At 36.9% G+C, this 61,580-nt stretch overlaps 1 protein-coding gene across 2 annotated transcripts; it reads left to right on the forward strand.

The window, feature by feature from the left end:
• Positions 1–12,183: 12,183 nt before the first annotated feature.
• On the forward strand, positions 12,184–60,656 carry LOC120320204 (serine/threonine-protein kinase DCLK2-like). Of its 2 annotated transcripts, XM_039369733.1 has the most exons (8): positions 12,185–17,097; positions 36,942–37,276; positions 48,294–48,396; positions 49,664–49,768; positions 53,695–53,745; positions 57,400–57,494; positions 58,275–58,347; positions 60,333–60,652. In XM_039369733.1, exons 1-8 carry the CDS (start codon positions 16,674–16,676, stop codon positions 60,443–60,445), a joined length of 1,299 nt encoding a protein of 432 aa, XP_039225667.1. In that variant the 5' UTR covers positions 12,185–16,673; the 3' UTR covers positions 60,446–60,652. The 2 variants fall into 2 exon arrangements, with proteins under 2 accessions (XP_039225668.1, XP_039225667.1); XM_039369734.1 differs by lacking the exon at positions 53,695–53,745 and having other exon boundaries at positions 12,184–17,097; positions 60,333–60,656.
• Positions 60,657–61,580: the final 924 nt, after the last annotated feature.

Below are 61,580 nucleotides of genomic sequence, written 5' to 3' on the forward strand. Positions count from 1 at the left end.
TTTTTTCGTTAATAATTGTCTGAGCTTTTATTGTTGTATTTGCTTGCATTGGATTTCACATTCCAGTTTGAGTTTTCGGCTTCGTTTTCGAATGTTTGTTGTGCTCTGTAAAACATTTTGTATGTCTCTTTGTATTGTACTTTTTTAGCGTGTACTCCAATTCGATATTATATTTTCTTTGTGTCTTTTTAATCCTTTTTACAATGTGCGTGACTAGATATACTTTCCTTGAATCTTAATTTAGTTTCAGAGTTTTCGTCTTGAAATTCTTAGTTCCTGCATTGAGGTTTGTTCTTATGCCCTTTTTATATTTCTTTTTGGTCTTAAATTTCACTTGTAATTCAATAATTAAATGTTACTGTTTCTCTTTTCGGGCATTTCACTTTCTTGCAATTGAATTTTGTTTTCAGTGGTCATTATATTTAAGTGTCTTGAATAAATAAGATAATAATGAAATACATGTATCACGAAGTTTGGGAATAAAGTAACGAGTGGCACCAAAATTTTTCACGAAGTTGAGATATGGGAAAAAGACTGCAAATAAATTATTTGCATCAATATGTCCAGATGACAATTTTAAAGAAAACAAAAAAGTGTTTGCATAAATTGAAGAATTATTTCCTATGTTGTGATTGAGAGGTTATGTTGGGGAGGGGGCGATGACAACTTCCTCATTGATTCAAGGGGGCGATTCGTTCAAAAAGGTTAAGAACCACTGCTATAGAAGACAATATATGAAATATATATTATATTCTCTTCTATGGGAGAATACATATTTTTCAATTAAAACCAAGTGCAAACATTGTGTGTGTGTGTATGTATGTATGAGTGTAAGCAAAGAAGTATGTGTAAGAGAGAAATATTTTAATGATGTGCTGTTTTTCATTGATAGTTGAAATTCTCCTAATATCCTTGGAAATCTATTTTAATACATTAACTATGGTATAAACTGACATTTCTTTGTTGCATTATTTTTCATGTGTAAAAATACAAAATCCCATATCATTGTAATCTACAGAGGTAATAGACAAAGTGACTTAATGCTACTGATCCTTAGAAAGAAATATATGAAGGGCAAAAACTGTCCCATAAACAAAAATCTAGTGAATCAGAGCATATAGAACAACATATAGATAGAGGATTTCAGCCCAGAAGCTGAATGAAAGAAATGAATGAAAGAAAATGGGATAAAAGCTTTCATAAGCACCCTGTAAGTGTAGTAATCACCAGCATTATAGGCAATTATTGCCTCCCTGAGATGGCCAGAAACCTGGATCTGTCATTTAGGGCATTTTAAACCAGTCATGCAATTAACTACTGCTAGGAAGCACCTGTTCCCATGCTGTTAATTTTTTACCAATAAATCTCTCAAGCTTTCAGAAAGAAGAAGATAGATAGATAGATAGATAGATAGATAGATAGATAGATAGATAGATAGGTAGGTAGGTAGGTAGGTAGGTAGGTAGGTAGGTAGGTAGGTAGGTATGTATGTAGGTCTTTGGTTATTCGGGTTTTCTCCCACGTAAAATTCGAAGTGTCTTGGCAATGTTTCGATGAAGTCCCATTCGTCATCTTCAGGCTAGTGTTTTCAGCTTCGTGCTTCGAGGAGCAATGTGTGGTCTTAGCTGTTTCTTCCTTTTAACTGCCAGTGGGGTATGAACTGATTGGGTGGGAGCTTGGCTGTGTTCTGATTGGGTGGAGGTGTGTTCTGATTGGTTAGGGGCTTGGCTGTGCTCTGACTGGCTGGGGGGTTGGCTGTGCTCTGATTGGCTGGGGGAGTGTTCTGTTTGGGTGGGGGCTTTGTTGTGCTCAGGTTAGTTTGAGTTGCAGGGGGATTTAAGATGGTGGGCTGCCTTGCTATTTTTTGGCTTTGCGTTTGTGGTCGTGCCTCATCTTCATGGTGGGTGTCAGTTTGCTTCATGTATGGATTGGAGGGGTTTAAAGTGGCTAATGATGCAGCTGTAGTCTGGCTTCTGGTTTGTGGTCGTGCCTCATCATCGGTGTGGCTTTGGGTTTCTTTTTGCATGGATGTGTGGTGGTGACATCCTGTGTGGTTTTTGTGAGTGTGGGTCTGGTGTCGTTCTTTGTGTTAGGGCAGTGGTTCTCAACCTGTGAGTCGGGACCCCATTTGGGGTCGAACGACCATTTCACGGGGGTCGCCAAACAATGCAGTCCGCCATTTTCCCCCCTTTTCCTTAGCTGTGCTATTCCCTTTTATTCTATTGGCTTTTGAAAGCTAATAGAATAGACTCTCTTGAATAGAGTCTAATTCTATTGGCTTTCAAAAGCCAATAGGAATTGTCCAGGCTGTCTCTGCCCTGCTGAGCCCACCAAAAGTCCCATTCTGCAAACGGTGCTGCACCAGTTGAGTAGTCCTCGACTTACGACTGGTTGAGTAGTCCTCGACTTACGACCGGTTGGGGGTCACGGCATTAAAAAGGTTGAGAACCACTGTGTTAGGGAGTTGTTTGTCAATAAGGGCAGGTTTCCAAATGGCTGGTAGGTGGGAGGTATCATCTCGTTTGTTCATGCTGTATGGGCATTTTTCTATCTGATGGCTTCTCTGATTATTCTGTTATTAAAATGTTCAGTTTTGGCGATAGTTCTGGTATTTTTAAAGTCAGTTTCATGTCCTGTGGCTTTAAGGTGTTGGACCAGGGAAGATGTTGGTTCCTCTTTTTTGACTTAGTTCTTATGTTCTTCAATGCGTGCATAATTCATCCATACATGAAGCAAACTAACACCCACCAGGAAGATGACACAGCAAAATGACACAGCAACAGGCAGTGTCTAGATATCATGAGGGTTCATTACTTTTGATTGAAATTTAGGTTCTGAAGCTGAGCAGAATGATTCGACTGATTTTTTTTCTCCTGAGGCAAAATAAACTTGCTTAAATCTGCTCTGTTCTGATTCTTGGTTGCCTATTCAGTTTTTCAGTTGTGACTGGTTTCTCTGGAGCAGCTTTTCTTAACCTTGGCAAATTTAAAATGTATGGACTCCAGTTTCCATAATTCCATAATTCCCCAGCCAGCAATTCTGAGAGATTGAGATTTGGAACAAAATATTGCTAGCAATTATGCTATTATGTCACAAAAATAAAATTGTTAATTAGTACAAATGGTTGGTTAAAAATAATCCTAAATTGCAGAAATATTGGACACTAATAGAGCTAACCTAAAATTAGAGTCAGCCTATGATCAGACCACTATTGACCCAAGCACAGCTTCAGTAGTGGGGAGTGGAGGAAAATTCCTAAAGCTCCGTGGAACAAGGGAAAACTATCTTCTTTTCTCTCATCCTCAATAGGTGTGTAAAATTTTCTGAGTTGCATAGACTAGTTGTCTTTGCACTAATTTATCTTTCAGAAAAGACCAATAAGAAAAGTATTTCTATCCAAATTCCAACGTTCACTTCATAATATTCAAGAAGTAGAATTCCTTACACTGATTTTATCAGCACAAACCAAACCCTCTCCCAGCCCTGTATTAATCATTAAGCAAAATAATGGCATGTTTTGGGCACAAAAGAAAGGGGAGAACCACTGAGTTTTCCCCCTTAGGTATCACGTCCTACATTACCACACTTAACTTTAGTCATTTGTTTGTAATTCTCCCTACTTACTGTGTTCAACATTAATCTTCATTATTAAAAAAATACTTTTCTTTGGCATGACAATTGACTAAAATTTAAAAGTTTGATTCAAAGGTGTTTTCACATATCACCTTTATTTTAGCCTCTGTTTTAATTTATTTTAATTAAGAATTTTTATTACAATACTAAACACTAACATAGACTAAATTTAGAGAAAGAATAGAAAAAGAGAACAAAAATACTAGAAAAAAGAAAGGAATAATAGCAAGAATATAATAAAGAAAAAGAAAAACAATATATAAGGAAATAATTTTCATCCCAACAAATAAAAGCAAATTTAGTAACTCTTCACATCCTATAAGGTTACCAACAAATATCTGTTCGTCTATAAGATACCAACTTTTCAATCCTGATGTCAGCAAAAAATCCAGAAATTTACAAAAAAAGAGAGCTGTTTTTGGACCTTAATCAAATGAATCTATCAAGTGCCAGGGAAAACAGAAGATTCAAGCAGATCAAATGAGTATAAAGATTCATTGCAAGCTTACGCTCTCTACAAAAATCTGAGCTACTAATGGTCAGAGGAAATGAGCAGGAATTAAGAGGCATTCAAGATGGGTTAGACTTAGCTCTCTTGCACACAGGGACTCGTGACTTATAATGTGTTTGACCCCTCTTTCAGGCTCAGCCAGGTCATCCCTTACAAAATCAACCTTATATTCCTTTCTTTTACTTCTAATGGTCTTAATCTTTAAATTAGTTAAATATTGTCACAGGATTTGATTTCTCTTCAATTCTTCTTTATCTCATCACACAGATTTTTCCAAGGCTTTCATAAGTCTCTTTTGTAAATCCAATTTTTTAAAAAAACCCAGGTCATTGATTTCCCTTTTCACTCTCTTATTTTTTTTTTATGAGAAGAACTTCTGTTCTTTTTTTTTCTGCAGTTGCAGAAGAGTGGTGAAAGTATGGTTGTTACAGAGCCTGTGGGAGGGGCAAGACCAAAAAGATCTTCGACAGCAGATCTGCAGGCCATGCTCCAGAGGCTCCAGGCTGGTGGAGATGGTCAGGTTCCTGACCTGGAATTTAATGGCTTAAATGTGCCACAGAAACGAAGAAAGATTTTCAATTATTTGAAACAACATAATAATGATTTGATATGTTTGCAGGAGACTCATATAACTTTAAAGGATTCTAAATTCTTGATGAGTTCCCGTCTGGGCTCATATTTTACTGCTCCAGCTCCAGGGAAAAAAGGGGGAGTGGTAATTTATGTGAAGAAAACTTTTTCAGCTAAACTAATTGAGGCTGATTCTGAAGGAAGATATCTTTTTGTGGAACTATTATTACAAGGCCGAAAAGTTCTTATTGTTGGATTATATGCTCCCAATCAACAACAGAAACAATTTTATAAGTTGCTGCATGGCAAGATATCTCAGTTGGATTATAAATCGGTAATTTTGATGGGTGATTGGAATGGGGTTTTAGACCCAACTATAGACAAAAGAAGTTCCTCTAAAACTTTTATTCAAACTAAACTACCTATGACTTTCTTTGATTTGAAGGAAGAACTGGAGCTTATTGATATTTGGCAAGAAAGGAACATAAGTGACAGAGACTTTACTTTTTATTCTGATAGACACCAGTCATTTTCAAGGATTGATTTTTTTCTGATTACTAGTGACTTCCTCCCAAGAGTGAGGAAGGTGAAAATTTTTCCCAGAACATTGTCAGACCATAGTCCTGTGTGGATGGAGTTATATTTGGAAGATGGGAATAGAAGATCTTGGAGATTGAATGAGAAGTTGTTTAATCGGGAGGAGTTTGTACAAAAGTGTAAAGAACATTTAAAGGATTTTTTTGCTATAAATATGAATAAGGGGACATCGATGTCTATGGTGTGGGATGCTAGTAAAGCATATATGAGGGGAATTCTGATTCAATTGAATAAAGTTTTTAGGGAAAAAGGGTTACAAAGACGTAGAGAAATAGAAGAAGAGATCAAATCAAAAGAACAAGAGTTGGTTCTTAACCCTACTGATAATAATGTAAAGGTATCCATAAAGATGCTTAAGGAACAATTTAACATGTTGATGGCAGATCAGGTGGCTACCAATCTGTTGTATATGAGACATAATACTTTTTGCAGTGCGAATAAGCCTGGGAGGTGGTTGGCCTATCAGTTATGAAAGAAACAGAAAGCTAGAATCATAGAGAAAGTAAAGTATAAAGGTACTGAGGTTTTTCAGCAAGACCTGATTAGAAAAAGCTTTTTGGATTTTTACACAAAATTATATTCAAGTGATAATATAAGGGGTTTGGATATAGATAAATATTTACAATTAGTACATTTTCCTAAACTTTCAGAGGAACAACAAAATGGGATGAATAGTTTAATTACTGTGGAGGAAATTGGTTTAGCTATTAAGCAGTTAAAGGCTGGAAAGTCTCCTGGAACAGATGGACTGACTTCGAGGTATTATAAGATCTTATCTGAAGAAATGATAGAGCCATTAAAGGAACTCTTTAATAGTATTTTGTTGGGTATGCAAGTTCCTCCTTCTTGGAAAAGAGCTTTTATATCACTGATTCCGAAGGAAGATCAGGATCTTACAGAGCATAAGAATTATAGGCCAATTTCATTATTAAATGTTGATTATAAGATCTTTACAAAAATTCTTGCAAATAGACTAATGCAGGTTATGAAAGATTTGATTCATAGTGATCAAGCAGGATTTATAACAGGGAGATATATGAAACATAATGTTAGACAAATTATTAATTTAATTGAGTACTTGGATAAGAATAATCAGATTCCTGTGGCTTTTATCTTTTTGGATGCTGAAAAAGCTTTTGATCAATCGGACTGGCAATTTTTATTCTCTTTGGTAGAGAAAATGAATTTTGGGGATAATTTTTTACATGCACTTAAAGCTATATATCAGCAGCAATCTGCACAAATTGTTGTAAACGGGGGATTGACTGAGAATTTTAATATTCAAAAAGGGACAAGACAAGGATGTCCATTATCCCCATTGTTATTTGTTTTAACATTGGAAATTTTATTGATTCAGATTCGGGAATCAAAGTTAATCAAAGGTGTAAAGATAAGGAAGAACGAGTATAAATTGCCGGCATTTGCGGATGATTTGGTTTTAATTTTGGAACAACCGAATCAGGCGATTGACAGTTTATTAGAACTTATAACACAGTATGGAATGTTTCTGGTTTTAAAGTTAATAATTATAAGACTAAGATATTATCTAAGAATATGTCAGTTAAAGACAGGGAAAGTTTGATTAAAGCCACAGGTTTTCAGATGGTAAAAAAGGTTAAATATTTGGGAGTATATCTAACTGCTTCAAATGGAAAATTGTATAAGAACAATTATGAACCACTATGGGTAAAAGTTCAAAAGGACTTAAGAGATTGGAAAAAATTGCAATTGTCATTGTTGGGGAGAATTTCAGCCGTAAAAATGAATGTTCTACCAAAGTTTCTTTTTTTGTTTCAGATGATACCTATTCTTAAAAAAGAGGCAAATTTGGAGGAATGGCAAAAGGGTATCAATAATTTTATATGGGCCGGGAAGAAACCAAGGGTTAAATTTAAGATATTACAGGATGTTCGAGAAAGAGGGGGACTTAAGGCACCTAATTTGAAATTATATTATGATGCAGCCGCCCTAACTTGGTTAAGTGATTGGCTTAACTTAACAAATATGGATATTCTTTTTTTGGAAGGTTGGGATTTAATATATGGTTGGCATGCATATTTAATTTTTAATAAGAAAGTTGATCGGACTTTTAAATCACATATTTTGAGGAATGCCTTACTTCGTGTTTGGAAGAAGTATTATTATAGATTAAATTATAAAATACCTATCTGGGGGATTCCCAGACATGCAATTGAGGGAACCTATAAGGGACAAATTTTGATAAAATCTCGTATAAAGAATTGTTAATTTGCTCTGGTTCGAATTGGCATTTGAAATCCCTAGATGTATTAAGGCAGCAAAATATTCTACAGTCATGGTTTCAATATTTACAAATAGTGGACAGATGGACTGTAGATAAGAAAGAGGGAATAACATTAGAAGATAGACAATTGGTTATTCAGATTAAAAATCAAAGTCCGGCTCATATAAAAAGAATATATAATGTTTTATTAGAGTTAGATTCGGAAACAGAATTGGTTAAAGACTGTATGATTAAATGGGCTCAGAATATACAGGAGCCGATCTCATTGGATTTATGGGAGACAATTTGGATAAGAAATGTTAAATTTACACAAGCTCAAAATTTGAGAGAAAATTTTTATAAAATGTTTTATAGATGGCATTTAGATCCTAAAAAATTATCTTGTATGTATTCCAATATACAGCCCAAATGTTGGAGATGTGGCAATAATGATGCGACATACTTTCATATTTGGTGGAATTGTAAAAAAGTAAAGGCTTTTTGGATTATGATTTGGTGGAACATTCAAAAGATTTTTAGAAAAAAGATAAAGTTTACTCCTCAACTATTTTTACTTGGTATTTTTGTTGACTTAAATGAAAAAGAAACTACTTTGATGTTGAATTTATTAACTGCAGCAAGGTTATTAGTAGGTTTATATTGGAAGAAAGATTCCTTGCCTACTTTAGAAGAATGGATATTTAAAGTATCTAGTTTTGCAGAAATGGCAAAAATTTCTGCTTATTTAAAGGATCATACACAAGAAAGATATATTATTGTATGGGGAAGGTGGATAGATTATATTCAGAAAAAGTATGGAATTAAAAAGTTTCACTTATTTTATGAATGAATATTAAATATTAATAATAATAATAATAATAATAGTAAAGTTGGAAGGGACCTTGGAGGTCATCTAGTCCAACCCCCTGCTCGGGCAGGAAACCCTACACCATTTCGGACAAATGGCTGTCCAGTCTCTTCTTAAAAACTTCCAGTGTTGGAGCATTTACTGCTTCTGGAGGCAAGCTGTTCCACTGATTAATTGTTCTCACTGTCAGGAAGTTTCTCCTTAGTTCTAGGTTGCTTCTCTCCTTGATGAGTTTCCACCCGTTGCTTCTTGTCCTGCCTTCAGGTGCTTTGGAAAATAGCTTAATTCCCTCTTCTTTATGGCAGCCCCTGAGATATTGGAATACTGCTATCATGTCCCCCCTTGTCCTTCTCTTCGTTAAACTAGACATACCCAATTCTCGCAACCGTTCCTTATATGTTTTAGCCTCCAGTCCCCTAATCATCTTTGTTGCTCTTTCATAGGCTATGGAGTTAAAGGTTAATTACGATAATTTTTTTTCTTTTTTCTTTTCTTTTTTTTCTTTTTTCTTAATTATTATAAATTTTGTTATTATTAACCCTGTATTCTGCTCTGGGAAGTGAAGGGAGGGGGGTTGGGGGTGGGAGGGAGGGTAAGGTTGTTTTTTTTTTCTACTTTAAAATTTTATTGTATTTTTATAAATGCTTGTATGTTAAAAAATAAAAAATTTTCAACTCTCTTATGAATAATAAGATTTTTATGAAGATTTTAATAACTACAGAAAGAGAAAAGAAGAAACAAAAGATTATAAAAAGGGTACAAAAAATGGAGAATAATAAAAAATGAAAAAGAATATCTAAACAAGTGACTTCCTATTTCTTTGCAGCAGTTACAAACATAGCAATTACCATCTCTCCCTGCTCATATTGTATATCATAATTTCCTTACCCCATAAACAAATTTTAAATTATTAAATCTCAAACAGGTCATGTTTATCCATTTTTAGCAAAAAGTCTATAAAGGGTTTATAGTCTTTTATAAAAGTAGGTGTAGTTCCCTCCTTAATCAACTAGGTCAGTTTAACCATTTCTGAAAACTCAGCCATCTTCACAATCCATTCCTCCATTATTGATGTTTCTGTAGTCTTCCATCTTTGTGTATTTAATAGCCTCACTGCATTTTTTATATGAAACCAATAATCCATGAGACTTTTCCAGTTAACTACCCATAAGGCCTAGGAAGAAAGGTTCTGGTTTTATCTCAATGTTAATTTTTAAAACTTTTACATCACCAAATGTATTTGCATCCAGTACATTTTTGCTTTTTCAGAAGTCCACAATGCATTATAAAATCCCCATTTCCAATAGTGATTAGAAGTACTGTTTTACATCTTAGACTTTTTCTGATGTCATATGCAAATGGTACATCATTTTTAAAACGTTTTCTTTTAAATTGTAGTGAATTTCAGATCTTTTAACCACTATCTTTCCTATTGATCAATTTGAATATTATAACCAAAGTATGTAACCCGTTTATCACATATTCTTTAACCTACTCTTTCTCCATTTCAAATCTCAATGTTTATACATTTTAGCAATCATACGTTCATCAGTTATATTTCATTCATATTCAGGTTCAGTTTTATCACAGTCTACTTCTGCTACTTTTTAAATCTATATTAAATATTTCTCTTAATTGTACACATGAGAACTATTGAAAACTAAATCCCAGTGCAGTCACTTGTTCTCTTAATTTCTTCTTAATCTCCCCATTTTTCTGGGCTAGAAAATGTTATAAGTGGTTAATAAATAAATTTATAAATGTTGTAAATGCTTAATCAATTATCTTTGCCCCTCTTTTTTTCTAATAATGCACTTCTTGAGCTGAGGACAACAAAGGTATTTTCCAGATCATTTTCTTGGTTTATCATTATATTTTTCTTTACATTTTTAATGCTTTAGCCACTTTCTTTTGTATATCAAGTAAACAACCTTCTCCAGGCCTATCATTATTTCCACTTTGAGTACTTTGTCTTGTCAGGTAAAATTTCTTCCATATCTGCCATTCCTTCATTAACTTCTTTTTGACATAGTCTAATCATGGAAACTGACATCATTACTGATAATGTTGATATTATAATTACTGATTTCTGGCTCCATTCTTCAAATATCTCTTTTGATACCTTCAGTGTTATGTTTTATGCTGTTTTTAATTCATAGTATTAACTGACATCAAGGCCTGTATTTTTCCCCCTTCTGTTTAGAATCTTTAGTCTTCTCTAAAATCAGTTTCTAAAATCCTAAAGTAACTTTTAAAAAAAAATTATTGATTTTCCAGTTTTACATTTACATATTTGAAAAGCAGCATGGCGGCTGGGTTGGTTCATAATTCAATAACATACAAATTTCCTTAGTACAAATCACAAACTATTACATTAAATATTTCCTCTCTTTTTCCCTTGGTATTTACTGTCTCACATTTGAATTAATACAATTCTTATTATATCAATTTAATACAAATAGCTTTCTTACATTTATCAATAATTTTTAGTTTATACATATCTTAGTCATTTTAACATTCAATCTTTTTAGACAAACAATGTCCTGGTAAGTTTTTCCCAATTTTTAGTTTCCCATGAATATTTAAATTTAACGTTTAATAAGTTTCCAAATTTTAAATAACCGCTATTCCCTTTATCACGATTCATCCCTGGATCTTACATCAGCTGGTTAATAATACAATATAATATTCTTATTTTCTGATAATTTCCAAATATCTTAAATTTAATAACCAAAATTTCTCTTATTTCAACATTTAATATTTCCTCTTTTTTCTCTTAATATCTACTATGTTATATTTAAACTAATAATTTTTATTATTACCACTAAATAAAAACATATTTGTTACATTCATCAATACATTTCTAGTTTATATATATTTTAATTGCCTTTATATTCAATATTCAATATTCAAATTTAACTATTGTTTATATTTCCAAGTCCTAAATAACCAAAGTATCCTTTAACTCAACTCATAACAATTTCTAATATTCAAGGTACACATCTTATCTATTTTGAGAATATTCTGTTTTAATTCTCACTAGTAAGTCAAAATCCTAATTTTCTTCAATCTTATTCTACCTTTCTTTCTTTGCCAAATTGTCTTCCATGTCCATGCTTTTGAGTCATCAAATAAATCTCCCTGTGTTATTATATATGTTGTTTGACGTAAAAAAAATACCTTATATTCAGTAGCATGGCTCAGGAATTCTGGGAGTTGAAGTCCATGAGTCATAAAAGAGCCAAGGTTGCCAGTGCAAAATGCTTTTCTTACTATTGTTAGCCTATCCACATCCTGAAGGTCAGAGGGCTGTCATTAAAAGTATTATGCAATTCCTATTTATTTATCCTGATTAGGAATCTTAGCATTCCATTTTGTCATGCGAGCAAATATCTCCATCAAGGGAAGAGACAATTAATCTATAAACAACCAATATTATGTACTTTCCCCAGGAATTAGTCATTTGGGCTCAATATGGAAAAAATGTCTGATTGTGGATATTTCCCTGTGACATACAATTATATGTAAGTAATTTTTAATGCCCAGACTACTATCTATCAGCCTGTTTCCAACTTTGTGAACTTCAATTATTACAATTCTATAATCTGTAACAAATACGATATTTGCTAACTGGAAGTGATGGGAATAACAGTGCAACACAACTGCAACCTACCAAGACAAAGTTAATATAGAATGTATAAATTCTAATTTCTAACTTCTATATTGATGTTAGAGTGCACTGAATGGTGCTGGTAGAAATGAATTTTGCAGCCAAAGTCCACTTAATATTGTCTCATTCACTGGATGAGCATAAATTTTAGGTAGAATCATAGGAACAAAGGGGATAATAAATATTGCAAGTACATGATTTTGCTATGGTTAGTCGAAAAAAATCTTATGAAGAAAGCCAGACCAAAACATTTTATTACCTGATGTAAAAAAGCAAAGTTATATTATTATTATGGTTGGTTGCACAAACAGATGTTTAGACTAGATTTGGCATTTTTGTCCACCTATTGAGACCTTCCCAAAGATCTAGGCTAGGCAGATGCTGTTGCTTAATAATATTAAAGGTATAATCACATCATGAAAGCTGTTTCAAGTGAAGCTGGCTTGTGCAACTGACTGATGATGATATTGTCCTGTTATTATTGATACTACCTTTGCTTTCTTTTCCCACAGTCATTGTGCTTCTATTTGCAGATCTTTAATTTTTTTAATTTTCACCAGTCCTTTGTCTTCTATTCTGCTCTTTCCAATTAGTGCAATGTCCACTATACAGATATTTTTGTCTTATCAACAGTTGTTAAGTCTGGACTGTTGTGTAGCAGATGCTTATATGTTTGAATTCTAAAGTCCCGGAATATTTTAGCTTCTTTATTTTTTATTACTTTGTCTATTTTGGGGTCCCCCAGTTCTTGCTGGCAGGCAAATGGAATTTCTTGCAGATATTTCGGTGTACATTAAATTGCTACTTTGTCATCCGTTATCTGTACAATCTTCTTGCTAACTAGATGGTCCACCATTTTTCCAGCTTCTTTGCAGAGGCGGCATTTGCTGTCTCTTGCTTTCTTCTCAATTCTGGTTTTATATGCATTTGTTTTTAAGGTCTTGTCTTATGCAGCCAGATTTAGCCCCTCTGTCTCTTTCTTCAACTTTCCTGCTCTTAGCCATTCCTAGGTCTTGTTGTTATCTGTTAGTTTTTTATGTACTAGCCAGGTAATACTTTTCCTTGCCACATCTCATTTTTGTTCTTCATTTTGATCTTATAGACCACATTGGTCTCTTTGGTATTCAGTAAGTCTTCATGGTGAACTAGCTTTCAATGCATCTTTTTCACTGTCCTTCGGATATTCTTCTAATATTTTTTTTCATTTTTTTCTTCTTCAACTGTCTGATGTACTTGCAACATCTCACAACCTTGATGCTCCTTGATAAGTAGAGTCTATCAACACTGAAGGATGCCGAGTGCTCTCTGACCTTGGTTGTTTTCAATAGCAATAGCAATAGCAGTTACACTTAAATACTGCTTCATAGTGCTTTACAGCCCTCTCTCGGGAATTTACAGAGTCAGCATATTGCCCCCAACAATCTGGGTCATCATTTAACTGACTTTGGAAAGATGGGAGGCTGAGCCAACCTTGAGCCAGTCAGGATCAAACTCCTGGCAGTGGGCAGAGTCAGCCTGCAACACTGCATTCTAACCACTGCGCTACCACAGTTCTTTTCATTACCCAAACTAGATAATACCATCAGTGCTAGTAAGGAGTGGGGTTTGCTCTCAATTTATATTCTAGGGACTTGGTAGGGGTAGTCTTTGAGGCTCTTTGGTTGGGCTAATGTTTTTTTGGCAGTTCCTTGATTGGGTATTGTTTCCTTCTTGATTGTTGGTCTGATGTTAATCTTGGTGTTAATCTATGCTTATCTGTGTGTTAATTGCTAATGTGGTGTTTGGATCTTTTTGTTCCCTTTTTGGCTTGTTGATTGTCTCTTTCGCACAGTATGTAGATACTGTTTATGTCTACATGTCTATTGATGGGCAATATGTAAGAGTGCCAGCCTTCCAGGAATATCTTTTTCATAGCCTTCCTGGCACTGTACCAAGCGCTGGTCTGTGGCTTATTTCTAGACCATTCCTTTACTGTTGATGATTGATTCTAAAAGAAAGAAGCTACCCACCACTTTGATATATTCATGGGTAATTCTAAGGCTGATTGTTCTATTGTTCTTCATTTTTCACTGTGATTATTCATTTTTATTTTGTATTTCTGAACCACCTGCCTCACTCCAAGAGTGATTAGTTTGGTTTTAAATGTAACACCCCCCCTTTTTTTTTACTGTGCTCCTTGACTTTTATTACTAGAGCTTGCAGGACATTTCCATTTTTGGCTATCAAAGTAATGTCACCAGCGCTGCTTAGGTTTCTTCTTCCAATTTTAAAGCCATGCTCTCTTCTTCCCATCTACCTTCTCTTATTCAGCATATAGTATAAGTAAATGAGGGGAGAATATGCAGCCTTGACACACTCCTTTGCCAACTGGAGGCAGTCTGTTTCACCAGGTTCTGTCCTGACCTGTATGAAATGGTGCATAATATTAAAGGCAAACAAAAGAATTTTGACATTTAAAACAGAAAATCCCTTAGGCCAAGGGTCCCCAACCCCTGGGCCATGGACCACTACCGGGCCACAGCCCATTGGGAACTGGGCTGCTGAAGCAATGGACGAGCCTGCAAAGCTTCATTTGCACATTACGGGATTTAGGTTGCATGTGCAAAACCGTTTCCCCCCCCGCTACCCAAACCACCAAAGCCGTTCGTGGTGCTGATGGTCTGTGGAATCAAAAGGTTGGGGACCCATGTCATAAGCATTTCCCCGTCAGTAGAAACAGAATAATATACTAAGGAATAACATAATTATCTTTTTTATACCTTTGGAGCTAAATGTTGCTCAGTAGCAATTTCTGCTAGAAGTACTTGACTCTAATGCTTAGATTATCATCTTGAATTGCTGTCCATGGACATTCTCATATACAACATTAACCAGATTTTTTTTAAAATACTATACAAGTTTTACTCTTTAAGTGTAAATTAATAAAAACAATAAATAAAATGTTACATGTAAATAAACAAAATGTTACAGCAGTAACAATAATTTTTAGATCAAGGTTATTAAATATGTGAAGTTTGAAATGTTCAAATACCTTTTGCCAAATAACGGTAAACAAAACAAAGATGGGCAGAGAAATTAAAAAGGGGATTTTAAAAAACATGTGGCAGGAGTCTGCAGATATACAAAAGAAATGAAATGATATACAAATGAAATGAAATGACAGAATATCTCCTGACATATAGCATATAACAGGAATGAAATTGATTAAGGGAAAGTACATCTAGTGAAACTCTTGTTACGTTCATGAGTTAAGTTCATACTAGGATTTTTTTAAAATTGTTTTTGTTGATATTGTTGAATCTATCATGATTTGATGAACATCCTGGATGAATTTGTGCATTGGGCAAATGTTCATATAGTAAGTTCAGACAAGAGGGTTTTTTTTAAATTATTTTTGTTGTTATTGTTGAATCTATCATCACGATCTGGTGAACATCCTGGGTGAATTTGCGCATTAGGCAAGCCAGTCCAATGGATTAAAGTGACAAGGGAAACAATCGGCCTGATTATAGAGCTCTTAGTAGAAAGCAAGTTATTTTAGGACCCAGCAGCAATCTTTGCTGCTGTCCGTTACACACTGCATAGCTATTAGTGCTCCGGGTCGTCCCTGTCGCTTGCTCCTTCGATTCGATCCTCTGCGCCTGGCATCCGAAGCGGTTGCAGGCACAGGAAAGGAGCGAGAGGAAGCCTGTTTCCTCCCCATCCCAGCAGCTTTCCTTGCAGAGGGGCGCTCGCGGCGGTACATTGCTGGCAAGGAAACCTGCCTGGCCCGGCTAGGGCCGCCGGCTGGGTCGTGCATGCGCCTGCGCGGGCGCGCCACTGCTTCGTCAAAAGCGGGACTTGGATAGCTCCGGCTGGGGTCTTTCCTCTACTTGACGCACCAAAGCACAAAACGCCTCACTGGGCTCGCCTTCTCCCGCCGTTATCTTAGCGCGGTGCAGCAGCCGGGCGAGATTCTGGCTAGAATTTGGGCCCTCCCTCGGGGGCGGGGCCACGGAAAGACCGCGGCGTCCCCACCTCCTTTCTCGGTAGCTCCAAGGAGAGGACGGAATTACTGCACGGGGACGCCGCCAGCTGCATCTTCTCCGCTTCGTGTTTTAAAACTGGATGGAAGCCGCCCGGGGCTTGTCGGAGCCTCAGCGGCTGATAACGGGAATCCCTCAGCTGCTGCTGCTGCTCGTGTTCAGTTTTTGCGGCTGTCCGCGGGCTGCGAGATGCTGAGCTGCGGCTCCACGAAAGCGTTCGGGGGCCCCGCTTCGGTGCTCGCGCGCGCGTGATTCCAGAGAGCGACCTGCCGCCCTCCTGATGGACACGGAGTCCCGAGTACAGCTCAGGGCTGTTGCTGCTGCTGCTGCTGAATCTCGGGGGAAGGGTCGTGTGAACGCCGAGTCGCAGAAGAACCCAACGCTGTTGCTGCCGTTGTATGGGTGGAATGCTGAGCGGGCTACCCACTCCGGGTCGTCTCGGTGGGCAGGGGGCTTAAGAGGTGGCTTTTAGGGTGTTCTTTAAAAATTATTATCCCGAGTTTCATTTGGAAAGCCGAACGGGTGGGGGGGGGGTTGCAGGAGACCAAAGCCCGTCCATGGCCAACCCGCGGCGGAGCATTGAGCTGGAGCATTTCGAGGAGCGAGACAAAAGGCAGCAGCGCTCGAGCTCCCGCCGGGGAGGGGGCAGCTCCACTTGTAGCAGCAGCTCGGGGCCCAAAGGCAACGGGCTCATCCCCAGCCCCGCGCACAGCGCCCACTGCAGCTTCTACCGCACGCGCACCCTCCAGGCCCTCAGCTCGGAGAAGAAAGCCAAAAAGGCGCGCTTCTACCGCAACGGGGACAAATACTTTAAGGGCTTGGTCTATCCCATTTCCAGTGACCGCTTCCGCTCCTTCGACGCCCTGCTGATCGAGCTCACCAGGTCTCTGTCCGACAACGTCAACCTGCCCCAGGGCGTCCGGGCCATCTATAGCATCGATGGCAGTCGAAAGCTCTCCAGCCTCGACGAACTGGTGGATGGTAAGGAAAGCCTACGCCTTAGTTGGCTGTATTTCGGTCTTCGGGCATAAGCGCTGAGCTCGGGGGGAGCCGCTGTGTGGTGGGCGTGTTTAGTGGTGTAGCCGAAGCGGCTATCAAGGGCGTTTTCACAAGTGGGATTCGCACAGATCTGTTCATATTACCCACAATTCTTAGATGATGTCACCCTGTTTCAGCTGATTCGCATCGCTTAGTAAATCAGGCTGTTCTAACTGGGAACATCCATGCATATCTGTAGATACTGCCTTGATTTCCAGTGAAGGAAATGCGCTATTTTATTGGGCAGGGGAATCTTTGAAGATCGAAATGTGGGTATTGGCAGGCTGCTGTGGCACTGGGCTGTTCCAAAATGTGGATTGTTTTTTGTTTAAAACATGATTTAGCATTGCCAGCTGCCTGTGAATAGTTTGAGACAGGATTAAAAAAATACCCTGAGTGATGTTGTGATAAAAATTCATTGTCTGAGATTGGTTATTGTACAGAGAAATGATAATAGACTATATAACAGCTAATGCATAAAACTGATAGTTTCTGGGTTTATTTTCATATCCCTGTTTTGTGGTTGAAAAAAATGACTGTTATCAGATGCTATTTTAAAGATTGAAATGATTAAACTTTCCAGGTATTTTCCATGAACAAGTATAATCAAAATAAATATATTTTAAAAATCTATTGGCTCAATGAAATACTGCTACTATATGAGGCCTCCAGCATTATTTTGAAACATATAATTTGATTTTTGAATGAAACATGTAACTTAGTTTTCTAGAACTTTCTGCTTACTTGCTACTTCACATCACTCAGTGTCCATAATAATTCACAGAGATATTGTAACAATTAGGTTTTTGAAATATCAATATGACATCCATATATCCCTGTTATAATAAGCATACATTAGATCAGAAGTGTCAAACTCAACATCACGTGACATGTTACGACATACCATGACTTTTTTTCGGTATGATGCATGTGGCCTGTGGGCCAGCAGTTTGACACCCCTGCATTAGATGAATTTTTAGATTTTTCTCTTTTTTATGAGTATATATGCTTTTGTTGATTTCATGAGATGAAACTATTCTAAACTGTTGAATGATTTGCACATTTATCTTAATGTACAACAGCGGTTCACAACCTTTTCTTCACCACAGGCCCCCTTTAAATACCTTTTGTGGCCACAGACCATGGTCACGGACACCCAAGATTTAAATCATAACATTTCTTCAAGCCTTCACGGACCCCCTGTGACAACATTGTCATGGACCCACAGATTGAGAACCACTGGTGTACAGGATTGCTTGGCTGATAACTGATAATTTCATCTACACAATACCTCAGTACAAAGTGTTAAGTGCTATCACATTCAGAATCACATGGACAAACTCCAGTTAGAATTGTTTATTCAAATAAGCAGTTTCTTGTCTAATTCCTGTTCCCAAAGATATTATGTAGGGCCACCTGTCAGTGTGACCTAGTTTTAGTGATTCAAATGAATGGAGAACATTATCCCTGTAATTCTATTACCTCCTGGGGGAAGTGATAAACTTTAGAATTGAAGATAACTAAGCAACTAGTCTGAGTAAATTGATAAGAATAACACAATCTGATTTTTTTTCTTAATAAAAAATGATGTGTATTCAATTCCTGCATTCCAGTTTCAATCGCAAAACATTTCATCTAAGACATCATTTTATAAACATTTAATACCAATTTAAATATTGTAGAACTCTGAGAAAACAAATTTAAAAAATCAATCAATTAAAACTAAATGAATATGAATTAAGGTATGTTTAGGTAGAGAATCCAGAACTGATCTGCAAGAATTGAGTAGATTTTTTTTTTGTATTTACATATTTTTTTTTTTTTTTAAAAAAAAGAAGCTGTATGAAAATGTATAATCCTCAGTACAGATACTTGATGTTTATTTAGGTATGTTTAAATAATCTGGAGCCTTAATCCAACTTCTTCGGGCTGTAAAGTTGTACATTTCCTGCCAGGGGTCTGGAAGAAAGAAACTTCTGTCTACTGATATTGTTTTCCCACTTCTACTTTATAAATACTGTACTGTACAGTTGCAGTGTATTATCTAGATATCGCATATTAAGTGGTGTCTTAACAACTAATACCTTTATGTAGCCAAAGCTTGTGGTTTCACATGACACCTGCAAGATAAAGTAAAATAGCAATGATGGCAGCTTTACCATATCTGCTGGTATAATAATCTTAAACAGGTTCATAATTATATTATGTTCACCAATTTTGGAGGGCAAGGAGTGCAGTTGATGGGTTGATTACATAATTGCATAATCAAGCTGAAATTGACTGCTCTGTTTTACACTTGATCTCAGCCAAAATATTAAGAAGGGGTACTCTCTTTTAAAACTTGCATGATTGTTTCCAAATGCTTCCTTCTTCAAATAGAAGGAAATGATTTAATCAACCTTTGGTCATTATACCACTTAGACTGAAAACTGCAGGTAGTCTTCAATTTGATTGCAAGCCATTGTGATTGTAAGTTGAGTTATCATGTGATCAGACTCAATTTTACCACTGTTTTTATGATGGATGTTAAGTTAATCACTGCAACTGTTAATGAATCACATGATTGTAAGTCTAAAATTACCCTTTCAATGGATGTTTTGGTTGGAAAAATGTCGCAAAATGGGATAACTTGACTGCAAGATGCTGCAATCACTCGTATATGTGAGCCAGTCACCAAGTGCCCAAAATTCAATCACCTGACTACAGGGGTGATATGGAAGATAAGTCATAAGTTGTAAGTAACCTTTTTCAAGTCCATCATAACTTCAAACATTTATTAAGTGAAGTGTTGTAAGTCAAGGACTACTTGTATGGTCAAAAAGATTGCTGTCAAAGAGACTCCTGAAGAGTACAAAAAGTTTTTGGTCATCACAGATTGTCAGTTCTGTATACAAAGGTGTTTATGATAGTGGTAGAGTTCAATTGTTGAACACTACTTCCAACTGATATTTGAAAATGATCAGATAACTTTGATAACAGAAAAAACTTGAATTTGAATGTTTCACCAGACATGATCTATTAGTGCTTTCATGCACCAATAGAAACAACGTTAGCAGCAGTGGTGGGATTCAGCCAGTTTGCACCGGTTCAGTAGAACCAGTAGCTAATTTCTTTTGAGTTTGAAGAATTGGTTGATGCGTGCCCCCTTCCTGCCCCCAATTGGACCCATGCAACACCTTCTTTCCAGCTCTGATACGGTCTTCCATCACTTCCTCCGCCGCTATGGGCAGTCCCACAAACAAAAAAAGTTCAATCAATTCCAACTTTGCGAGATCTTTCTTTTTTTGTGAGAAGTTGGAATTGATTGAACTTTTTTTTAGTACCACAAACTTCTTTTGTTTATGGAATTGGAAAAGGCAGTGGAGGAAGTGATAGAGGAGCTGGAAAGAAGGTTAGAAAAGAAATGGTTTGGGAATTGAGGGTATCTGGGTGATGGTGGGTGGGGCAAGCTCTTAAGCTCCACAGTGGCAGAGAAATGCTTTCTAGATCCAGCGCTCTACCTGCTGCTTTGGTGGCTGTGTGGGCAGAGCTGCGAAGAGGGCTCTGAAGGGGAGTAAAAGGGAAGAGGGTGGGTGGGCAGGTGAGGGGGGATCTTCTGAAGCCATCCAGAGGAGAAGACAAAAAGCAGTCCCCACCTCGCCCAACACCAGCAATTCAGAGAAACTGCCTCTGAGCTGGACGGCTGAGGAGGTGCTGCAGTAGGTCGTGCCCAGGAAAAAGAGAGCATGCAAGGCTGGGAGAGCCGGGACTGGGGAGAAAGGAAACCAGCTGTTCTGGAACCTTAGTGAGTTAGCGGGCGACTGATTGAAGAGAGGGATGGTTGCAGTTGGAGATGTAGGAATCGCTGTTGCCACCTCCTGCCCAGCCCCGTGCGTTGCCCAGGCGCCACTGCCCCACGAGGCTAGGCAGCCATTGCGCGAGATCCACTGCCTCTTTGGGCTGCTGAGGCAGTGCTAGCTGCAGCCAGTGGGCAGATGAGGCAGCTCCAGACCCCCGGCCACCCTGCCCCCTACTCCTGCTTCTCTGTGTGGCTGGCCGATTGAGGGGTTCAGAGCAGCAGGAGCAGCAGGAGCTTGCTGCCCCCGTCAGAGCCCCCTTCCAGCTATCCTGGCACCGTCTCTGCCAGTGCCAATGGGGCAGCACTGTGGAAGGGAGACAGTGGTGGCTATGATTTCCCCCGCCAGCCAACCCCCTCCAGCCCCCTGCTTGGCACTCTTTGTACATAATCCTACGTGATCGCGGTATGAATAAGAGGCTCGGCCAGCAGGGGAGCAGCTTTCTTCTGTGGAGGCATCCCGGCCCTCCCGCCTCCCTAGCCAGACCCCCTTGCCTTCCCCCAGATGGGACCTTCTGACCCCCCCCATCCTCCTGCATCACCCCAGTTCGAGATTCCTGCAGCCCCCCAACTGTACTCTCCTGCCCCCATCCCCCAGCTGGTACCTCCAGTAATTCCGCAACTGGGAGCTCCTGCCCCAACCCACCCCCGCTGGGACCTCCTGCCCCCCCAGCCGACCCCCCCAAGCAGTTCACCCCAACCAAGGCGGAGGGAAGGTGAGGCAGAGAACCAGTTGTTAAATTATTTAAACCCAGCACTAGTTAGCAGTAACATCAACTTAAGATATATATTGTTTAAGCAAGCCCAATACATTATATAGAAAATTAAATATGTCCCTCTTTAAGGAGTGGTGTTATGGCTCAGCAGTTAGGCCCTGAGCTTGTCACTTGTTCAGCTGCGTGATGGGGTGAGCTTTTATTACTTGTACCAGCCCCTTCCCACCTTGCTGTTCTAAAGCATGCAAATGTGACTAGATAAATAAGTACCATTTCAGTGGGAAGGTAACAGCATTCCATGACCCTCAGCATATACAGTAGTTATGCTGGCCACATGACCACAGAAATGTCTTTGGACAATGCTGGCTTCCTCAGCTAACAAACAAAGATGAGCATCCCTCAGAGTCGGATTCAACTGGACAGGGGAAACCTTTATCTTTATAAATATGAAGAGCGGTTTATCTATTTAAAAAAAACTTGTAGAGTTCAGTAGTGGAATGGGTTCAACCCTGTCATGTCTGGCTAAGGCCAGAGAACTGCTTCTGAAAATCTCTGAAAATTATTATACCTGTTTTTACTGGACTAAATGGATTAATGGACCAATTTTAGGAAATATATTTCTAAGTTTTAGAATTCTATAATTGGCTTTTTATAAAAACTGTTTTCTTAGAATTATTGCTTAGCAGTTGTAAGGGCACACTATAAAATTAATTAATTTTAGTCCATATTGTTGTAGTCTTGGAAATCAGTCAAAAAAGATAGGTTGGAAACAATAGTTGTTTTAAAAAGTTACTGCTAAATAAAAAGAAATTCAGTTGCTGCATTAATTGATCACAAACTCTTAAAGATTGTAGCAACTTAAAGATTAACAGCCTTATTCTGATGTAAAGTGTCTGTTATATCAGAAGCCTGAAACAAAATTATGAGTTACAAATGTATCTATGATTTGAGAGAGAGAAATGCCAGACAGAGGGGCAGCTATCTTATTATATGACCATTTAGGAAACTGATAATAATATAGATATGTACTGGTGAACTGAGATTGTGTGTGTGTGTGTGTGTGTGTGTGTGTGTGTGTGTGTGTGTGTGTATTCATGTTTATAAAAATAAGTCCTTTGTCATCAGTCATTTCTATAGTAAATTTTTTTGTTTCATTGTTACTTATTTCTTTCATAATGAAATCTTGTCCTTGCTGTGCCTTTGTTAAAAAAAATGGGTAACGACAGACCCTCTAGCTTTTTGAATGTAGCCATATTTTTGTTTGGATTTAGTTTCTTTTTTACAAAAAGAATAATAAACTATTACCAGCAAAGGATGGCATTAATACCAATGGGACAAGAAAAATCTCACAGAGCTGCTAGTATATATATTTATTATTGTTGAGTAATTTGAGTCATAGTCTAAGAATGGTGAAAATTTAGTAATTCAAAAATTATTAAGGTAGCTCCTAAGAATAGCAATAGCACTCAGACTTATATACCGCTTCATAGTGTTTTACAGCTCTCTCTAAATACTTCACAGAATCGGCATCATTTTGGGCCATCATTTTGTAAAGTAGGATGTAGATAGTTCCAAGAATGTAGGAAGTTCCAAGCAAGGTGGGTTTTTTTAAAAAATAAATAAATTAGGGTGTTCAGGTAGAATAAAGTTAATATTCTCAAATACAGAGTCCTTTAGGTATTGCTCTGAAGGCTCCAATTATGATTGATAATAACAATGGATTCCTTTTTCCATAAATGCTCAATTTTGATCTGCATGTCCCAGGATATGGTATTATTACAAACAGAAATATGAATTAATAATTCTATAAATTGTATGTTTAGGCCCTGTAATAAATTGTCATAGATGACATTAAGGCGGAGCTGGCACCTTCAGTAAGATTTAATTTCTTCCGGCCCGCAATGAGTTCTCTTGGATCAGAATGTGGGCTCTACCAAGTTGTAGATATCTGTGCTGTAGACCAGCAGCCCCCAGGGACCGGTTCCGTGGAGAAAGATTTTTCCACAGACTGGAGGGGGTGTGGTTTCGTGTGCTGCTTGCATCCCGCAGATGGGACTTCGCTTGTTTGCATGGCCTAGTTTCTGGCATGCTGTGGACCAGTGGTGGTCCACAGGTGGGGGGTTGGAGAATCTCTGCTGTAGACTGCAGACTTCGTGGTGTCTCAGTGGCAGCTGGACGCACACACTTTTTTTTGGTAATAGATAATAAATGTTTTTGTATCCAATATTAGTTCTAAAGAAAGATTCAATAAAGAGAGTGTAGATTCTACTTTCAGATTAATAGTGAAATAAAAATGAAATTTTACAACAGCCTTTGTCCATGAATCTAGATAAGATGTAATTATAATAATGATTAAATTGCCTCATGTAGGTAACACATTATGCAATTCATGCTGAAATCTCTGATCTATAAATATTTTTGTGTTAAGGTACCATATGTTTCCTGGTTCTTAAGGAAGATTTAACCTAATTATGCTATATTTTTAGCAAGTATTTTTTCCATTTTAGAAATAATACATGTTATAAATGTATCATTTTTATTTTTATAGATTAAATTTTAAAGCTTGCTAATTCTGCTTCAAGGTTATGACACAGAAGAAACTAAACTGAGGGACTGAACTTAAATTTATTCCAGGGAGTAACTGTTTCAGCTGCATAATTTATTTTAAAGAATTAATATCCATTATTTTAAAATCATAATCCACCTTCTTAGGAGTGTAAGACAATGCAAATTATTTCTATCTCCACCTAATCCTTATAATAGAACATTAAGATTTATGGATGAGTCAAAATTTGATTTGCCAGCACAAACCTTGTACCACATTTCTCTGTAGTTGACATATTTACCTGCTTTGAAAGAAAACTGACAATACAGTTTAGATGGACTTGAGTAACTAAAATAAATGGGGTTTAGTCTGTGTGCAGGAGTGTTAGTCTGTGTGTAGGAGTGTGAGTTAATAAACATGCAAATTATTTCAGATTGACTCACATTTATTTGCAAAAGTCTGTGTGAAACTTGCTTCTCCAAGGGATAAAAGGAGGGAAGAGGGAAAAAAAAATCTTGATTTAGAATTGATCAACATACTTAACATTAACTACCAGAAAAGTTTTATTTATATATACTTTGTAACTTTAGGATTAATTTTAATAACTTATCTTTGTGACTCACATTCTCCCAAACCTTATTTCCTTCTTTGGCTGTTTCTGAACTTCTTTTAGTGAGAAATCTTTTTGTTGCTCCTGTCCTCTATTTAAATGCCAAGGCAGAATTAAATTGTCTATTCGATGTCTTCTACTTTATCAGCCTTATGCAATCATTTGTCTATCTTTGAATGCCCATTATCCCCATAATGCTGAATGTGTTGGAAGCATATGCCCTGGTTTACACAGGTATAGCATAATGCTGAATGTGTTGGAAGCATATGCCCTGGTTTACACAGGTATAGTAGGTATCTCATTGCCTCCTGATCAGGAAGATTTCCTATGCAATCTTTTTTATATATATCTGCCTTTCCTTTCAGTGTTACTTTGCCAATCAACACTTGACAACTTCTTGGTCCTTTTCCAATTTATAATCCTTTTCTGATCTTTTTAGATTTCAATGATGCTAAGTAATCTTTTGCAAGGAATGCAGCTTTCAGAAATAGAAGATGGCAAAATTCGATAAAATATTGTAACACAATTTCATCCAAGCTTCTTATCATGTATTTCTGGTGTTAACCACTTCCGTCCTAAATCCTCTAATCTTATTCATAATTCTCTCCTTAATGTGAATTGGGAATATTGCCCAAACATTTGTCAGTAGGGGTCGGTCTCTCTCTCTCTCTCTCTCTCTCTCTCTCTCTCTTTCTCTCTCTCTCCCTCCCTCCCTCCCTCCCCCCTCTCTCTTTCTCCTCTCTCTCTCTCTCTCTCCCCCTCTCTCTCTGTGTATCTACTTCATATCTATACAATATAGCCTTCTTTACTCAATTATAGTCAAAGACTTCTGAAGGGAGCCATGTTTGTGCTACTAAAGCTTTTCCTGTTAAACATAGAACTAGCCAAATTATCTACTCTTCCTTAGGCCTTTTCCAAGGAACTGCAATATATTCAAACATTACAAAGATTGATTCTATATTCATCCTATGAAAGTTTTAAGATCCTCAAATTTTTAAGTCCTTTATTTACACTAGGCAAAGTTGAATCTTTGTGTGTGGGGGACGACTGGAGGGTTTGAGTTTCCCTCAAACAAGCTCCTTCCATGTCCTGGAATTCCTTCCTTCTTTCATCTCCCTTTCCAGTCAGTCCCTGCATTCAGATTCTCTCCACAATCTAATCATCTTCCCTTCTGACTATTATTTTCTTTTCTCATCTTGCTGCCTAATCATGTGTCTCCTCATCTGTAGCCAGGCATCAGGTGAAATTGCTTTACTTTGCAGCGCTACTTAGATTTTAGAGTCTGCCTTAACCCCAACCAATTCTTCCTTTTCCTCCATTTTCAACCTCCTTGCACAACCTCTAATCTGTGAATATGTATCTAGAGGGTGGTACTGAAAAGAGTGACCCTCTTTTGTAGAGCTCCAAATCTTCTAGGACCAAACTCCATTTTCCTGGTTCTGTTTTTCTTTTCATTGAAGATTGGTATGTGATTTTCTTGGGTGCTGTACCATCTCAACACTGTCCCTAAATGCGAGGGAATATTTTTGGGAAACAGTACAGGCCAGCAACAAACAGACTGTTTTTATCTTCTGTGTTTCCAGGGAGACTTTTATTACAGAAAATTTAACAAACTTATTGACCTAACTTTTACCTTACCACTTGTTATTAAGCCTACGCTATATTATCCTATATTTATACCTGTGGGATTAATTGCACAAATATGCCCATAGACATCTCCCACAAGGTCCTTGAGATAACAAACGGACTGCTCCAGACACAGGATACATCCATCAGCCATTTGGACAGAGTCTGATAAGAACACCTGCGTAGCCTTGCATCTGGAGAGTGTCTGTTATGCGATACATTGTAACCACCCCTATATACGTCTTTTGATTATGCTGTGTGATGTAAAAACCTTAGTAACAATAAAAGAGGGTGTTGGAGTCAGCTCTGGGCTCCCATCCCGAGATACCTGCGTGCGTGTCTCATTCTCCATGGGAGACCACCACATCTGGTGACCCCGACGTGATCTCCTGCCGACCCTTTACTTATCGCCTGGAATAGGCTTGGTGCACCCGACGAAGTTGCTGGCAACTGACTCCTCTTCGTAAGTATGGGGGGTGGAATGTCTCACGCTCAAAAGCAGCATGTGGAAGAGCTGAGGCTACTTGGCAGGAAAAAATATCTTACTGATCAGGAACAGAAATTAACCCGTCACCTTTCTAAATCTGAGGCTGTTAAATTGCTTGCTTATGTATGGGCTAACTGCTCATCCTATCCGGAGTCTGGATCTTTAAAAGTAGATACATGGAGGAAAATTGGTACCGTCCTCCATCAGTCTCCAAGAGCCCCCCCAGAGATTTTGTGCCTTTGGAAAATTGCCTATACTCTGATTCAAACCCATGCTGACTCGCCTCATCAGCCTTTATTAGACCCTCCACCGTATAAAAGTCCGTCTGTTATGTTGGCCACTCCCTTGCCCCCTGGAGCAGGTTTTAACCCTCCTTTGGTCCCTGCAAATTCTATGGATCCTGATAAACAACAAACAGCCTCTCCTGTTCCTGCCACGTTGCCGCCTGACTCCCGGCCCGGAATCATCCGTGGTGCTTTTCAAAAGGCTTTAAACAATGGTGATTTAAGCGTTTCTGAACTATCCGAGACAGAGTTGTTCCCTGTTACTTACCAACAGACTGCAGCAGGCATAGTGGTCGATTGGGAAGCACTTCCCCTGGCTATGATCAGAGAATTGAAAAAGGCTACAAAAGATTATGGCATAACCAGTCCCTATACTAGAGGACTGATACATTCAATTGCTAGTGCATATCGAATGTTGCCTCAAGATTGGAAAGATCTGTTCCGCATGCTTCTTAACGGAATGCAATACGTAGTTTTTGAATCTGAATATAAAAGAGAGGCACAAAACAGAGCTAATCACCCAGGTTCACAATGGACAGCAGAACAACTCTTCGGAGAAGGCAATTTTGCTACCCTTAATGCTCAGGCTCAAACTTTTACTCCCTTTGCATTTCCAATCATTAATAGTTGTGTTCTTTCTGCCATGGCTCGTGTTGATGAGTCTGGCACCCCGATTCAATCTTTTTCTGCCATTCGCCAAACTGCAACTGAATCCTATGCAGACTTTGTAAATCGCCTGCAAGTTGCCATTGAGCGTCAAATTTCAAACAGAGATGCAGCAAATGAAATCCTCATAAAATTGGCTTATGAACATGCAAATGCAGACTGCCAGTCCATTCTTAAACCACTTGTTTCCAGTCCCACGGCCACCCTAGCAGACTTTCTTAAAGCCTGCCGCATTGTGGGAACCAATGCTTTTCAAATGGACACTCTTGCAGCTGCAATTCAAAAGGGGAATCAACCCCAAGGCACTTGCTTCAATTGTAAAAAACCTGGTCATTTTAAAAAACAATGCAGAGCCCCAGGAGGCGGCGCGACTCGACCCGCTGCCATCCCCAGAGCCAAGCCCAAAACTGTGTGCCCAAAATGTAAAAAGAGTTTTCATTGGGCCAATCAGTGCCGTTCCTCTCAGTCCAATCGGGGAAACTAACGAGGGGTCTGCAGCTAACCCCTCTCCAAAGGCTGCATCCTTTTCAGACCTTACTTCTTCTGCTTCGCAATATTTTTCTGGCATAGATTTAAAATTGGCTTCTGATCTTTCTGTTACCTTTCCTAACCTACTCACGATTGCTGAAACTCTTTATTCTGGACCCTTGCCTCCGGAAATGGAGACAATAATTCTTCCCACACCTGTTGCTCGGGAAGAAGAAGTGTTTGTGCTTCCAGGTATGATAGATCCCACGTATAGAGACACCCTAAAAGTCCAATTTTATACCAATCTCCCTGTCACAATGAACCGGGGGGATATGGTGGCACGCTTGGTCTTATTACCATATGCAGCACCACCCATTCCAGAGGCTGCATATGCACCTCACTCTGGGAATTCTTCCTCTGATTTATTGGCACTAACAAAGCAAATTACTCCCCAAAAACTGGTGATGCCTTTTTTAATCAATGGCATTCTCTTCTCTGGTCTTGTAGACTCTGGTGCGGATGTCTCAGTCATAAGAACAGCTGAATGGCCCTCTAACTGGCCCCTCGAATCCTCACCGGCAGTCAGGGGAGTGGGAGGACTTCAACAAGCAAGCTCCAGTAAAAATTGGCTTACTGCACAACGAATCACAAAAGGCATTTCTGCTAAATTTAAACCTGTCGTCCTCCCTCTTCACACAAATTTATGGGGCAGAGACTTACTCTCTCAATTTAATGCGAAGTTAACTCTGGAAGACTAATAATGCCTCCTTCACCCATGAAGCTTACGCTCCTTTCTGACACCCACGTGTGGGTAGACCAATGGCCACTCACTTTAGAAAAACAAGAAGCATTGCAGAAACTGGCATATCAGCAAATACAATCTGGCCATTTGGAACCAACTACCAGTCCTTATAACATCCCAGTATTTGTAGTCAAGAAAAAATCAGGCAACTGGAGAATTATTCATGATTTACGCCTCATTAACATAATAATTAAACCCATGGGTCCGCTACAGTGCGGAATGCCCAACCCAAATATGATCCCCAAAGACTATGATTTGGCAATTATTGATTTAAAAGACTGTTTTTTTACCATTCCTTTACACCCTGATGACAAACAACTTTTTTCCTTTTCTTTGCCTCAAACTAACATGTCCCGACCTACTCCTCGCTATCAATGGACTGTTCTTCTCCAAGGCATGCTTAACAGCCCCACCATATATCAAGCTTTTGTGGATGCTGCCTTGTTGCCTTTTCGCAAATCCTATCCTAACTTTTTGCTTTATCACTATATGGATGACATTCTCCTAGCTGCCCCGGGTCCTTCTGGCACAGTACAAACTGTCCTTCCCCAACTCATTCAGCTTTTAGCTTCTTATGGCTTTATTGTTGCCCCAGAAAACGTTCAGACCCAATCTCCCTTTTTATATCTGGGACACAAAGTCCTAGCCTCTCATTCTGTTCCGGTGCTCCCTGCCATCCACCTTCCTTCTCCTCTCACTTTAGTTGCTTTACAACAAATCTTGGGCACCATAAATTTTGTGCGTCCATTTCTTGCTCTCACCACTGCCCAATTGGCACCCTTGTTTTTGGCTTTGCGAGGCCACACTTCCCCCTCCTCTGTTGTTATTCTTAACCCTACTCAAAAACATGTTTTTGCCTTAATCAATAGTGCCCTCTCCACCCGCTGGGTGGACCGGGCCATTCCCAATGAGCCTTTGTCTTTGGCCATATTTAATACTCCCTCTATTCCTACAGCTGCCCTTCTCCAACATCAAAAGGGGAGCGTCTCCATTGTTGAATGGATTCACCTCCCCAATACCCCTCGCAAATCTATCAATCCACTGCCATATATGTTTGCTCTTTTAATTACAAAGAGCCGTTTTTGAGCAAAATGTTTAATTGGATTTGATATTGTTTTTTTTATATGTCCCCATGTCTCTTACTATATGGGAACCTTTATTTGCCTCTTCAGATGTATTGCAACTTTCTCTTGCTGACTGGGCAGGATCTGTTTGCTGTCATATTCCCTCTGACCCTCGCTTCCAACTCCTTAATAATGTTTCAATTTCTCTACATTCTCCCATTTCCTCTTCTCCCATTCCTAACGCTGTCACCCTGTATGTTGATGGTAGCAAGACTTATGGTTCATGTGTATGGAAGGAGGGTGAACAATGGCACACAAAAATTATTCCTCCTCAAACTTCTGCTCAGCGTGCTGAACTTGCCGCTACAATTCTGGCCTTACAAACTTTTTCTTCTGAACCTTTTAATCTTATTTTAGATAGTCTTTATGTATATAAAGTTCTCACTTCTTCAAAAAGATGGATCGGGTTTTTAAATCTCATATTTTAAGAACTTCTTTACTTAGGACGTGGAGAAAATATTATAAAAGTGATTTTAAAGTACCATTATGGGCTATACCTTGGCATGCGATAGAAGGAATAAAAAGAGGTGCTAAAATGGACATGGTGTCTTATAGACATTTACTTAGGTGGGATGGACAAAACTGGCAGTTAAAATCACGTGAAGAGTTAGCACAAGAAAATATTATTTACTCCTGGTTTCAATATAGGCAATTAGCAGATAGATGGAAGGTGGATTGCAAGGTGGGCCTTCTTAGAGAAGATGAAAATTTTATTAAGCAAGTGAAGGATCAAAGACAAGCCCACATTAAGAGAATTTATGGGGTTCTAGTTGAATTGGACTCAGAAACGGAACTAATTAAAGATTGTATGATTAGATGGGCGCAGAATTTTGGTGAGCCAGTTCCATTGGACACCTGGGAAACTATTTGGGTGAGAAATGTCAAATTTACACAAGCACAGAATTTAAGGGAGAATTTCTATAAAATGTTTTATAGATGGCACCTTGATCCACAAAAAATGTCTTTTATGTACCCTGACCTACAACCTAAATGTTGGAGATGTGGGTGTATGGATGCTACTTATTATCATATTTGGTGGTCGTGTAGAGAGATAAAAGCATTTTGGATTAAGATATGGTGGAATATCCAGAGAATTTTTAAAAGGAGGGTAAAATTTACTCCGCAATTATTTCTGTTGGGTATAGTTACTGATTGTGATACAAAGGAGGTTATATTGATGTTAAATTTGATTACAGCCGCGAGGCTGTTAGTTGGACAATATTGGAAGAAGGAATCTTTGCCTACATTGCAGGAATGGTTCTTAAAGTGTCTTATTTGGCAGAAATGGCAAAGATTTCGGCTTTCTTAAAGCAACAAACGCAAGAGAAATTTCTTGCTGTTTGGGATAAATGGATAAAATTTATACAGTTTAAAATGGATATTAAAAAATATTATATAGCTTTTTCTTAATTTTTATTTTTATATATATACATATATATTTTAAAATATAATTTTTTTGATTGTTTTTTAATTAAGCCTATATTCTGCTCTGGGAAGCTCGGGGGGGAGAAGGGGGGGTGTTTGGGGGAGGTTGGGGAAGGGAGGGTTTGTTGTGTAATGTTTAGTTTTTTTCTTTGTATATGTTTTTTGTCTTTGTATTGTTTTGTTTTTTTTCCTTCTTTTTTGTAAAACTTATAAAACTTTTAATAAAAAAAAAAAGTTCTCACTTCTTTATCTGATTCATATGTGTCACCCTCATTGGATGACTCTCTCCTCAGTCTATTTCTCACACTCCAATCCCTTCTTCATTCCCGCTCTACTTGTTTGTTTCCTGCTCATATTAGAAGTCACCAACCTTTCCCTGGTATTATCTCCGAAGGCAATGCCAAGGCGGATGCTGCCGCTTCGGCCGCCTCCACTCACCAGGACGTTTCTGTCCTTGTTTTATCTCCCATAACCCCATGGGACAGCCATTCATATTTTCATCAAAATAAGAAGGCTTTAATGAAACAATTTTCTTTAACAGCTACGGAGGCTGCGGCTATCATTCAACAATGTCCCACCTGCAGCCTCCAAGCACACTCTGTTCCCCAAGGGGTCAACCCAAGAGGGACGCAGAGCTGTCAACTTTGGCAAATGGATGTTAGGCAAAATTTGCCATTTGCCCCCTGGAAATATTGGCATGTTTCCATTGACACCTATTCAGGCTTTATTATGGCCACCCCTCAAAGGGGTGAGTCTGCTAAACATGTTATTAATCATTGTATTCGTACCTTTTCTACCCTGGGCAATCCAAAAGAAATTAAAACTGACAACGCTCCTGCTTATACCAGCATCTCCTTTGCGCAGTTTTGCTCTTGCTGGTCTATTGTTCATAAATTTGGCATTCCATATAACTCCACTGGTCAAGTGATCGTGGAACGAGCCAATCAGACCGTAAAAAGGGCTCTAGACATGCATGCAAAAAAGAAAGGGGAAAATACCCCCGGCTTGCCTGGGATACAAAACACTCTTAATCTTGTACTTTTTACCTTAAACTTTTTGAATGTTTCTGGCACCCCTGGCTCAACTGCCGCAAGCAGGCATTTTTCTGCTTCTCCCACAGATTCTTCACGCCCCCAGGTATACTATCGACGTTTGCCTGATCCCACCTGGAAAGGGCCTGCCTCCCTCATTACCTGGGGTCGAGGCTATGCTGCAATAGACGACCATGGCGAGATCATTTGGACTCCAGCTCGTTGTGTTCATCCTTATATGGCTCAACGTACACCACCTCAGCCAGGCATATGAGGATCAGGGACTGTGGGCTTTTAATGCTTTTGTACGGGATGCCAGGCGCACTGCTCTTACACTTAACGTCACGAACTGTTGGATTTGCATGCAAATTCCTGGTGACAGTCGTGGTGGCCTTATTTTCCATGCCATCCCGTTCAATGAAACAGGATGGAAGCAGCTGTGGAACATAACTACAGAGACATTGAATATGACATATGCTGTGGGCGCTCGTATAATGGAACCTGCCAGATTTTGTTTTTATAGCACAGGACTATTCCGTACTGCCATTTATTTGGGAACTTATAGTAATTGTCAACAAGTTATTATATGGAATTCAGCAAAGAAATGCAAATCCATCAAAAGCAACCTTACTAAGATAAATGACACTTATCGAAGCAATCAATGGACAAACATCAGTACCTACATGGCTTGCCTTGACATGGAATCCATAATAACATTTGCTAATGAGTCTCACCAGGGTTATTATGAGTTACCCGATATGTGGCTATTATGTGGCCGTAGAGCCTATTGCCAGGTGCCTAAGGATTGGAAAGGCACCTGTACACTGGGCCTTTTGACCCCTGCTGTATATGCTTTGCCTCATCTCCCTGATGGACGCCTGCGGAACAAATGTGATACTAGTTCCTCGGATCCACCCCTAACATTGGGTGGTAGTTTAGAGACTCAAATCAGCAGAGGAATATTACCCAATCTAGGAGTTGCCATGAACTATAGGGACCTTCATTTGCTTAATAATTGGACTGTTCATATGTTTAATGAAACAATTAACAGCATTAAAATGATTAATCAAGAAATGGGGGAAATAAGGGAAGTAGTTTTGCAAAATCGGTATGCTTTAGATATTATTTTAGCAGCAAAAGGCGGTGTATGTGCCTTAATTCATTCTTATTGTTGTATGTATATACATGATTTTCAACCTAATATTCCTGCTACAGCCAGGAAAATGGAATTTATGCTACAAAATAATCCCTTACGCAGTGATGGATCAGGCACCGTGGATATTTGGGGTGCCCTTTGGTTCTGGCTACCGGATGGATCCTGGCTACGATCTTTGATTTCTATTATAGTAACCATTTTGATATTAATTGTATTGCTATGTTGTTGCATTCAATGTATTCCCTCCCTCCTGCAAATGTGCAGAAATGTTACGCCCTCCACTAGGAAGGACGCCTTAATTAGTGAATCAAGATCCCTTCTGGAACTGGAAGTGAGTAATATTAAAAAAACACAAAAGCAGAAGATATGGGATTAATTGCACAAATATGCCCATAGACATCTCCCACAAGGTCCTTGAGATAACAAACGGACTGCTCCAGACACAGGATACATTCATCAGCCATTTGGACAGAGTCTGATAAGAACACCTGCGTAGCCTTGCATCTGGAGAGTGTCTGTTATGCGATACATTGTAACCACCCCTATATACGTCTTTTGATTACGCTGTGTGATGTAAAAACCTTAGTAACAATAAAAGAGGGTGTTGGAGTCAGCTCTGGGCTCCCATCCCGAGATACTTGCGTGCGTGTCTCATTCTCCATGGGAGACCACCACATATAGCAACAGCTATGTCTGTGTCTTATTCCTATAAATAATCTATAACAATTCTGTTGATTGAATTTATACCAATATAGCCATCATTTAACCACATTCTAGTTGACCTTTGTTGCTGTCGCATGCTGTTCTAAACGTTGGCTTGGCAATTTCTCAGCCTGTGCAGAGGTGAGAAAAAGGAAAATTCTGTACCAGCTGCTGGAGTGGTAAAGCTGTTGGGCTCCACTTTTCCCTTCACCTTGTATGCTGCTGGTTTGGTGAACTTTAAGCTTTCTCTTCCTTTACTGTCAGTTGCCTGTTGAGCTGACAGCTGTTTCACTCTGTTGGCTACATCTTCTCCCTTTCTTTCTGTTCTCTCACACAACACAAATCTTTCTCCAAACATGCCTACGCAGAGACAATCTGGTGCTCTCATCATTTTCCTTTTATAATTGGATACCAGGTGTGGTGCGATGCTTTTCTGACTGCCTTAAGATCCTGGGGGAAAAAACAAAGGAAGGAAGAGCTCATGCTGGCCACTGTCAGGTTTCCTTCCATATCCATGTAGTATGTTCTGTCTGCATAAATTCTCTTATTTAAAAAGTGCTGTGCTGTGGAAGAAAAATTACACCCAATTCCTCTTTGGGCTATCAAGGAGGTCTATAACAAACATGTAATTTGAAATTTTATTTGAAAATATTGGTGAAATGAGAATCAGATGAGGACTTGGATGGGCCTTGAATAAGGAGTGAAGTATCAGTTTCATTGAGAAAGAACATTTTTTTCTACCAAACAGCCTGTAGTATTGCTTATGTTGATTGAATATAATGCAATGATATGGTTAAATATGAAAAGAAAAAAAAATGGTTGTTTCCAGTTGAGTAAAAGACCAGGCCACTTACCTATTCTTCAAGCTCCAAATTAGTGCTGCATTGTCCTTGACAATGGATTACTTCCAGTGCTCTGATGGGGCTTAGAGGAAGTGACACTGACAGTATCATTTATAGGGCAAGGCAGAGAGAATTTTGATAGTGTTTCTTTTTTGCAACTTTTATCCCAAGTGGCTGCCCTCCCAGAATAATGGCATACAATTTAAGCACTTTTGGTTTATATTAATGTATTATCTAGATAACTTACAGTAGTATCCTTACATTATTATACTGATTCTATATTCCTAATTTATCCTTTAGATCAAAGGCCCCCAACCTTTTGGGCACCAGGGACCGGTTCCATAGAGAAATATTTTTCTGCGGACCAGAGGGGGCATAGTTTTGTGTGCTGCCCGCGGACGGGGTTTTGCTTGTTTGCACATGCTGTAGCCTGGTGCTGGTCCACTGGCATGCTGTAGCCTGGTGCTGGTCCACTGACTGGGGGTTGGGGATCCCTGCTTTAGATTCCTTTGGATGGAAGGAACTTACTAGCAAGAACTGTAAATCCAGTGCTTCTGTATTATTTTGATTGGCTGTCATGGCTAGGAATTTTGCTAATAAATTCTGCCTCTTCTTTTACAAAATGCTGGCTAATCACTAGCTACTTTAATAAAATAGAATTTATAGGTCTGTGCTGTTTGTTAAAACTGAATGTCATTTGTTAGTTTTAAAAAGATGCATATACCATTCCGATTGTAAGCAAGTGTGAGTGTCTTGTATTCCAGCTACATAATCAGTTATGAACACCAATACAAGGTGCTACTTATGCCCTATGGAAAAGCAAGCTCCTATGGCCTTTTGGAATCCTAATAAGTCTGGTTCCAAACTGTTTTCTATGTGGTTTTACTGGAGGGAACATAATGGAGAATGAAACCTCTATATTCAGGTTCATTATTGTGAGGGTATATGTATGTCTGAAATTGCTAGGATTGACATGGAAAACATTAAGAGTATTCATAAATAGGAAATAATTTCTTGAATATTTAACATCAGTGCCTGCCAAATCCATAAAACTGGAGAAACCATTGCATTGTTTTTGTTTCAAATATGAATGTCGTGTAAATTTTAGTTCTTAGTACCAAGGACTAATAGCCCAATATAAAAGACAGCAGACTATTGAATATTAGTTCCTGGCTTTAACAAAATGCAAGATCTCTTTCCTTAATGCTCTCTTTGTCACCTTCCTAATGATATATATTTATTATTCTAAGAAAAAATGCTGGGCTTGATATTACTAACTTAACCCAGAAGGTTTTCCTTGAATGCCATAGTTTTATTAATATTTTTCTTTATCTATTTCAAAAATTAAGCATTTGCAGATACTCCAATGACATATACAAACATATAAATAATTGATTATTGAAAGCATATCAAGTGAGAACAAAAGAAATAACATCTTCTTTACTTCTCTTTTTTTCCTCCACCCTAGGTGAAAGTTATGTATGCGCTTCCAATGAGCCATTTCGGAAAGTTGATTACATTAAGAATGTTAATCCAAATTGGTCTGTCAACATAAAATCTGGGTCATCTCGATCCTTCACATCCTTAATATCTGCAAAAAGTGAAATAAAGGAGAGCAAAGACTTCATTAAACCTAAACTGGTAACTGTTATACGCAGTGGAGTGAAGCCACGAAAAGCTGTGAGAATTTTGTTGAATAAAAAAACTGCTCATTCCTTTGACCAAGTGTTGACTGATATAACAGAAGCTATTAAGTTAGATTCAGGCATTGTCAAGAGAATTTGCACATTGGATGGAAAACAGGTAAGAAAAATTACTACTGATAATAATAATAATATAAAGTTAACTTTATTTGCAATTTTTAAATAGTGAATTTATTGCATATAAAAGCTAAATTCTTAATAATTGTAGAAGCTCTTAAGATGCGGTTATTCTTACTTATTCTGCATCAGTTCATTTGTGTGGTAGGAGAGAAGGGAAGCAAGGGCAGTGAAAAGCTGTGGATTTTTTTTATTATTATTTTTACCAGAGATAAATACTTTATTCCATTCCATTTTAAAGGTTTTGGAAATTAACTATCCAAGTTAAACTAAACTTGCTTCTTTGTTTCTTATTTTTATAAACCTGATTTTTAAATTTCAAGATTTATTTTTCCTGATGCCTCATTCTCTGGTCATATGTCTCAAAGCTACTATGGCCACGAGTTACAGAAGGGGAAGAGCTTGGCTAGAGGATTGAGGTCCTCCATCATCGACCAATGTTGCACTTTTTCTCAGGTCATTTTTCACATTTCCATCTTCTGTTCCAACTCTTGCTTCTTGGCCACCATACACGTTCTTTAGAAGGCAGAAGAGGTGTTGATCCACCCATTTCTTAAAGGCTATTTAGAATCCCAAGTACACATCTTTCTGAAATTCCTTTGCCCTTTTCAACATCCATCAGAAGAAAGCCATGTTATGTTAGATGCCTCTGCTTCTTATGAAACTTATTTCATTTATTCAATTGCTTATTTCAGTTTTGAGGCTATCCAATTGCATATACCTCCAGACAGTTCACAAATAAAAAAAGAAAAAGAAAACAATATATCAAAAAATATTTGATAGTTTGATCATTTTTTGGGGAATTGGAATATAAATTGATCTTTTCTAGCCTCTTGGCCTGCTTACAAACTATACAGCACTTTATTTATTATTCAATTTATATAGCTGTTCAATTCAATATGATTCTGTGTAACTTAAAACAGATTTTAAAACCACAACAAAAGGATCTATTTCTAAAAAAAAAGCAAACACCACCGAGACAAATAACAAATGAAAACTAACATCCCCCTTCATAAAATATCTTTTTTTAAAAAAATAAGTTTGCTCAATGCCCTAACCCAATGCCCACAGCATCCATATTGTCAGTGCCTTTTGAAAGATAAAGAGGATTTGACCCATCTGGATTTTGATAGTTAAGTTGTTCTATAAGGCAGTTATTGTAATAGAAAAATCAGTCTTCCATTAAATGGCATTGTTTAATAGAAGGACCAGGTGCATGTCCACTTAGTAGAAACCAGTTTGCAAAGTAGGAGTACAAAAGTATACTCATATCTTCCCACACAAATGTATTCTGAGCCAGTTGCAACTTCTGAGTTGTCTTTAAGGGCAGTCCTTGTAGAATGTGTTGCAGTAGTCCATAATGAGATGACTAAAGCATAAGCAGATCCTCCCCCTCCAGGAATGGGTCCTGTTGTATGCAGGGTGAAGTTCGGATTCATGATCATAATTGCCACCTGTCTCACAGAATCCAAAAGCCCAGAGGACTCCCTCAACTGTACTGCAGCACTGTCTGGGAAAGTGTCATTCTATCCAAAACTAAAAAAGGAAAGGCCTCAGGACCAGGGTCCTTAAAAACCCTATTAACTTGGTCTTTCTAGGATTAGATTAAAGCCTGTTCTCTCCACCCACAATATGCAGACACTGATAAAGAACCTTGACAACATCATCACTTGATCAGTGAGGGGGCAAAGATGGTCATTGAGAGGTAGAGATGTACAGGTGAATATTATCAGTGCACCAATAATACCCATGATGACAGGTGTTTTTATTTATAAGTTAAATAAGAATGAGGAGAGGATAGAACCCCACAAAATCATAGGAGCCCCAGGGCTTGATTTAGACTACCACCACCAACAACAACAAACAATCCTAGAACAGAATAACGTACACACTGTCCTCACCACTCTTGTCTTCTAAGCCAGTACAAAAGGATACCATGTTTGATGATATTAAAAACCATTGAGCGTTCAAAATGGTCAAGGATGGATGCATCACTGCATGTAATTCATTCTATATAGAATTGCACCATTGACAATTTGTCAAACATGGCATTAAGATTGATTTGATATATGTCAATATGACTTAGGGCTGTTCCATTCTTTGTCATTTTTCCTGAAACATTTTTATTACAGTACTATAATTATTGTTCCTTAAAAACACATTCCCACTCTTCCCCTCACTAATAATTCTTATTACTCCAATGTAAGTGACTTGTAATATGTATTATCAATAGTTTTGTGTAGATTGTAATGGAAGAGAAATTGGGTAAATAAAATAATGCACTTAATATGAATTTCTATTACTGAAACCAGAACAATTTCCTTTTTATTATAGTTATTTTTTCTGATAATTGAAAACTGTATAACACTGGTTGATAAGTCTTTGCTGGTTTGTGAATACAAACATTCAATATAAGTTGAAATCTTCAGATATAATAAATTTATGGTCCCTCATTTTATCGTAGAAATAGCTTACTAAGTATGATTATAGATTTTTCCAGTAACCATTGAAGATGTTGACTAAATTTAGAACATACTATATTGAATATCCTTGTATCAATAAAAGTAATTATCTCTAGACAGCATGTATACTTAATAATGTTAACGTTAGCATACTATGAAAACTTTTTCAAATTGTATGTTTGAACCAAAACCTTACACAATCTCAACATGGCAAAAAGCTATACGTAACATTGTTCCACAAATTTAAATGCATTCTTACATTCAATTGTTTACAGGTTCAAAATAAGAAACTAGTGAAAATGGCAGATGCCCAAAGTTTAGACACCTTTCAGTCAGTGTTTTGTAACATTTCCTTTGGAAGAAATTGCAGCTTCTAAACATTTCCTGTAGCCAGTAATAGTCTTTACTCTTGCTTTTTAATCCCACACTTTTACTTGTAGAAATCATCCAAATCAGAAAGATTGTTAGGTTTCCTTGCACGCGCTGCATGTTTGCTATTCAAGTTTGGCAGTTCCCTAGTTTTACTTCAAGGTTAGTTTTGTTCTGTACTGTTGTCTTATGAACATGTTTCTGGAGTATTTATTTATTAATTCATTCATTATTTAGAAGTTTATAGGTTGAGCTTTCAGGAAGTGACTATTCCTTGTTGTATGCTGAATCAGTCTTTAGAAAAACATTTTATCTTTTTAGAAATTTCTCAAGGCAGTTGAAAAAAGAAGAAATAGCATTCCATAGTTTCCATGATATAATCTACAACAGTGGTTCTCAATCTGTGGGTCGGGATCCCATTTGGGGTCAAACAACCATTTCACGGGGGTCGCCAAACAACGCAGTCCACCATTTTTCCCCCTTTTCCTTAGCTGTGCTACTCCCTTTTATTCTATTGGCTTTTGAAAGCCAATAGAATAGACTCTCTTGAATAGAGTCTAATTCTATTGGCTCTCAAAACCCAATAGGAATTGTCCAGGCTGTCTCTGCCCTGCTGAGCCAACCAAAAGTCCCAGTCTGCAAACGGTACTGCACCAGTTGAGTAGTCTTCGACTTAAGACCGGTTGAGTAGTCCTCAACTTACGACCGGTTGGAGGTCGCGGCATTAAAAAGGTTGAGAACCACTGATCTACAAGGTCCATGAATTTTCATAAACATAGAGATATTTTAATGGCAGGAGAGAAAAATGTAAATTTCTTTTCAGCTCAGAATGAACCAGCCTATTTAAAAAATTCCCTCAAAATGTTTGACATTGTCCACCACAACATCTTAAGTCATGGCTCACTTTTTCTTATGACTTTGCAAAGGATTTGAAAAAAGTATCTCAATTAAACTAAGCATGCAGTTTTTGAAACTGCCTCAGAAATTTCAGCTATTTTAATGACTCATATAAAATCAATCTATGATGAAAGTCTTGTGGAGATGCTCTTAAAGTGGAGCAGACATGTAATTGTAATCAGAAATGCATCTTTATCAAAGGTCAGTATAATTACACTTAAAAAAGAAATTAATGGGAAAGAATTATGAGTTACAAGATAATTTAGCTGTTAATGCAACTTTGGTTTAATAAGTTGCAAAGAAGATACATTAATACAGTAATTTTTGCCTTAAAATTCAGATATCTGTTCTGAATTGTACTTAATGAATGAAACATGCTTTCTTAAAGATTATTGCATCTATTGCAATAACTGGCAGAAGAAGATCCATATCTAAATATAACATATTCTTAACTATCTTCACATTCTATTACAACAATTCCAATGAACATGATTTACTTATTAATTGCTTAATTAGGTAATATTGCTCAGCATATACATTTGCAATTATTAGTAAGTGTACTGTACACTTTGACTTCCTTTCCTTTGTCTTCCAAACAGCATTTCCTCTTGCAAAATGTTAGCCCGCGTCCTGTTTTCTTAATGTGAATATTATCCAAGGCCACAGAAAGCATTATATCTTGTACAAAATAGCATTTCAATCTCTGTGCTTGATTGATGTTTTACTGTAACTTACATATGGACTTGAGTATGGTTTTCTTTTCCATTGAAGCTTCCTTTCCTTTCAAAGATGGAATGCTCTTCAGATTATTTGTCTTTAAACAGTAGGATCTTGTTTTCATTTACTTGGAGATGTGCCAAGTTCAGGAATCTATTATGTTTGCATCTTGGAAGCAATGCAGCTAGCCTGGAATGGTTCCACTTACCAGAACTCTAGAAGTTTATAACAACAGTGCAGACAGTCAGGATTTCTTGAATTTAGCTTTTAAGAGAATTGAGTTGTGAGCTTTCTTCTTAGGCAAAATTACAATAAAAATCTGTTCTAAATGGGAAGATTCCAGAACATACAGAAACAGATCTATAATATTAAACAATAAATTAACATGGTGAATTTGTTAAAGAATGACTGGAAGACTAGTTTTAGTGGGAAAATGTCCAGAAACATTTGCATTTTCTGCTTGTACAGACGTTTTTTAAAATCCACACATGTAAATATAAATATTAATTTGTTGATATTGCTGTTAGCCATTTTAATCACTTTTTTAAAAAAATCAGTTAACACTAATAGCATGATGAATCATTTAAAAAAGTACTATTGGCTGAAGAAAAAATAAATTGCTTTCAGCATTAACCAGTACTTAGAAGTTGCAAACAAAGTATTTGTATATATAAGGTTTGTTTTTTAAATAAACGAGAATCTGCATCTTTTTTAAAGCTAAGAAATTGCTTGCCAGGAAATATACTTCAAAAAGTAGATGAGAATGAAAATATGGATGCAGTCCTTAATATTTCTCCTTTATGTCACATAAAAAAAATCTGTGGCAATCTGGAGTCTGTTTTGGGTTGCACTCCCCATATTGCAATCCACACGTAAAACAGAGTTCCCCAGTAAGCTGATTCCAGTTGTTTTATTTTTTTAAACCAAACATAAAAAAATGCTGTTAGAAGGACCGGCAGATAGAGCTAAGATTCAGAGTCAATGGAAGAACTTGGTTATTCCTTACACGGCCAATGTATCGGAAAAGCTAAAATGGATATTGGGAAAACACAACATACCTGTGTTCTTCAAAACCACCAACACACTGAGATGGAGCCTTGACCACCCTAAAGATCAGACATCAAAACATAAGAAGAGTAATGTAGTGTATGCAATCCAGTTGAGTGAGGAGTGTACAGAGTTCTACATTGGAGAAACCAAGCAAATTTACACAAGGGGATGGCCCAGTACAGAACCACAGGACCGGTACCAGCAGTATACCTTCATTTATTATCTTTTGAGGATAATAATGTTTCATTTTTGACAGGGAAGATAGATGGTTTGAGAGAGGAATAAAAGAATCCATTTATACCAAAGTGGAAAATCCTTCCCTCAATAGAGGTGGATACAATCTGTCCTCCATTTTTCATGCTGCTCTTGCATCAGTCCCAAGAAAGATTAAGATCACTTCAGAGCTCCCCAGGGAGATTGCACTTAATGATCCATTTAGGGCAGGGGTAGGAAACCTTGGCTCTTTTATGACTCGTGGACTTCAACTCCCAGAATTCCTGAGCCAGCATGGCTGGCTCAGGAATTCTGGGAGTTGAAGTCCACGAGTCATAAAAGAGCCAAGGTTGCCTACCCCTGATCTAGGGTAAAGGATTTAGGAGTTGGAACTTTTACATCTAATCCAGATTAGATGAGAAATAAAACTATCCCGGAGGATATACAGGGGGACTCTCTATCCAACTTGCTCAGACGGATGAGGCTTCTTGGATAACCATCAAACCATCAAGAAAAGATGGTTCCCTTGACTCAACTTCCAGAAAACTCTACCTGGATCACTGAGAATTTTAATTGACATTCTGTTAGAAAAGAAAACTGATGTATACAGGTGTAGCATATTTTGCTGGTATTTTTGCACTGAATCGATTCACAAATAAAAATATTACAACAAAAATCCTAAGGTTTGTATTTTTTTAGTATATTAAAAGTGAACTCAGGGATAATTCACACATTTATAATTCGCAGTGGAAATTAACTAAAAATGCAGATATAACACTATTAAAACCTTAAAGTATTAAAATAAGAGAAAGAAATAATATTAATAAAATTCATATTTTGATACTATTTTTGCACTCAAGCATTTAATTTTAGATTTCTATTCAGCATAACAGAGGTCAGGATGTATTTATTAAAAATTGTTATACTCTTTTTCCTGTGTTTGCAGACAGCTTCATACTTCATTTTCCCTGTGTTTTTCTCATGTCTATTTTTAATTCATAAGCATACAGCAGATATATTTGGTACAACACAAAAAGAATCAGTATGAGATGATTGAACAGGAAGAAAAAGAAGAGTCTGAAAACAAAAAATTATTCTATAGCATATATTTTCTGCTGTTGCACAATGAGCCTTACAAAGTATGGGTTGAATAATATTGTGTACTCTAGCCAGCTTCTTTTAAGACATTTTATTTTCAAAAAAGGAACAATAGAGATCTTTATAAAAAGAATCTGTTGCATTTGTTGTATTTCTGCGGATCAAGCCGACTACGAAAGAGTGAGGTATTTCCCTTGCCAGACTGATTCACTAAGTGGGGAGAAATTTAATAGTTAATTTATCCTCAAAAAGCAGACAGTGTAGATGTTTATCTTTTGTCTATCTTTTGTCAGTGAGGTTATGCTCAGGCCAATTGAATGTTGGGTGGAGAAAGCTTGTGGCTGAACTTGATAATAGATTCATGCAAATGCTCAGTGCTGCATAGTTCAGCCTACAGATGGTCTTACTGTAAATTCAGCCAGCTCCTTTCCATGATTTAGCTGCCATGACAACTGCACTGCTTTCTGGTGCCTTGTACAATTATGTGTGAAAAAGCTGAAAAGAATTCATATTTTTAGCATTTTCCTACTGAAAGCAGCAAAAGCCTTCCTTCAATCTAGCCAGTATTTATCATTGTCATGGGATAACAAATACAAACATCCCTGTTAAGCAAAGGGAATGAAGTGTTAATATACTTACTAAAGAGTAAGTGTTAATAGATAGAGTTGGACGGATTTTTTTTTTTTATAAAAGTCTATACCAGGGGTGTCAAACTGCCGGCCCATGGGCCGGATGTGTCATCCAGAAGCTGCGCCCACCCCATTGCCAGCAATGGCAAAACCGTCCCGATACGTTGCGTGACATCACGAGTTTGACATGTGTGGTCTATACTCTTCAGTCTATACTCTTCAGCACTCTATCCATGTTTTTATTAAATGGTACTTTTCTCTCATAATCCCTTTCTAGAATGAAATTCAGATAGGTTTACTGGGGTAAAATAAAACACATTGCTCTAACATATCAAATATGTTTAGTGTCTTTAGAAATCATTGTGGAAAAACTTTTTATTTTTAAGAAAACTGTTTCATCCTTCATAGAGCAATTGTTGCTGACTGTAGGCGGTGGAAAGAAAGACTGCTGTTTAGTCATAATTATCATGGGTTAAATTAATATGGAAAAGCTATTGCTCAAATTATGACCACTGTGCAGGCTTTTCAAAAGTTCCAGTCAAATAAATATTTTTTCCCAAATGTCTCTCATCATTTAGGGCTGGTTTAGATGGAATAGAGGGTAATCTTTTAAATGAGAGCAGACTAAAGGAGAATGTGCTTTCCTTTTTTCCTTTATTATAAATACTCCTGAGATCATCCCAACTTTGCTTGAGTATTCAGGCTGCAGCTAAAACCTTGCTCAGTCATTAACATTATTTGGAGCACTCCATTTGTAAACTTGCTGGGTAGCATCATTAGAAGTTGTGTGTGAGGATGTATGTTTGTGGGTAAGCTTTTCTCTTCCATAAAGAGGTGGTAAATGGAGAACTGATGTTGGACAAGCGGAAATGCTCATGTTGTGTACTATGAAAACACATCAGATTCCCTATTTAGTCAAGCCAGTAAAATGGAATCAATTGCCATTATCAATAGCATTCATACAGACATTTCCCAGTTAAAATGGCAGGATTTGTATCAGAAGGGGGGGAAGTGTTACTTCCCATGAATGAGTCCCAATATCATAAACACGATAAGACATTTCTTATTACTTTACAAAATGTTTGTAATTTCTGTTCTGTTCAGTATGCTTCATTGTTTATTTCAGTTAGCCTATTTAGGGATTTATTTTATATGATTTACATTATATCCTATCTTTTTGCCAGTTATGCCTTTAGCAAAATAAATGATTAAAACTATAGTTCTTATTTAAAAAAAAATAAAACACACCAAGAAAATATCTTGCATACTTCTCCAGCTCCATAGATAAAACATGCCTATGCATCAAAGGTCCTGTCTACATTGTAAAAATAAATAGAAGCAGTTTTGCTTGCTGGAAGACAAAGCTTATGAGAAGCCATCAAGAATGCCTTCCCATCAGCTTTGCTTCCAATGAAGGAATAATCAAGAGAACAAGTCCTCTGCAAAATCATAATGCTCAATGCTTTTAAATAAAATCACATGATAAAGTCATAAGTCCAGTTCTGAGTCAAAATATCTTTCACAATGAATCGTGAATTTCTGGAGGCAGCTGCAAGAAAATGTGATGGCAGTGTTTTGATTATCTGCAGTTACCAAACACTTCTCAAAGGCAATTCCACATACAGTTGTACAGTAGTTCATGGACAATTGTAAGAATGCTTCTAAACCAGGAGTGTCAAACTCGCAACGTCACATGACGTGTCACGACATATGATGACTTTTTTCTCATTGATGGCAATGGGGTGGGTGCAATTTCGGCATGACACATCCAGCCCATGGGCCAACAGTTTGAGACCCCTGTTCTAAACAAATAATATCAAATGCATGCTAGAAGACAGCTAAAAATGAGTAGAAGAAATTGCCAAGAAAGCTAAGCAAATAATATATCAAATTTTGTTTTAAGTAGACATTTATTTTCTAGTGTATTCATACTGGATTATATTATATTTCTTTCAATCATCCTTCAAAAAGCATTTTATCCTTAAAAATATCTATATATGTGTATTCGACTATTTGTAGCCTTCATGAATGTGTCTCCTTTTAAATATATATATTCTGGTACCTCTAGCACTGTCACTATTTTGTGAAAGTGAAATCTATTGGTTAGATCTGTTTTGTCATTCACTGTTATTCAGGTTTGTTTGATAATGTTTCTCACCACATAATGAAGTTTAATCATGACTTCTTCACCTTCTATATCCTTTCCGTGGCTAGGTTCCTGAATGTCTTAGATTCAGACTGGGGCTAATTAATGCTAGATCTGTACAAAATTCAATCTACTGGTGGAAGAACATGCAAACTTGGCATGTATTAAAATAGTTTAATGGTACCATAAGAAATTTATTTCCTAAGGTTTTGGGTCCTGAAGTGTGTAACCATAAAGACTTGGATGAAAGGAGGAAAACACCTCTTCTGGTCCTATTAGATCTCAACAGCTTTTGATACCAAAACTATGATATGCTTCTGGACTGAGGGCTGAAGGTACCATGTTGCATTGACTGGGTAGCCCCATTCAGTAGTCACAGGAAAAGAAAGGTAGAGTTGAAGCTTGCTCTAGTGTGTGATACCACAGAGCTTGGTCTTCTTCCCAATGTTATTTAATATCTATGTGGAACTGCTAGAATGGTCACCTGTCTGTTAAGAGTGGGATACCATTACTATCCTACATCAATTATATTTTGCCATAGTGGGTTAGGGCTGAAGTGCTGTGGAGGCCCTGACAGTCTTGGAACTGTCAGCTGGATAGAGGTAATCTGACTAAGCCTAAGCAAAACAGTCTTACTATTTGTTTATAGAAATTTTGGTTTTCCTAAATAATCCCACTTTTAGCTCTAGATTGAAGTTATGGTTCCTCTGAAGAAATTGGTTTATGATTAGGAAGTACCAGTAGGGGCTCTACCTTGACTAGAAGATGCTAATGGCAGTAACTCATAACCTTTTACAGCATGGTTAGACCTGAAAAATGTGTTCTTTCTGGGAAGGTACAACTGGTGTAAGATGTATTGACTGCTTGCAGATAGTTCCTGCCAATGTAGAATGACACTTTTTTTTTTTTTTTGGTCCTCTGCTGCTTCCAATCCAAATTCAAAATGCTATGCCTATAAAACCTTAAACGGCATAACCCTTGATTACTTTAAGAATTGCCTTATCCAAAATGAGTCTTCTCTTCCTTTTAGGTCATCCAGAGAGGGACTTTTTAGGGTGCTGTCCTGTTGAGAACTGAGGGAGCCTGGGTCTATGGAATAGACTGTGCTGGGAATGGACCTTCAGTGCTGTTTATTAGAAAGATGTCATTCATTACCTGTTCTTGATAATTTTTATTGATGTGATTGTTTTTATGTGAAGATCACGGTTGAGATTCATGTATAGCATCCAGAGTCATGACATTGGGTAGTAAAAAAATTAAAAAAAAATAAAATTGTACATATTCATTGTTTATTTGTGTTTAACTTTCAATGGTACAAGCAACAATAATTGCCTATGGAAGGCAAATAATAAATGCATAATGTGAACTCTGCATCTCAGCCTCTGTTGGCCTCTTGTGACATGTTACATTTTTTTTAAGGTTACCTGTTTGCAAGACTTTTTTGGTGACGATGATGTTTTTATTGCCTGTGGACCTGAAAAATACCGTTATGCTCAAGATGATTTTGTTCTGGATCATAGTGGTAAGATACACATCTAAAATGCTTTATGAATTACAAGAATCCACTTAAGCCAACTGATCATGATATAGACAATATATTGTCCATTCTTCTAGAGTAACTAATGTAATCATACCCTGGAGAAATATACAAGCATATTTATTATTTATTTATTAAACTTGTGATATCATTGAATCATTTAAGTTTCCAACCAATTTATAGCAAGTTGGCTGCTGATTTAATATTTAAGGCATTTAATCAGTTTCAGGTTTAGATGCTTTGAATTCTAACAGACCCATTTTCTGGTAAAATACTAAGGCATACTCCCACCCCCAAATCACTAATGAGGAAATGACCAGTGTTTAAATGACTTTATATTATAAGTATTTTCCTCGATTTATTTAATATAGAAAACTGTTTTTCATTTTCCAGAATGGTTTTTAATGGTTTTATCAAATTCTTGTCAATATATCCATAGTGTCTATGGGGAAAGGACATTACAAACATTTTAAAGAAAATGAGATCCTATGTAGATCCACTCTGAGGGAAATCAGCAGATTAGAAATATGAAAAATAATTAAAATAAATTAAATAAATATCATTGGCATAATGATAAAACCAAAATGTAATGATTTGTGAAAGCTAACACTGTCATGGCTTTTACTGGGTGCCTAGGTAGATGAATGTACCCATGTAGGATGCCATTTGATTGTATGTATATGTTACTTGTAAGGGGAGATTTGAAGGATATACAAGTAGAATTTCAGAACTTGATGCCTCTGATCTTATTCTTATCAATTCACTCAGTAAATTATTTTGGTGCCAAACATGATCCTGCAGGCTTTTTATGCATAATACAGCATAGTTTTGTTAACACAGCACAAGTGAAACTCTACCTGATTGGAACAATTCCTGTAGCAATCCACCAAAACATTACAATATCCCACCAAAACATTACAATATCCCACTCATACAGAATTTAAAAAAATGATTGCACACTATACTAACAGAATAGTTAACCTGCCCACAATCATACAGAAAAAACATTCTAATCGCTTATTTTACAGCATCGCTAACAAGTCAGTTTGCTCAAATGTACATTTAAAACAACTTGGGAAAAGATTTATTGAAACAGAACTACACACTGACTTGGCAACTGTATTTTGTTCATTTGGTAATAACTATTTAGGAACAGTAATTTAGGAACAACTACTATTGTGGGTGATTTAAATTTTGGAAGTGATTGTGCATTGAAAATATGTATCCTACCGTCCATCTGTGTTGTTTGTAGAATGCCGTGTTATGAAATCATCTTATTCCCGTGCATCTGGAACAACAAGATATTCTGGATCTAAAAGTCCTGGGCCTTCACGTCGAAGCAAGTCCCCAGCTTCAGGTAATTGAAAACAGAACTGCTCTTTAGAACTTCATTTTTTTCATACATGGCTCAACCCCTTTGGTAGAATCAAGCAATCAGAAATTAGAGACTAAACATTTAAACTTACAAAAATTGCCAGTACAATAAGTAAATTGATATACAAAATAAGGAATAAATACCTCTAAAACCATATTAAAAACATGTAATGTGCTGCAACAATTAATAAAGCTTAACTCATTTTTAAACGTTCAGTAACATTTCAACATCTCTAAGGAGGCAGTTCCATAGAGGGAGCATAGAAAATTGATCATTGCCGTTTTCACTAACAACAAGGAACATGTGAAGGCATTTAAGAACCAAGTGCTCTACCAAGTTCCCGCAAAGCAACTTACAACCTTTAAACCACTATAAATCTGAGCAAGGGATGTGCCTAATATTACATGCACAGATTGTTCCATGCTTGGAACAACTGTTTCATGTGGCCAATGCCTGACCCAAAACATGCTTTTTTGAAGTATTTTGATACATAGAGGGACAAAATGGAGTGGGAGACCAGGGAAAGAGCCAGGGACATGGGTAACTAAGAAGAGTGGGAAATAGCTGAAAGTTTCATGGTGGGTGGTTTGGTAGGCTATGCTGTGGTAGTGCATGATAGTGGTTTTTGTATTCCTTGTTTTTAAACGTTTTTAACAATTGGTAAACCTTTCAGAATTGATGAGATTTGGGCAGCATATAAATTTAATTTAATTTATGGTTGGTTGCAGTCAACCAGATATTTAAACTGATTTGGCATTTTTAACTGCCTACTGAGTCCTTTCCCAAGGACCTGGTGTCAGCAAATGTTGTTGTTTCATAGTGTAAAGGTATTATTGCAGGATAAAAGCTGTTCCAAGTACAAGTAGACTCTGATGTCATTTGTCTGATTAACGAAACACTTCAAAGAACTTTCAGGCATTTTTTTAGCCTAAAAAGCCTTTATTAGTATTACAGAGATGTCAGCATGGCATGGCGGAAATGCTAAGATCTGAATTTCCCTTCCTTTGCACATAACATTCCAGGCATTTCCCCTCCCCTGTTTTGGAGTCATGATTCACATCTTCCAATTAACTTGGAGGGCAAAGATTCACTTTCGTTTCTTTTTCCCGGGCTTTCCTTATATTCTCCTCCCCTTTCACTGTCACCTGATTTAACTCTTAAAATACCAGACAGTTCTGCATATATTATCAAAGCAAGAATATTTAATATTAGCAGTGTTGACATCTGACCTATGACCAAAATTGAATTTGGAATTTGCTTATAAGTCGTTGTGGTTAGAAGTTGAGTTACCATACGACCAGACACAATTTTAAGGCCATTTTTACAAGTAATTAACTGCAGTTTTTAGGCCAATCACATGATTGTTAAATGATCGTAAGTCCAAATCCAGCTTATCCAATGGCCTTTTTTTTGCCAAAAAATAGCAAAAACTTTGTAAAACACAATCATGTAATTGTGGGACATCGCAACTAACAGTGTTCTAATATCTAAGGGGCTGCCACAAAGAAGAGGGGGTCAACCTACTCTCCAAAGCACCTGAAGGCAGGACAAGGAGCAATGGATGGAAACCAATCAAGGAGAAAACCAAAGAATTAAGGAGAAATTTACAATTAATTGGTGGAATGAATTGCCTCCAGAAGTTACGGGTGCTCCAATATTGGAGATTTTTAAGAAGAAGCAGGGTTTCCTGCTTGAGCAGAGGTTGGACCAGAAGACCTCCAAGGTCCCTTCCAACTTTGTTTTTCTGTTGTTTTGTAAATGTGAGCTGGTTGCCAAGAGCCCAAAATTTTGTGGTCAAAATGTGACCATAAAGGTGGTATGGCAGTCATAATTTCAAGGATGGGTCAGAACTTTTTTTGAGTCCATTATAACTTTGAAAGGTCTTTAAGCAATCAGTTGTAAGTTGAAGTCTACCTGAAAGCTGCCTTTTGCAACAGATTGATGGTGATTTTGTCAATGCTGATGATGTTTGAGTAGTGTTCCAGATGTTTTGGAATTGCACACAGGTCACCTATTACCATTGGTACTATCTTTGCTTTGTTTTGCCATAGTCATTCTACTTCTATTTGCAGGTCTTTTTTGTGATTTTCTGCAGTTATTATTATTATTCATCTGTACTTGGTACCAGTCATTGATACAGTAGAAGTTTTGACTTGAGGCCTGGAGGATGTGGATAGAAGAAACATAGGCAGAGGGAGGCTATAATTAGAGTGAGCCTTCATCCAGCTTCAGTCCATTGTGCCAGTTATGACCATTCCTGGAGAAATAAGCCTTTCTGGTAGAACTCACATTATTGGCCCCTTCTACACAGATTACTGCAATGTGCTCTAGATGGGGCAGCCTTTAAAGACTGCTGAGACGCTGCAGATGGTGCTAAGTACTGCAGTCTACCTTTTGGCAAGCAAGAGCCATTGCATATCACACATAACACCAAACAGGGCTCAATATAAAATCTGATATTTTTTGATCTATAAAGTCTTATATGGTTTTGAATCCAGATAGCCATAGAACCATTTGCTTTAAACTCAGTGCCTGCCAGTAAAGCAGGTACGTCTACTGAACGTTTCTTTTCATATGAAATTCAGAGAAGAAGAAGAAATCTGTTCTTTACTGTTATGACACTAACTTTCTGGAATATTCCCTTCCTAGAATCCTGATGGCACCCGCTGCTATTCTGACTTTCAAAAAAGCTGCTAAAACTAAACTGTCCAAAATGTTTTTTTTTGTCATCCAGAAAATGTAGCAATTACTATGATTAGAAGGTTCATAATTTAATAGTAACATTATAGCATACTAATGAATCGTTTTGATTGTTTTGGGTAAGTGGTATTGTTTTTAAGGCTAAATCATAACTCATTTAGCAATGAGGTAGCATAAAATATAATTAATTAATTAATCTCCATATTGGTGATACCCAACTCCAGAACCTATAATAACCTACTCCATAGTTTCATATAAAGGGACAAAATTGCTCTGTACAACAGAGCTGCCAGGGTATATACCCTACCAGGGTACAAAATAATATTTATTAAGATTATCCCTTCAAGTAAGAGAGTGACCATTGTATAGCAAGACTCTAGTTGCCAATTTGAAATGGTGGTCAAATACTGATGAAATGAAGCAGGATCAATAGTCACACACTTTCTGTTTCTTTTCTGTAAGAAGTCACCAATTTGGGCAACTATGGCTGATTCTGTCCTAACCAGGCTTCAGCAGCCTGAAATAGATTCAGATAATCAATGTACTTACAGACATTTTGATTTGGAATGTAATTGTGTAGAACAATGTGCTGTGCAACAGCTTCTCAACATCAGAAGGTGTGAGGAAGACTCACAAAACTACCATTATTAAAGTATGTTTTAAGAAGTTGGTGTCTAGCTCAGGGCAGTTCTCGCATAACAAACAAGACAAATATCAAAAGTATCATATATACACTACAGTTCCCAGTGTAAGGACCAAGTGATAAATAATGTAATGTGCTTGACAATGTAGCGTCAGTATTGTATGACAATAAAATTAAACAGACAGTAATTAAATTTATTCCTCAGAAAGTATGCATGCTCTGCTAAAATCATGGTTTTAACTTAATCCCAAACTGACTTCCCCACCTTTCCCATAGCGTGGTTATGCCTGAAGCACTTTAAAAATGCTTGAAAGTTTCAATTTCACACTTACAGTGATTTTCAACTTGAAATAATTCAGATTTGAAACATTTTGCTCTTTTTTTGCAATAATTTAATGAGTTTTTATGTTAGTTTAAGGAGGACTGCCTATGGTAATATTTAAGTTTATCGTATCTTTGCTAGAAAACAAATAGTTGAATTTTCCCCTTCTCTCTCTGTTGTTTTCTCTTCTCACCTATGAATAACCTTTCTTCTTTTTCTTTTTTATCAATTGAATGAGTACAGTAAAGAGGGGTGGCCACTACTCCAGTACATGCTCTTCAGCAAAATCCCCAGGTGAGCCATTCATGCTATGGCTTCATTTCACCACCTTGTCTCCTACATTTTTATTTTACTTTTTCTGTCCGTTGATCTATTCCTTTATCTTTACATTAAACATCTCTATGATTAGCAAAACTAAGACTTAATGTGTTTATTCCTCTTTTCCATAAGACCTTGGAAAATAGTAGCATATATGTTAACGTTATATTATATTAGATAATTGATTTATTAAGATATCATTTAAGTAGATAATCACTATTAAAGAAAGATGTGTTAACTGAACTCATATAGCTAAATTTGTGGTTGGAGGCATACAGTTACAACAACAAAAATGAGGAAATAAATAAATAATGAAATAAAGCATATTTTATAATTTGCTTATGTAGAAAATTATGTCAGAAATAAAAGTCCTATTAATTTGTGTTAGAGATTTGTTTATCAGTTGATAGGAGTAACAATAGTGGCTTCTAAGGACTTAATGAATGCAGCTGAATTAACTGTTTTGCTTACAGTATACAGTATAGGTTTATAAATAGAGTTTTGTAAATACAATAAACAGTATAGATTTGTAAATAGACTTGTGAAAGATGCTAGTATTTATTAGCCTTGTGAAAAGTTAATAGTCTGATTTTCATTTTAATATCAACTACAGAAAAGGAAAGTTTTCCTTCCTTTCTGTGTAGGATAAAGCATTATGACCACTTTCGTCTTCACTTACATGGCATTACTTTATTTATTACTTCATTTCTCTTAACCTGAAGAGTTGATAAACATGAACTTGGTATTCTGAAACTGTTTCCAGTTTCTGGTTTCTGCCATTGAGTGATATGATTCAAAGTTTTGAAATGTTTTGAAATATTGTAGGTAAGTAATTTTCAGAACACTATGAAAACTCTACACTTAAAATAAGAGGAAAAAATATTCATCATGCATTAGTGTCTTTTGGAAGGGGTTGTTTTGCTATCTGGCAATCCCCTTTTTTCCCTTGCCTTCCATTGCAATATGACTTTTATTTTATGTGGATTAAATCATTCACATCTGTGCGAAGCCAATTATAAGGATGTCTTTCAGAAGATTTTCCTTTTGTCAATTTGTATTTTGTGCTGTTTGGAGCGATGCTGTTGAATTTGGTTAGTTGGCTCTGATCCAGACTCCTAAAACTGACTGATTTTAGTTAAAAATTCAGTTCTGGCTCTTTATAAATGCAAGGAGCGTAAACTACTTGTTATTTTATTTTGTATACCCAATAGATACAAAAAACTTGTATATTCTGCAACTTGTTTGATAAAGATAGAGGCACAAGAGGAAGATATAGACATTGCAAATGTGGTCTAAAAATAAAATGAATGTTGTAATTGTGGGTAGACTGTAGCTCTCCAAAATCCCAGTTACCTTCTCACATTCTGTGTGTTGTGTGCAGATCTGAAAAATGCCAAGGTGGAGAAACCTGTTCTTAATCATTTAAAATGTAATGCTGATATTTCAGAGAAAAAAGCCTAGTTTCTCTGCATGCATGTTGGCTGTAAATATTAAAGACTTTTATTTGTCTATTATTTATTTATTGATTGATTTATTTTAGATCTCATTTGGCATATTCATCTTTGCAGACATTCACATAGCATAGCACTTGTTAAATGAATGTTCTGTTGCCCATTATAGATATTCTTTACAGAGCTCAAATGTGTACGTTGTTACAAGGATTTCCATGGAAACTAAATACCTAGTTGACAGACTCATTAAAAAAAGCAACAGAACTATAGTTGAAAACAGTATGGCTCCAAAAGCATTTTCTTCTTTCTGGGAAATCATGAAAACACTAAAGCATAAATTATATCATTGAGAGCATGGTTGCTATGTTCAGACACCGTATAAATAAGCTATTGTTGGTAGATGTTAGAGTCTGATGAAGCATTATAAAAAAGCTTAGGAAATCCAGTTAATAAAGGATATATTATTTCTGCATTTGTTTTATTTACAAGTATGTATGCCATCCACACCCGGATGGATTTGTTTGACTTTTTAAAATGTATTTTTATTGTTTTTAAATCAATAGCAAGAAAAAAGAAAAGCAATATGTAAAGATAATTATAATGCAAAGACATACATTTTCAAAGAAGTGCATTAAGAAAGTGAAAAATAGAATGCAAAAAATAAAATGTATCAATGAGCAGTTAACAATTCTATATATATATTTATCTGATGTAAATAATATTCAAGTACAGATATATTAATTTCTAATAGTAATATAACCTTAATTATCTATTTAATCTACTGTCATTTGTGTAAATTAATTCTAGATTTCATTACACTTATCCATACAAAGTCTACATCTATAGGCAATCCACTCAAAGGTGACAAATATAACCAGGTTTTCTATTAGTTGAGTGAATGAGGACATACATTTACTTTTCCAGTATTGCGGTATTGGTCTTTTAGCCATAATAAGGGCACAGAGAATCCATTTATGTTGTCCAGTTGTGAATTCCATGCACTAGGTATGAAGTTCAAGAGAATGTTACCTTTTGACAATTTTAGCTTTTTTTAGTTTCATATTTATCTAGTCTGCTACTGTGTCTCAAAATTTAGTAAGTACAGGACATTGTAAAAATGTGTGTTTTAAGGGAGCATGGATCTGTTTGACTTAATACGAGGTAATTATATGAACGGTGGAATAAAAATGTAAGAAACCTGAAAGACTTGGTTAAGACAGCCCCTCCTAAACTCTAATAAGGACAGGTCTGACTTGACACCTAGAGAATTTGTCCACAATATAGATCTCAGGAAAACAAAATTGACTTTTTATGTTGTTTCGGGAATCAGGCTTAATTAGAAGGAGACTGTAATTAGTGGTTGGACCTGCAAAAGATGTTCCATAAGATGTGAAGGTCAGATTTAAAGAATAGGTACTCCTGTATATAACTTGGGTCTTAGTCTTGTAAACAAATAAGCACATTGAACCACATAGTTATTTCTACAGGAGCAATGTAGCACCTGTGAGTAATATAGCATCTGCACTATTTGAGGCCAGCTACAATTTCTGAACAACCTGCAAGGATTAGTCCGTGCATTACAGTAATCCAATGGATTTTCTTGAGAAGGATTTACTGATAAAACATTTGATAGTGAAACAATAATAGCTAAGAAGTCGATAAACAAAGCATATACATAAAGCTTACAGATAGACAAGATAACTATCAATGGTTACCAGTACAATACAGAAGAAAACTCTTAAAAGCAATCTTTCCAATTTGTTATTTGAGAACTCTGGGAACTGTGGTCATAATATAAAAGGAAGGATACCAGTCTGGAAAGATTGTGCTGATGCTTGAATTGACATACCAAGGAAGACTTTCTTAAAAAGTCCTAAGGATAGCCAAGGAAAAGGACTTAGCAAAGAGAATTATCTGGGGGGGGGGAACGTTTAAATACAATGAACCATTGAAAATGTTGAAAACAAAGAAAAAATAAGATTGCTTCTTTGAAAAAAAAGTGATGGATACAAGCATTAGAAACAGGATTTAACAGCTCTTGATAAGCATATCTTGTTGAACTTGTTATACTTCTCATACTGTGTATCACCATAGATCAATTGAAAGCATCACCTCTTTACCAGAACTCCAACTTTTATTTTACTGTATAACACGTTCATTTCTCTTCTTTTTTTATAAGTCAGTGGAGCCCCCAGCAGCCAGATTTCTACTCCTAAATCAACAAAATCATCTGGTTCCTCACCAACTAGTCCTGGAAGTTTTCGAGGACTCAAGGTATATTTTATGTGATTTCATCTGTTTCATAAAAATATTAGGTGGGATTAATAATACTTATTCACATTTAGAATATTGATAACATAATTGGAAATTATTATTAGATTTAAATTTATTATTAGGTTTTAGATTTAAAACATATTCCAAGTGAATGTTAAGCCCTAACAGTAAGAGCAGTTCAACAGCTGGCATGGCAGATTGATTTCATTGGCTAGAACCAAACTAGACCATCATCCATTTTGAATGTTTTTATTTGGATTAGACCAAAAGAATCTTTCCAAGACTATGATTGTATTAGTCTTTTCGGTTTCTTTTTCTTTTCTGTTAAAACCAAATTGTAAAAATATAGGTTACGTTTTCGGGATCCGGAAATACTCAAAATGGACCCATTGCAATAAGTGAAGTTTAGGTTAGATGAGTTTTTTTAAGTCCCACTAATTTTCAGTATTACCTGTTCAAGAAGTCTAAAGGATTAAGTATGGTTATTGATAAAAAGTATATGATAATGCTTTAAGAAAAAACTGGATTGCATCCTATAATCGACAGTGTATTTATCTGATCCTAAAAAACTAAGCTAGACCCATGCATTAACAGATATGTCTTTGAACTGTTAGAAAATGCCAATTAAATCTTATTTAACATTTGATGGATGTCTGAAACTATAGTTCAGAAATATTAAATAACAATTATTAAATATTTAATATATATCCAACATTTCAATTTGTTTTGCATTTTGATGTATGTTATTGCCATAGCATTAGTTGTTTTGTCTACTGACAGATTCTCCCTCCTTGTGAATCTTCTTCTAATGTAAATGGTGTGCCTGAAATATCTCCTTACCTGAATCCTGAAGGTAAGAATCCAATCAGGCATGTTAGTGTTAATTTCAGATTCTTTTTTGAAATAAATATCCATGTAAGTGATATTATAATCTAGAAATATTAAACTTTATTGTCTAACTTTACTTAAACATAACTATAATCTGATGTATATATAAATCGCAGATGAATGGCACCAGTAGTGATTTATAATATTGTAATTAGAGTCTTCCTGTTAGGGATAACCTGCTTTTACTCACTAGTGTAGAGGTGTTACCTAATGGCATGGGACTGGGTTATCAGAGGACTGCCTCTCCCTGGTTACATTAGCTTGCCCCATTAGATCTGGCAAAGAAGTCATGCAGTGGGTACCATCAGCTATGGACCTGCATTTGGTAGGTTCTTGGATACATGACTTCTCTGCTGTGGCGCCTACCTTATGGAACCTTCTTTCTCCCAAATTAGATTACCTCTATTCCTTTGATATTCTGGAAGGCCCACAAGATCCAGTTATGTTATCAGGCCTGGTGCTCTCAGGGAACCAGAGACATGGTTAGAAGGGTACATTGCTGAGGTGGCTTCTCTGTGCCTAGGTTTTGTATATCTGATTTATAAGATTGATTTTTAATGTGATTTTTATTTTTCTATATTTTTTTTCTGTTGCCTCACTGTTGCCCCACCATCCATCTTTTCTTGCCCGTGCTTGCAATGGCTGCACCTGTGCAGCCGGCAGGCTGGATCGCATGCTTCCCCCAGTGGCCACAGCACTTGGACCAACCTGCACTGTGCAGGCTGCAGGACCCCAGAATTCGCTGGCTGATGGGCCACTGAGAGGCAGTGGTCTGTGGCTTCTTTCGGGCATCACTGGGCACCACGTGCTCACTGCCTCCTGTGCGGGCTAGGATGGGCCAGCACCGGGGTAGCGGGGCCAGTCCCTTGCCTCCAGGGTGGCCCTGTGGGCCGTATCTGGGCCCATCATGTCTGCATTAGAAAAATGAGCAAGGCAAGTTAATTTGGCCTTATTTAAGAAAACCGTGCTCTAAAAGTAACTGGATTCTCTTTATTGAAGTATACTTTGTTGCAATGAAACACTTCCTGTTGTCTTCAAGCTTTCCGTTGACTCTTACCTCTGTCATTTGCAAAAGTCAGATGTTTCTAAGGAGGTACTTCTGGCTTTAGGAAGTTCTGGAAAACACTTCAGTTTCAAGGAGAAGATTGGTAATATTCTAAAACGCAAAGACAGGACAGCAAGGGCAATCTCTCTCAATACAAGCTGGGGGGCATAATTCTTAAAGAAGGCTGTGGGTCATAGCGTTCTCTGGCTTTCGTGATGTGGGGATATCCTCACAGATTTTCCCAGTGGCACAGGCTTCAGGATTTTAGCAAGTCATGCTGCAGAATACTAGCAAGAATGGAAGTAACTTTGGTGCAGCTGCTTCACATGTGCAGAAGCCTCTTGTGGCCTTTGCAAATGTGAAGGGGCTGTAAATTTTAGCAAAGTAACACAATCTCTTTCATCTTAGAACATCTTTGATCAAAGAAAAAATATATAAGTTTAATGCTGACTGGAAACCTCATATCAACTTTTTGCGTGAAACAGAAAAGAATGAATTTATGATATATGGATTTCATGATTAGAAAAAAAATAGAATATAGAAAAAATGAAAGTCATGTTTTATCTATAGAGCAAGGGATTAATTTACATTTAAAACTTACAACTGCTGCAAAAGAAAATTAGAAGTTACTCCTTTATATTTTCATTATTTCCTTTTTTCTTCACTTTTGACTTTATCTTTCCTTTCTTCATTTCTTCTCGTTCTCCTAACTATTCTTATTTTTATATTTCTTGTTTAAAATCTTAATAAAGAGCCTTACTTAAACCTTTTCTTCCATTTTGGATTCATTTTATTCTGATTTTTAAACAGTTTTATAGCAACTGTTTATCTTTGTATTTTAACAATTCTATAGCAATTGTTTATATTTGTATTTTCTCTAACATTTACCTTTTTGTGTCTTGAAGGCATAAATGGAAACAAGTACTCTGAGACATCCACCATTCTTGAAAAGTACAAAGTGGGAAAGGTGATTGGTGATGGTAATTTTGCTGTGGTAAAGGAATGCATAGAACGGTGAGTATGTATAACATTATTTCATTGCAACTTTAGAATGAACAGTGAGAACATATAGGCAAATTATTGTAATTTCAAGGAGAATTTTAAAGGTTCTTCCTCCTTTCTGGAACATGTTAAAAAACTGGAAATCTCTACTACAAATCTCATAACTATTATTGGCATGTGAAAATAAATATCAAAATTATTTATCTATTTACCTGGGGGGGAGCATGATGCCCATCATGATAATGGATTATATATACTAATTCAGTGACTAGCAGGAAATTTTGAAAAAATATTATTAGCACTAGAAACTAATATTATTAGTCAAACTACAATGTATATTCTTGATATTCTATGCAGTTTCATGTTTCTAGCTATTTCACTTTTTTTTTGTCCAAGCTCATTGTTAGAAAGGTTGGGGAAAATATTTCTTAAATAGAGACACTTGGTTGAGATGCTAGGTTATAGAAATTGAATAAATAAATAAATAAATCATATAAGGGACAAATGGTAAGAATAATGGGAATATTCAGTGTATCAATAACTTTATTAGCAAAGATAGGCCAACACCATTCTTTTTCCTTTTGTATAGTAATTGTCAGCTATGATTACAAATTCCACAAGACAGTAGTGTAAATTAGAGTTTTTAGTGGAAATTATAAAGGTAACTTTGTTTAAAAACAAGGTTCAAATCTAGGAAGCCCCCATTACCACTTACACAACATCTGCTCAATAACTTTTACATCTATTCCCAATGGAAGGCCAAATGAGTTGCTGAAGATCCAGACATACGAAGACATATAAATGAACCTAGGTATCAGGTTTTTGAAGTACTATGCCAGCAATGGACAATCCTGAAAAGGATTTGCACCTGCACGGCATAGTATCCTCCCTTCAGTGTGACTGCGGGGTCCCACATCAAACTGTAGATCATGACCAGTTGTAAGCTAAGGGCATATACTGGTCCAATATCTGGTTTTTTTTCTAATATGAACAATGTTGTGATTCATTGGTTAGATGGCTTAGATGTTGGTGTCTGATTATAGAGATTTTTAACATTTTTAACATTTAACATTTTAACATTCGTATTTTATTGTGTTTTTTTTTAAATCTTGGTGAAATGTTAATATATTTTGCAAATCGTTGTATGATAT

The sequence above is a fragment of the Crotalus tigris genome, unplaced genomic scaffold, assembly GCF_016545835.1.
Source record: "Crotalus tigris isolate CLP2741 ecotype Arizona unplaced genomic scaffold, ASM1654583v1 scf7180000021211.141993, whole genome shotgun sequence".
NCBI lineage: Eukaryota > Metazoa > Chordata > Lepidosauria > Squamata > Viperidae > Crotalus > Crotalus tigris.

Coding starts and splice junctions, on each gene's coding strand:
- LOC120320204 (XM_039369733.1), top strand. CDS start 16,674: ATGGCCAACCCGCGGCGGAGCATTGAGCTGGAGCATTTCGAGGAGCGA. Junction 48,397..49,663: donor TTTTGTTCTGGATCATAGTG/GTAAGATACACA, acceptor TGTTGTTTGTAG/AATGCCGTGTTATGAAATCA. Junction 53,746..57,399: donor CTCTTCAGCAAAATCCCCAG/GTGAGCCATTCA, acceptor TTTTTTTATAAG/TCAGTGGAGCCCCCAGCAGC.